The sequence below is a fragment of the Eschscholzia californica genome, unplaced genomic scaffold, assembly GCF_041429995.1.
Source record: "Eschscholzia californica isolate CP2 unplaced genomic scaffold, dmEscCali1.0.p SCAF_3, whole genome shotgun sequence".
NCBI classification, from domain to species: Eukaryota; Viridiplantae; Streptophyta; class Magnoliopsida; order Ranunculales; family Papaveraceae; genus Eschscholzia; species Eschscholzia californica.
Window position 1 is genome coordinate 40,803,544 of NW_028238420.1, and position 71,643 is coordinate 40,875,186.

The 71,643-nt window shown below is 35.7% G+C and overlaps 5 protein-coding genes across 7 annotated transcripts; 3 read left to right on the forward strand and 2 right to left on the reverse strand.

The window, feature by feature from the left end:
* Positions 1-18,192: 18,192 nt before the first annotated feature.
* Positions 18,193-22,946, forward strand: LOC147550336 (telomere repeat-binding protein 5-like). Of its 2 annotated transcripts, none has more exons than XM_086670089.1 (10): positions 18,193-18,935; positions 19,207-19,401; positions 19,492-20,377; positions 20,482-20,664; positions 20,766-20,828; positions 20,923-21,002; positions 21,128-21,366; positions 21,452-21,766; positions 21,855-21,918; positions 22,214-22,946. In XM_086670089.1, exons 2-10 carry the CDS (start codon positions 19,321-19,323, stop codon positions 22,376-22,378), a joined length of 2,076 nt encoding a protein of 691 aa, XP_086526215.1. In that variant the 5' UTR covers positions 18,193-18,935; positions 19,207-19,320; the 3' UTR covers positions 22,379-22,946. The 2 variants fall into 2 exon arrangements, with proteins under 2 accessions (XP_086526215.1, XP_086526214.1); XM_086670088.1 differs by having other exon boundaries at positions 18,193-18,425.
* Positions 22,947-25,487: 2,541 nt separating this feature from the next.
* On the reverse strand, positions 25,488-28,519 carry LOC147550337 (uncharacterized protein C24B11.05-like). The gene is made up of 8 exons (XM_086671164.1): positions 28,304-28,519; positions 27,056-27,127; positions 26,797-26,960; positions 26,664-26,701; positions 26,488-26,575; positions 26,105-26,389; positions 25,948-26,013; positions 25,488-25,861 (listed from the first exon to the last, which is right to left on the reverse strand). The coding sequence occupies exons 2-8, from the start codon at positions 27,111-27,113 to the stop codon at positions 25,712-25,714; spliced, it is 849 nt and encodes a 282-aa protein (XP_086527290.1). The 5' UTR covers positions 27,114-27,127; positions 28,304-28,519; the 3' UTR covers positions 25,488-25,711.
* A 14,968-nt stretch (positions 28,520-43,487) lies between these two features.
* On the forward strand, positions 43,488-50,311 carry LOC147550338 (mediator of RNA polymerase II transcription subunit 19a-like). The gene is made up of 7 exons (XM_086670093.1): positions 43,488-44,906; positions 45,369-45,422; positions 45,949-46,238; positions 46,353-46,568; positions 47,088-47,147; positions 47,330-47,468; positions 47,562-50,311. Exons 2-6 carry the CDS (start codon positions 45,392-45,394, stop codon positions 47,378-47,380), a joined length of 648 nt encoding a protein of 215 aa, XP_086526219.1. The 5' UTR covers positions 43,488-44,906; positions 45,369-45,391; the 3' UTR covers positions 47,381-47,468; positions 47,562-50,311.
* LOC147550339 (7-deoxyloganetic acid glucosyl transferase-like) lies at positions 48,680-50,311 on the forward strand. Its single transcript, XM_086670090.1, has one exon. It carries the CDS (start codon positions 48,680-48,682, stop codon positions 50,234-50,236), a length of 1,557 nt encoding a protein of 518 aa, XP_086526216.1. The 3' UTR covers positions 50,237-50,311.
* A 238-nt stretch (positions 50,312-50,549) lies between these two features.
* CYP707A2 (cytochrome P450, family 707, subfamily A, polypeptide 2) lies at positions 50,550-55,583 on the reverse strand. Of its 2 annotated transcripts, none has more exons than XM_086670091.1 (8): positions 55,199-55,583; positions 54,397-54,715; positions 54,164-54,313; positions 53,773-54,030; positions 52,490-52,579; positions 51,856-52,041; positions 51,536-51,654; positions 50,550-50,962 (listed from the first exon to the last, which is right to left on the reverse strand). In XM_086670091.1, exons 1-8 carry the CDS (start codon positions 55,441-55,443, stop codon positions 50,848-50,850), a joined length of 1,482 nt encoding a protein of 493 aa, XP_086526217.1. In that variant the 5' UTR covers positions 55,444-55,583; the 3' UTR covers positions 50,550-50,847. The 2 variants fall into 2 exon arrangements, with proteins under 2 accessions (XP_086526217.1, XP_086526218.1); XM_086670092.1 differs by having other exon boundaries at positions 54,397-55,020; positions 55,199-55,537.
* Positions 55,584-71,643: the final 16,060 nt, after the last annotated feature.

A 71,643-nucleotide genomic window follows, 5' to 3' on the forward strand; every position in this document is an offset into this window, starting at 1 on the left:
TATGTAGATTTTCCGCAAAGTTTTACATTTTTATTATTTTAAATCGATGTTTTCGTATCATTCAATGTTTATTTGTTATGTAAATGCACATGTTACCGATCATGAAATAGATGTTAGCGAACAACATCCTACTGTCTCTTATATAAAATGGGGAATAGCTAAGAAAGAGTCATGTGGTCCTATCGTCACCCATGTAGGCCAAACATTATATGGATATACTCAAAGATAATAAAAAAACATTGTCGACGTCGTTGTGGTATTTCTAGCATTTATGTGATATCTTCTATCATTTTCAAATAACTCTCAACATTCTTAACGTATTTCACGATATTTGTACTAAACTTAAAGTAATTAAAATTAAGAGAAATCCATTACAACCTAATCCATTACAAGAACTAATAACTTAAAGATTCTTTTCCATTTATCCTTCAATTTATCCAGTAACAACCAAGTTAATTCAACCCTCTTCCTTTGCGGTTGTACTGTTAAATCTTTGGTTCGCATCCCGTGTGGAAAATACTTATAGTTATATTCGACCACAAGTTCATCCACGTGCAAAATAAAAAACAAGCACAATCTCCTCTTTAAATTTGTAAAACATATTAGTGTTCAAACAAGTGCTTGCAATTCATGAATGATAAAATATAAAAACATAAAAGAATCAAAATGTAAAACTTTACGAAAAATCTTTAAAATTCTGCTGCCGATAAAGTCATTTTGAAAGTAACACTTATATGTTTGTAAAATATGTTATTTTTTGTCAGAGTTTAGAAAATGATGGTAAAATTACCACAATTTATGCAAAATCAAGTAAGTGCTAAAAAAAGTTTGAGGGCGTTGCGACTGAAAAACAAACTCGCTCATTCAAAATTACAAAACATAAATGATTTTCTGGGTAAGTCAGAAAATTATAAAACGTAAATATGCTGTTGGAATCAAGAAAATGCTAGAGAATATACAAAAAGTTTACAAAATATATAATTACCTTTCATGCATTTTTTGGAGAAAACATGTATTAGAAGAGAAACAATGAGACTGTAGAGAAATAAATATTTGAATTATCTCTTGTACACAAAATCAGTGTGTGAGGTTCTCATTATATAGTAATACAATACATCTATATATGGACAGATTATATGGATTTAAAATTCAAAAATCAAATCTACAAGAATAATTCTAGTAATCAAAGGAATATTACGAATATATTGTGATTGATTTAGAGAGAATAAAGGGTGATAATATGTTTGTGATTGGGAGTGAATATGTGAAAAATATTTCTCTTTTATTGAGATAGAGAATTATGTGATTGGATTGACCCCCCCCCCCCCCCCCCCCTCAAGTTAAGCGGGAGTGGACAAACGCTTAACTTGCTTCTAAAAACATCAAACCTTGGTGAGCCGAGTCACTTTGTGAAAATATCTGCTATTTGATCTTTGGATGAGATGAATTGGACATTTAATTATTTTCTACAACACGTTCACGTACAAAATGAAAGTCTATCTCAATATGCTTCATACGAGCATGAAAGATAAGATTTGTTGTAAGATACATTGCACCCAAGTTGTCACACCATAATTGTGGAGGAGAAGACTGAATTTTGAGTTCCTTTAGCAAAGATTCAATCCAAACTAATTCTGAAGTTGCAATGGCGATACCACGGTATTCGGCTTCCGTACTAGATTTTGAAATTGTTTTCTATTTTTGAGCACTCCATGAGATTATATTACCGCCAAAGTAAATACAATAGCCACTTGTGGATCTTTGATCATCTAAATTTCCAGCCCAATCCGCATCAACATATGCATTTATAGTTATATCAGTTGGTCTTTGTAAGTGAAGTTCATATTGCAAAGTGGATTTTAAATACCGCAAAATTCGTTTAAGAAGAGTCCAGTGTTCCTCATATGGATCATTCATGAATTAACATACTTTGTTAACAACCATTGATATATCCGGTCTAGTTAGATGAAGATGTAGTGCACCAATAATACTTCTATATAACGTCGAATCTGAGAATTTATTTGTCCCCATTTTCTGAATTTTAACTTGAGGTGCAAGTGGTGTGTTGATAGGTTTGATACCATTTAACTTTGTTCGAAGTAACATATCAGTAATATATTTTCTTTGGGAGAGGATTAAGTCATTGGTTGTATGTATTACCTCGACAACCAAGAAATAAGTTAATGGGCCAAGATCTTTCACCAAAAACTCCTTACTTAAATCAGTGAGTAGTTCTTGAATGTATTCAGGATTAGAACCAGTAACAATTATATCATCTACATATATTAAAATGTAAATGATAAACTGTTGAGTATGTTTGATGAATAGAGAAGAATCTGAGATTGAGCCATGAAAACCAAGTTGAAGTAGATATTGACTAAGGCGAGAAAACCATGCCCGTGGTGCTTGTTTCAAACCATACAACGATTTTTGTAGTTTGCAGACATAATTAGGAACTCGAGAATCAACATAACCTGGTGGTTGTTTCATAAAAACATCCTCGTCAAGAAATCCATGTAGAAATTCATTTTGGACATCTAATTGACGAATTGACCAATGATGCATAAGAGCAATAGATAAAATTAGTCGAATTGTGCACGGTTTCACAACAGGACTAAATGTTTCACCATAATCTATTCCTTCTTGTTGATGAAAGCCCTTTGCTACTAATCTGGCTTTGTATCTTTCAAGAGTGTCATCAGTTTTTCTTTTAATATAAAATACCCATTTTGATCCGACTACATTCATTCCAGATTTGAAAGGAACCAAAGTCCACGTTTCATTTCTTGTATTTATCTCTTCGTTCATTGCTTGCCGGCAATTAGAATCAACAACTGCTTGTGTATAACATGTTGGCTCAATTAAATCTTTGACCTGCAAAGGGTGCTTAGAAGCAACAAGACATAATTTATTAATAGGTTTTTTAATACCATCCTTTGAACGAGTTACCATTGAATGCGATGGAAAGGGAGCAAGTTGTAGTGGTCTTGATTGATGTTGGTGAACTTCATTAGGAGTTGAGGAATGAATTTGTTGGGTAGGTGGAGTTTGATGTGATTGAGAGGTTGATATGTTGGTTTCAAGAATGGGTTGTTGGGATGATGGTGGATTACTTGAGGTAATATTAATGGGGTTGATGGTTTGGGGTTAACAGATGAGGTTGTGGGTGAAGTGGTTGTAGCATTTGGAATAGACATAGATTGTGAGGTTGGTGAAAGAGGTTGTGGAGGTGGTGTGGTATGAAAGGGAGGTGTAGACAATATTTGAGTGGTTAATGGTGAAGCTGAAATACCTCTTGATGGCAAGGCAACCTGCTCCTGTGAAGAGAATGAAAAGATACTTTCTTCAAATCTGACTTGTCGAGAAATGTAAACTCGATTTGTAGGGACATGAAGACACACGAATCCTAGGTTCTAATTTATTTTTGTTATATGGACGTAAATACGGGTAACATAAACAACCAAAAACTTTTAAAGACTTATAGTCAGGTACCTTGTTAAATAGAAGTTCAAGAGGAGATTTAGTATTATTGGATGATGGGAGTCTATTAATTAAATAGCAAGCTGTAGAGAAGGCATCCCACCAAAAATTCAGCAGGCATGGAGGCATGGTATAGGAGAGAGAGACCTGATTCAGTTATGTGTCGATTTCGTCTTTCTACTATACCATTTTGAGGAGAAGTATGTGGACAAGATTGTTGGGTTTTACACCCTTCTACTAGTGTTTATAGCGGAATTAAGACATCTAATGTCTACACTAGTATTCCCAGGATCACATGCATAAACCTATGATAATCATTAATTAAAACTAGAAAGATAAATACCTTATTCGCTAGTTTTCCCTCGAACCTTTCCAATTGCTTATAAGAAGACCAAGAGCTTCAAGTGTAGCTCCTCTACTTGGGACACGAGCAATCAATTTGATCTCCCACCTTGTTGTATAGCTAGCACACCAATGGTGGTTGGATAGAAGAACACCTTCTTCTTTGACTAGATAGATAGTTAATGGGAATTAGCTCACTTTCTCCTCTCTACTTGATGTGGTAGAGTAAGAAAGCTTAGAGAGAAATTCCACACCTTATTCTCTGCCCTAAGAGTGTTTATATAGAACCCTAATAAGAATCCACCTCCTTTTAGGTTTCCTAAAACACCCTTTAGAATAAGATTTAGGGAAATAGTCGAAAATAGCAACTATTGGTATTTTCTCAATTCCCTAAGGATATGACGTCCAAACCCAGCCAAAATTGGCATATTTAATGTTCATAACATAAGGAAACGTCCCTCCAAAAATCAGCCCAATCCGAGCCCTAAAAGTGCCCGAATCGACCTAGGCCCAAAAACCCTGTTTTTGGCCTTTTTGTACTATCTTTGCCTAATTCCTTTTTAGGCCTATGAGATATGTTTATGGGACACTCCCATGATTATATCTCACTCCCACTAGTCATATCCTAGATCAATTTTTCACTCTTATGTGTAACCCGTTGTAGGATCCGATCGAAGTTAGCCGCGAATTACTTCGTAATTCGACGATCGTAGTTGGTCTCTAGCTACAACTCTACGATCCCTAAATCAATCGGACTTGATGATCTTCCACATCAATTGTCCTATCCGACAAATTGTTCGCATTGTCACCTTGGTCGAAGGACATCTCCTTCAACTCCTTCAAAGATAACCTATGAAGAATACCATGAGTGTTGAGAAAAGAGGTGAACTTTCGATACTCACCACCATTATCAGATTGAAAACTTTAATTTTATGACCTACAACATTTTCTATTTGAGTTTTAAATTGTATGAATGTTTGTAAGGCATCTGATTTACGAGATAATGGATAAATCCAAGTGTAATGGGAGAAAACGTCCATTAACAAAAGATAATACCTAAAACCATTGCGTGAAACAGATGGGGCAGGACCCCATAGATCTGAGACAATTAAGCTTAATGGGGTATCATAAATAGTGGTGCTGTTCAGAAATGGGAGTTTATTGCTTTTACTAACATGGCAAGAATTGCAAAATGAGAAATCTTTATTATATAAATCGAGAGAATTATTTTTTATTATTTTATTCACCGTTCGGAACATAGGATGTCCTAAACATTGGTGCCATAATGGTACAGATTCAGCAATAAGACCGGCATAAGTAACCGAGTTTTTCATCTCTCGAGCATTATCAAAAGTGTAAAGGATATTCCTATTCCTTCCTCGGAGCTGTATTGTCCTCGTGCGGCGGTCCTTTAAAAAGAAAAAATATGGGTAAAATTCAAAAAATACATCATTATCTTTGCTAAATTGATGGACTGATAAGAGGTTAGCTTTAATTCGGGGTACATGTAAGACATTATTTAAAGAATAGGTACGAGAATTTTGGGTAAATGAAGTATTACCAACACGAGTTACTGCTAGAGTAGTACCATTACCAATTTTTACTTGCTCCGTGCCGTCATATTCATGATGGATGTTCAGATTGTTCAGATTAGCTGTGAGATGGTTTGTAGCTCCCGTATCAATGACCCAGTTGCTAGGTGCAGCAATGTAAGCCGTTGGTGGTTGTTTGGCAGGTGGTGCATATCGTCGATTAAATCTGAACCAACAAGATGGTTATTCTTACCGCATAACTGACATGGTCCTTGAGGTATGTGGGGGTTTTTGGTTGTTGGAGAAGTGTTTGCACGATTTTGGTAAATACCCGAAGTTTGACGGTCAGATTGATGAGAGGATCTAGAGTCGGAGTTGCGTTTGAAGGATGCAACATTAGCAATAGGTTGCTGCAAAGATGCTGTTTGATTTTCCAGACGCATTTCAAAAGCCAAAAGATGAGCAAAAAATGTATCCATGTCAAGATCTACTAATGTTGTCAGAGTTGTTACAATGGCATCATAAGCTTGATCAAGGTCATTTAGAATGGCTTGTTGTAGTTCACTATCAGTGATTGGTTTTCCAGAAGATGCAAAAGCATCAGAAAGTTGTTTAGTAGAAGAAAAATATTGTTGCTTTGTTTTATTACCTTTATGCAGGTTATTTAAAGTTCGACGAAGGAGCATTTGATGAGCCTAGTTTTTGGGAGCAAAGCATTTCTCAAGAGCTTCCCATACTTCTCGTGAAGTAGTTAGTCCAACAACTCGAGAAATGACTGAATCAGACAGAGATGATAATAACCAACTGAGAAGAATCTGATCATGTTCTTCCCACTTAAGGAATTCAGGGTTAACTTCAGTTGAATCTGAAAGTGTTTGTGGAGGGGGTGAAAGGGTTCCATCAACATATCCTATAAGTTGATGACCTTTAAATAAGGGTTTAAATTGGGTTAACCATAATAGATAATTGGTTTCATCGAGCTTGACAGAGATCAAATGGTTTATATGAAGTTTATGGATTGTTTGAGTTGTTGCCATTGGAATGATGCTAAGAGAAAAATAAATGGAGCTAGAAGTCGTGGGTATGGATCAAAGGACTGATACCATGTAGAGAAATAAATATTTGAATTATCTCTTGCAACTAAATCAGTGTGTGAGGTTCTCATTATATAGTAATACAATACATCTATATATTGACAGATTATATGGATTTAAAATTCAAAAATCAAATATACAAGAATAATTCTAGTAATCAAAAGAATATTACGAATATATTGTGATTGATTTAGAGAGAATAAAGGGCGATAATATATTTGTGATTGGGAGTGAATATGTGAAAAATATTTCCCTTTGATTGAGAAAGAGAATTATGTGATTGGATTGACAGAGACAAGATCTGAATGATTTTTTTAAAGAAAAAGATTGATATCCTAGCTTTAAGGATAAGAACAACAAAATTATGCACAATGCAATGATGTATCGTTAAAATAAAACGAGGATATGGTAAAAGAAGAAATTTAATCGATTGGGCATCATTTTTTTCTAGGTTTTCTCCAGGTGAAGACTAAAAAGTTTAAATGGGTTGTCTCTGCGATTTCTCTTGATTTTCCCTCGGTGAACTAAAAGAGAGAGAGTTATGATCGATTCTCTTTGGGTCAGAAAATTAGGGAAACATTCCTTTAAACTGAGAAGACAACTTTTTATAAGGATATATACTTCTTATTGAGGAATTATTTTCTTGAAACTGAACAGATTATTTGTATCTTCTAATATGGGTAATTTTATTTAACTTGAGATATGTTAGGTAGTACTAGAGAAAAGAGAGGTTAAACATGTAAATTACTCCTAATGGACTTATTTTCTATTTAACATTATCTTTGGACTCCAAACTCATTGATCCTGTGATTTTGAACCTAAAATCCATTCTCCCAAAAGAAAAATGTTGTATCGAGTAAATAGTTTTGTGGAACAACTATGCATCCGCGTTGAACAAAATAATAATGATGTTGTTATACAAAATCTTATATTTGCTCGAAAAAACTATTAGACAAAAATAAGTAACTAAAACATGTTTTGAATTACTAAATAACACTTGTAGAAAAACACTAAAAAGCAAAAATGTAAACCGCTGAAGAGAGAATCCCCTAAACAAGGGACAGAAAAAATTTATATCGTTTGTGGAGATAAGCGAGAATCTTTATATATATTGTAAAAATACTGAAAAGATATTTCATTTTAAAAAAACTCTTACTTTTGGCTCCCTAAAGATGACCAACTCACCAAAATGACTCCCTAAAGATGACCAACTTCTAAAATAGCCCCCTAAATCATTTGTCCGTCCATTTAACCGTCAAATAGTAACGTCTCCTTTCTCATTACCAATTTTTACCCTTCTGACATTACTTTCAAATATTTATTGTCCCAAAACATCAATTATAAAGTTTTCAATTCATTACTAACTTTCTTGGTTCTCTTAACAATTAATTTTCTTTATTTCTAATTAATTGTTCTCTAAATCTTCAATTATCAAGTCTTTCTTTCTTGTTTCTCCAAATCTTCAATTATCAAGTATTCAACATCTCTTACTACATCTTCATCTTCAATATTTATCCCATCTTTGTCATCACCATTATTTTAGATTTTTCTCCAAATCATTAATCCTAAATTTAGTTTATTTCTCATAAGTCGCCACTACTGAACATGGATCAGATTTGGATGAAGAAAAGATAAAAATTTGTTGCTCCGAAACCCTAATCTATAGTGAGAAAGTACAGAGAAGAAAAAAAATCTAGAGAAAGAAAGTATAGAGAAGCAAATGGGTCCATCTCTAGAGATGATGTTGATGAAGATAACAATAAATGTTAAAAATGAAGATGATGATGGTGATGAAGGTAGAGAGAGAAATTATAAAGAAACAAAAAACAACTGATCTAGAGTATAAAGAAGCAAATGAGTTCATCTACAGTGAAGAAAAAAATACGTGTTTTTTTTAATCAAATTGATAAAAATACGTGTTGATGATGAAGAAGATGATGATGGTGATGAAGGTAGAGAGATAAATTACAAAGAAGAAAAAAAACTAATCTAGAGAGATTACGAAAGAAACAAATGGATTCATCTTTAGATATGGTGATGATGAAGAGAAAAATAAATGTTGAAGATGATGATGGTAATGAAGGTAGAGAAAGAAATTACAGAGAAGCGAAAAAACACGACTAATTTAGAGAAAGTATAAAGAAGGAAATGGTTCATCTCTAGAGATAATAGTGACGATGAAGATAAAAAAGAAATGTTGAAGATGATGATGGTGATGAAGGTGATGAGAAGATGTTGAAGATAATGGAAGAAATGAAAAAATTAATGAGAGAGAGAAAAAAAAAATTATTGAGAGAAAATAGGAATTTAATAATGAATGACATGATTTATGATTAATGATCTTGAAACCATAAATATTAGAAGTATGTCAGAAGGGTGAAATTGGTAATGAAAAGAAAAAAATTTTAACTCTAAGGATAAATCGACGAAAAAGTGATTTGGAGGACTATTTTGGAATTTGGTCATCTTTAGGGATCCATTTTGGTGAGCTAGTCATCTTTAGGGGGCCAAAATGAAATTAACCCATATTAAATTGATTAACAACATTTGAAAAAAAACATGTTTCGAACTATTAAACCAAAAAGAAAAAAAAAATATTCCTGAGTAAATAGTTTTGTAGAGCAATTATGCAGCTTTGTATAGCATTTGTCAATCATAAAAGGATGAATTTCAATTTGGCCTCCAATTTGTGACCGACTCACTGTTTTGGTTCCCATAAGTTTCCAGCAGTTTGATTTAGCTCCCAATGGCCAAAAAAATATAAAGTTTTTTCAGAACTACTCTTGGGGCTAAAATAGGATTATTGCCAAAGAAATTTAAAAACGTAAAGGCCACCTTATCTTTCTCTCTTCCATTTCATCACCTCTTTCCTCCATTTCATCTCTCTCGCCACCTCATCATCTTCTCCGGTGAAGGTCGTTACCAGCCAAATTTTTTAGCCGGCGACCTTCAAACATTAATTAAAAAAAGTCTTCTTTCTCTATCCTCTCCTTCTTCATTTTTCTTATTTCTTCTCTTTCTCTCTCTTCTTTCTTCCTTCTCTTTCTTCATTCTCTTTCTTCATTCTCTTTCTTCTTTCTTCCTCCTCTCTCCCCCTCTATAAACTCCCCGGCAGAGAGGATTCGCCTTCGCTGGAGATCTGGTTCAGAGATCTGACCTCACCTTCGAAGGCCTAGTTTTCTTGATCTGGTTCGCCAAACCTTCAAGACGTGGCGAACCAGATCTCCGATGAAAGAGAGAGGGGAGAGAAGTAGAAGGAAGAAAGAGGAAACGGAGAAGAATAAGAGAGAAAGAGAGAAGAGAGGGAATTTTTTTTTTTTATTTTTGATGTTTGAAGAGAGAGAAAGAAGAAGAGAACGATGAGGTGGATGAGAAAGTGATGAAATGGAAGAGAGAGAGGTCATGTGGCCTTTTAAAATATTTTAAAAATAATTCTATCTTGACCCCCAAGTGTAGTTCCGAAAATAATTGATTTTTTTTTTTACATTTAAAAACTAATCAATCGAACTGCCATATACTTTTTTTCGAGATCATAAATACATTCATAAATTGAACCACAACATTACATGAGAGATTTTATTTCCCTGAGAATTACATGAGAGTTACATAGGTAGTTCTACACAGAACTTCGAATGCAAAGTGCCTCATGAAGGGAAAGGAATTGACAAGACCCAGACTCAAACAAAATACCCTAAAGGTGGACAAAAAGAAAGGATCGAAGAATGAAAAGACCCTAAAGGTCGACAACATAAAATTTTATTATACTAATAATAGAGAAAATACTATATACATCCCTCTCGACTTCCATTATTGTAGTAAATTGATCATCTTTGGTAAAGCCGCGAGCAGAATACCACCACCATTTCTTCATACTACCACCACCCCCACTAGGGCTGTAAACGGACCGAACTATTTTCGGATACAGTACTATCCGAATTCGAAATCCGAAATTATTCGAACTATCCAATAAGGGTTCGATATCCGACGGATGGTCAAAAATGACATCTGAATCCGATATTCGAAATGCTATAATATCGAATATTATCCGATCTGAAATTCTGAATTTTAAGCCATAACATTATAACACAATATTATCCGAAATCCGAATATTATCCGATCCGAAATTCAAATACAATATTATCTGATCCGAAATTCCGATAAGGGTTGAAAACGTGAAGTTGAACTTTGATTCTTTGAAGTCTGAAGACTTAGTCTTAGACTTTAAGTTGACTAGTTGAGGATAAAATTTTGTTTATTTTTTAATCCCTTGGGTGAATCTTAACCGTTGATTTCAAATGCGAATCGGATCGGATTTTTTCGAAGTCGGATATAACTATATCCGAATCCGAAACCGATATCTGAAAATTATCCGACAAGACATCCGAAATTCGAATCCGAAATCCAAAATGTCGGATTATTTGAGTGCGGATGCGGATCAGATTCGAATTTTCGGACCACCGTTTACAGACCTAACCCCCACCTTCACTCAATCACAGATCCACCATCTCTATTAACCCACCTTCACTGAATCACAAAATCTCCTAATTTATAAATAAAGAGACAATGAGAAAAGGTCACCACACAATTGTTGGAGGAAAAACTTTCAATTTGACTTGAAATTGGAGGGCAACTGAATTTCAAAGCCGACAAAAATAACATGTTTTACTTCACCCCATCATGATCTTCATCTGAACCGAAACCATTTTGAAATACTAATCAATTTTCTACACGGAGAGGAAGAATGGAAAGTTTCTCATGGATGTTAGAGCCTGAGCCTCATATAGAATGGAATAGAAGTAAAAATGTAATTCAATTGGGCATGCCCCATGCATTGGAATCAAATCCCCCACAACCAGATCTAATCACCAAATCAAATCCACCACCATATCCAAATTCCACCACCACTACCACTCAACACTACTTAAATTCCACCAAATCCTCGCGAGGGTTTTACTAGAGGAAGAAGAAAACTTGTGGGCGGAGATAAGAGAGAGAAAACGGTTCTTCTTTAGGATAAGAGAGAGAAACAGAGAACTTTATTCGTTCCCCACACAATTTTATGTCTAATTGAACTTCGAACTGCCATATACTTATGAGGACCAAAACAGCGATAATAGAATCTATTATATAAAACAGAAGGGAAAACGATGACTGGGACAAACATCCTTATTTAATAAAGGATATTGTTCAGAAGCCCTTCTCAAAATTTAAAATATAGTCCTTCGTAGAAATAAAGTTACCTATTTAAAAAACAACAATCATTTCCTTCTTAAAAATAAAAATTCTAATTTAAGAAAAAAAGAAACAAAATAAATTTCAAGGATTAAAAGAAGAAATTAAAATCTCTCTCTCAATAAAATAATAACTAATTTAAGAGAAAATAAATAAAAAAAATAATAACTAATAAAAATCTTTCTCTCAATAAAATAATAACTAATTAAAATCTCTCTCTCAAACATCCGTGCCCTAGGGCACGGGATATACCCTAGTATTATTAAGAGAATAAATTAAGAAAATATAGAATATTATTAAGAGAATAAAGTAAGAAAATAACTTAAAATAACTCTAACTAAGGGTGTTAGTTTATTTATTAACCGTCAAAGTTAGTCTGTGTCCTTTCCTCAAAATAATAATTAGTCATCCTCAAACCAATCCTGGTTATTTATTTATGCATAATTGACATAATGAGCCTTTCAAATTTGTGCAACAGAATTTGGGGTTCAAACTAAAGCTTGACTCATAGACAAACAATTGAAACTTATTTAAATAGCTATATCCTTTTTATTGAGATGCAAGATAAGTAGATAACCATAACATTCAACATCAACTACCAACCAGTCTTACATATTTCATCAAAAAAAAAAAACCAGTCTTACATGAACCACTAAACATAAAAGGCCAAATGATCTTGATGGAGGCTAATTCCGTCATTGTTGTATTCGTCACCTAATTATTTGACTAATCTTAATTGGTTAGTACCATAAAATGTTAAGGAAAAATGACTATTTAGGTTCAAAATATTATTATAATAACTAAAAAGACAACTATATTTTCTTATTAACTAAAAACTTCCAAAATATTATGGGCAATGATATACATAGTTCAAAATAATATAGATAATTATAAAAAAGGTCATTTTCATTTTTTTCTACTCCCAAAATACCCTTACTCATTAAAACACTCTTTCTCTCTACAAAACTAACACAATAAATTAGGTTTTTTCTTCTTCTTCTCGGGTCTTCTTCTGATCTTCTGGTTCTTTACAAAAAATTTAGGGATCGAAATCTATTGATGAGAATTCGAGAGAAAGAGAGAAACTAGAGTGAGCAAGTAAATTCTTTGCACTTTCCACCACAATCTGATCTTTTATACAATCATCAATCAGATCCAAGTTTCATATATCCAACAATTTCAATTTCCATCAAGGAAACAATGAGATTCTCTTTTTCTAATTGGTGGATCGATTCTTCAGATGTATACTCGTCCAACACGGATTCTTCAAAATGGAAAGATTTGAAAGATTGTGTCTGTTTTGGTGGGCTAAGAACACTATATTTTCTACTCTCTGATGAGTAATTTCCTGTTTTAGTGGTCTAAATTTCAAATCATCTAATTACCTATTGGGTTAAGTTTGTAACTAGGTTTTCTTATAAATTCACTGCAACTTGATGGAGTTTTTCATCCATTGTTAGTTGTTATCTCAATCTTCAAAGTCTCTTTATTGATTATATGTTTGTGGGTTTTAGTTATGATGGCTTTAAATTGCTTCTCTAAGAGTAGGTTTAATGGTGGTTGGAAGTGGTGGAAAAAGCATCTGATCTTGTTAGTTTTGATTGAACATGCTTTGTTATTGCTATTAGGTTTAGCCATTATCTGGGGTTTTAGTGAAAAATCCAAAACTTCAGATTTCTTGAATGATAAAGTTAGAAGCTTTCATAAGAACTTCAATGTCTACCAGAACCAAGTTCAGACAATGAATGTTTTCGTATATAGGGAGAGATCAATACTAGTAAAGCAAGGAAGTTCTTGGTTGGAAACTAAATGTTGGCTTTAAGCAATTTGTGAAGATGTAAACGTGTGCAAATTGAGTTTGTAATGACGCAAATGCAAACTCAGTTTGCATTGTCGCACATGCAAACACATGTTTGCACATGCAAACACATGTTTGCAATATCGCAAATGCAAACATTTGTTTGCAATATCGCAAATGCAAACACTTGTTTGCAAACGTTTGTTTGCAGAACAGATTGCTACAAACAGTTGTTTGCATAACAGATTGTGCAAACACGTGTTTGCAGAAAAACGTAAGCGAAAAAACACCGTATTTTTTTTGATTTTTTTTTTTTGGAAAAAAAGTATTGAAAGTGGATCTTGTTAGAAAGCTAATGAAAAATGATTTCTAAATACATAAATTTTATTGAAATCCGACATCTCAAACAAAAGTTATATCGATTTAAAGTTTAAAGAAAAATAAAAGAATTTAGTTACACAAAAAGACAAAAAAGGATAATTTAGTCTTTGTATACTTTTTTACCTGAATAATAATTTTCAAATGTTTTGTGCTTTTCTACTCATTTTCAATATTATTTTGACCTTTCTAGTTATTAACCCAAATGTTAAACTATGGAAATTATAAATTCAAAAGGCATGGTTCTGAGATTTTGCATAAAAGTACATTTTACTTGCCTATTTTTGACAATTAACTTATGAAATTCCAATTTGAGACATTATTAATCGGTTGAACTCCTCCATGAAAATTGTAAATCAGTTGTTTATTAAGTTTTTCATTTGGAATTATCCATTTCCTGTTTTGTGTTTCTATACGAGTTCAATTCGTTGTCTTACGTGACTGGCGTGACTACATCATTATCGTTATATAAGTATTTTAATTGTTATTTCAACAAAAAAAAAAGTATTTTAATTGTTGAGTGTGAATAAAAATAATGTAATCTTTGACATTTTATAAGCGATCCGTGACAACCAAGTACCGACTTAAAATCCTAAAAATCTTACGTGTCAAGTGTGAAAAGTGGATTTCTAAGAATCTTTGTTAGTCCTATTTGACGTGTTCCAAATGACGAAAAAGAGATCTCAATTCTTGTATATCTCTAATGCAAAATTTTAAACTTGTTTTTTTACTTATGTGGCATTGTTATTTTTGTAAAAAAAAATAATCAGTTATTTTGAAAATATAGACTTGATTTCTATTGGTTGAAATTTAAATATCGATGAGTTGGACAATTAGAGATATCTCAAGCTCTTGAGATATCTCTATTCCACCCTGACACATTATCTTTAGGATCTTAGTTGATTTTTGTATTGAAGATGGTTTTTTTTAAGTAAACTCAAAAAATCTTAGGTGGCACTCCAAATTTTTAAGATTTAGTTTTGCATTGGAGATGCTCTAAATAGTCTCTTTCTTATTTGGCTACTTGAAGACATTCTATTAGAAAACTTTCTCCAATGCAACACTGAAGAGAAACTAAAGCCTATATTTTGGTATAAAATTAATTAATTAGGTGGCACTTAAAGATCCTATATTTGTTGTAATTAAAATTCATTAAAATTAATTGATTCAATAAAATATATTAAAATTCATACATAATTAGAACAACTAAAATAAAACTTTAAAAAATAAATTAAAACTAACATAAATCCCATTCACCCAGTCTTCCATCAATTTTCTATGAATAACAAGTTGTGTAAGACACATGTCTGAAGTATCTATGTTCATCAATTGTACCCCAATTTTGCATCTGCACATTTTCTTCTTTCTAGCGTGGAATGATTATATTTTCTATTTGCAAGTCTATACTTTTGTTTTGCACGTTTATATTTTTGTTTTACACACTTATGGACTCTTGCAGAAGTTTATCTCTAGCCTCATGATTCGCATTTCTCTCTTTCTAAAACTCAGACGCTATAGAACTTTCATTATTTTTGGCTTATCTCTAGTCTCCTTGCTTGCTTTTCTTCCAAGTGGTCTTTGTTGGATTGTAGAGGGAGATCGTGTGCTTGGTCCAAAGAAGGTTTTCTTTTGTTTGACAAAGATTGAGATAAGTTTGATGACCATTTGGGATGACCTTTCAAAATTTTACAACAATGTTCAAACTTAAAAGTTTTGCCGCTATTGTTTTGTTTAAACAACTGCAAAATAAAAATGATCATAATGTTCTCAAAATTAAAAAATAATGTTGTAAAAAATAAAAAATGTAATACCAAGAGTAATTATCCGAATATTATCATTTTTTTCCGCTTTTTAAGTTCCTTTGCAACAATACCAAATGACCACAAAACTTCGAGCATTGCTTGTTACTCTCGCTCCAACGACATTTAAGACTCTTCGGAGCACGATTTTAGTTTGTACGTTCGTAAGTGTTTGGCGATCTAGTTCCAAAAAGTACTCGCTCTTTATCATTTCCAATAATCGCATCGGTGGCGATATGTAAATAAGCATTAACGAGCACAATATCATCTATATGACTATAACACTTAGCGAAAACCACTAAGTTCGACGTTTCATTAAAATCAAAAGTTTCTTCAACCCCATCATTCGATAAATCAAAGTCTGGACAATTATTTAGCAAATCTGAAAAACTTTTGTTATTGTATTCGGGGTTTGGATTAGCCATTGAAGAGAGAAAAATAGAGAAACTAGAGAGATAATTGATAAAGAGAAAGAGAAATAATTGACACAAAGAAAGAAAGCTAATTGAAGGAAAATGGAGAAGATAGATTGAGATAGAGAGAATGGTGGAGGTGTATTGGCTGGATCCCCTTGAAATAAGGGATCCGCCCCAATACTACCGTTGGGAGTCCCAAGTTGGAGCCAATATGGTCTGGGTTGGGGCTCCCAAATATGAATTTGGGAGCCCCAACTCACCCACATATACTTGCCCTTAAGGGTCTTGTTTGGATTTTGTAACTAAGGTTGTGGCTTCGGAAGAAGTATTATCAAGTGATAGTGTCATGTCGATCAACCTGTCGCTTAATATGTGAATACTTGCTTCATTTTCAGGCTTTGGTTCCATGCTTAAAAATTTCACCTCTAACCTGCTCAAAATTGGAATCTAATCCTGCAAGAAAAATGTCAACTCGAAGACGGTCGATTTCCTTACGTCTAGTTTCTTTACCTGTTAGGTTCTCCATGTTACTCGGACTCAACAGATCGAGTTCCTGAAATACCCCTGTAATTCACTATAATAATTGGCAACAGAACCACTGCTTTGTTTCATAGTAAAACTTCTTTTATGCAGGTCAAATATTTTCGATTCATCGGGTCCATCAGAATATGACTTTTTAATTGCATCCCACACTTGCTTAGCAGTCGTATAATGAATGTATCATCGCATTAAAGTGGGTTGCATAGCATTAAACAACCAACTTCTAACTTAACAGCCTGCAACACACCACTTATTATAAGATGAATCTGTTTTCTCCGGTTGAGGATCAACACCTATCAAATAACCATGTTTTTCCTTTCCATCAACCTTCATCTCAATAATTTGATGCCATAATGAATGGTTATTTTCATATAATCTAATACCAGCTGAAAAATATGAGTTGCCGTGACCACTGACGGAGCCAACATGACCCATCGGTGATCAATGATTGAGTAACTTTTTCATCGGTCATTAGAAAACAAACATGAGAACAAAATAAATTTTTTTTTTAATTATTTTCTTAAAAAGGAAGTAGTGAGAGAAAGCTAAGTTAATGACAGAGAACCCAAAAAAAAACTATATAAATTTAAAACTGATGTTGTCACCCGATGAGAAAATTGATTGTACCTGTCATCTCCTCAATCTTAAATTTGAAACAACATCAGTTTTAAATTTACATAGTTTTTTTTGGGTTCTCTGTCATTAATGATAATATTAGAAGTAGACATATCTGATGTTAAATATATATTCAACTCAGACCTAATAATGAGAATGAAGATGGTTCGGTGAAGAATTTCGCACAACTATAGTGAAGCATCAAGATTGATGCTCTGATACCATGTTTGAAATAGAATAATATTTCATTTTTTTTTGTTGAACCTGAATAATATTTCATTGATATATTAAGAGTTGTGTTACAATAGGCGTTTATATAAAGTGAGTCAATATACGAAAAAGAAAACTATCAAATTTATATTATTCTATACTCTAATTACAAATATATTATATGTTAATTTTTTTTTGATGAGATATTATATGTTAATTGATACTAATTGATACCATATTTAAATCTCATATCGTTCACATCTTTAATTTCTTATTTTGATCTTTTCTGTGAGCATTGGTGGATGGAAGTCTCAAGAGCTACAAAATGAATTAATCCTAATGTTGGTAAATTAAAGTTAATCACTTAGGAAAATAAAAAATCTAATTTTTTTTTTGTTTTCACCCAAAACTTCACACCCGAAAAATTTCTTTATTTTCCCGTAACACCGGCCAATCAGTAATTAGCTTAAAATATTTAACATTATTAAATATTAATCTTTTTATTAAAGAAAAAAATAGCATAATTGGAAAATAACGTCTTTTATTTTTGTTGAAAAAAATCGAAAATAATGTCTTAACCGGACGACTAAAAAAAATGTCTTAACCGGACAGTTTCCGATAGATTTGTGATTGTGGGGATAAAACATAAAGGAAGAACCGGTCTATGTGGTTTCTACTAACCGGTTGGATGGAATTTTACCAGTTCATCCGGTGGTCAAACTATAAGAACTCGGGGTTTTAAGGTGATGGTTTTTCAGAGGGTTTGGAAGGATAGAGAGAGAGAGAAAAAAGAGTTCTGTCCAAAACAATGTTTTCTTCAAAATTGAAGAGATGAGAGATGAAAAAATCAAATCTTTCGTCAAACCCAGTTTTAGATTTTAGGAGATCTGTTCAAATTGTCTTGCAATTTTATGATTGTTGTCAAATTCCATTTTTTTAGCTCAGAATTTCTTCCATTAACCTAAATCATCCAGGAATTGCTCAATTGGGTGAGTAGATCCAAATTCTCACTTGTTTATTGTCTGACATCGAATTCCCCTTTGAGGGTTTTGTTTGAATTTTTCCATCGTTGGTAAATTTGATCATCTCAGAATTTTTCTCAGTTGGTGAACAAAATGTGTTTGAGAATTATGATAATTGCGTCGGAGATCTGATCTGTTTTCGTAATTGATTCAAACTTGGGTAGATTATGTGTAGTTTGATCTCTGGTTTAAGGGTTTTGAAAATCCAAATCTGTTTCCAAATTCCCTCTTTCTCTGTAAATTGAGGTTTCATTTTTTTTCCCTTACAAACAGTTTTGCTTTCAAAATCTCAATTATCTTGTCAATTTTACTCAATTTGATGAAAGGTGATCATAATTGATGAGATCCGGGTGGATTTCGTTTGTGGGGAAGTTTATTATGGTTGAATTCCTCATCTTCTGATCCTGATATTATGGATATAACCATTTACTGTTCTTCTTAAATTGAGATTTTGAAGTGTATCAAGTTGAAAAAAAGGTGATTTTTAAATCCCATTTTGATCTTTTAAAGTTCAAAAGTGATCTCAAGTTTCCCTTCTATCTATATCTATGAATCTATCTATCTTCTCATCAATTGAAATTTATGCTAATAAATGGACATTTCCTTTTCTTCCCCGTGGAAAATGATTCATATCTAAAAGATTTGAAAGTTATTGGCCTATTAATTCGTTCGAAAATTCACTTCTAGGCAATTCTTGTTACAGTTTTTGTTTCATCGCCTTAACTATTTCAATTTTGTTTACTTCCAGGTTTTCATCTTGTGGATCCTTCAGCTGGAGAGTATTTAGATTTACAGAAAGTAAATGGGTTCGCTAAGGCAAGTTAGCGCTTGTTGATTTATTCGGGTATGTGTTTATGTGATTATGGCGTTGCAGAAAAGATTGGATTATGGATTTAATGGTTGTCAGGTTCCTTTTATACCTCGACGTTCGAGATCAGCTAGGGTAAATATTTGCCACCTTTCTCAATTCACCTTAGTTTTTCTGTGTTCTTATGAAGCATTTACGTACTTCCATTTTTGGTATTTGTTATAGGTGAGGAGGGGTACGTTTAGAAAGAAAGTTGAGGACAGGCAGATGTATGCATTTGAGTTGCTTGCTACTGTCGCTGGAAAGTTATTAGCAGAGAAAGAAAGTTCTTCAGGCAATTCAAAAAAAAGTTCTTCAGGCAATTCAAAAAAAAGTTCTTCTGGCTCTAATGATGCATCTGACGGGAAATCTGAAATTGCCATTGTTAAAGATACCGTTAAGCAGGAACGACAAGAAGTAGATAAGTTTGTTAAAGTAGAAAAGCATGAGAATGGATTTGATGAGACGGTTTTAGGATCTCAACTCGGTTTACAAGGGAAAAAACGAATCTATAATTCGAAGGAATTCTCAGATGCTGATGTTGGTATAGGACAGCTTTCCGGTGTAGATAATGCCGGCCGCTCCGATGAATTTGGTTGTGCTAAGTGGAAAACTGTCAAGAACAAGAATGAAGTCAGAAAGTTCCCGAAGGATGAGAGTCATTCTCCTGGCTATGGGCAGACTCGTGAAGTCAAGGTAGTGGATAAGATAGGGAGGCAGAAAAAGGTCGATAGTATGATAAATGGATCTGTGCAAAATATGTGCAGTTCAGAGGATCTCATGGAGTTAGATACTAAACCTCCTGCATTGATTGGCTCAGACAGTAGCATTAATGTTCCTATCAGCGAGACCCACACGCCTCGTGTTTCTTTTTCCGAATTTTCGGATGATAATAAAGTAGTTAATACAGATGATGACGAAAACTCTTCAGGGTGCACTAAGCTTAGCACCATAAATATGAAGTCCTTTAGGTCGTACAAACACATTGGAGGCAGAAGGACAGGGAAGCTCATGGCATCCAAATATTGGAAAGTAGCACCAAAATTGAAGGATGGGCAACGTTCAAAAACGGGTATGCTGCTTCTGATATAATTATTATTTTCGGACTATCACGGTTTCATTCAATATTTTATCTGGATAAATGGAGAAGCTCATAATGATCCTTCCTTTTTGTAGACATGAAGCTTATTTTTCACAATAGCAAAAATGTTACCCGACAAAGGTCTCAAGGGAACTCCCCTTTTAAGAAGAGGAAGTTATTTCGGCAAAGCTCGGTATTGGCATTTGAAGGTGGGACTACCGATGAGGGTGTGTCAGGATCATCCGAGAAGGATATCGTTGGCGATACTTCCAGTGCAGGTGAAACAGCTCTCAAAATAGTTTAGTTCTTTAAGGTTACTATTTACCTTTTGATTAGGTTGCATTTTTTTTGGTTTAAAAGTTGAACTTCGTTTGTGCAGGTAGTGGAGAATCCTCGACGGTATCTGGTAAAGAAGCATTGTTTCAGGCAAGAGATTCTCATGGTAGGGGAGATACAGGAATGACATTCCTCTTTCTGTTTACTTCATTGGTTTCATTCCGATATCTGTGATCTTACACAATTTCTCTTCTTTGCAGTGAAGCTTCATATCAAGTCCTTCAAAATACCAGAACTATGCATTGATGTTCCTGAAACAGCGACCGTTGGCTCACTCAAGGTATTTGATATTCATCTCTCTCCTGTCTCTCTTCGGCAAGGCCATTTATAAGAGAGATTACTGATTACTTGTGTTCTGTGGTGGCCGAACCCTTTTATATATATTCTCTCAAATCAACTCCACAGAGGACTGTAATGGAAGCTGTAACTGCTATTTTAGGAGGAGGACTACGAGTAGGTATGGTTCTGAAGGGAAAAACAGTTCGCGATGACAACAAAACTTTAGCACAGACAGGAATCTCTCACGAAGATCAGCTGGCTAATATAGGTTTTACACTGGAGCCCAACCCGGCACATACTTTGCAAGCTAACCACCGTGAAGATTCTTCCTATCTGGTGCCTGATACACCTCAGCCACTAACTAGGTAACCAAACATACCTAATGTGGGATTAGGTGTTTTATGGTTAGTGTATGAGAATAGGGTTTTAAATTGAACACAAAATATACAGGTACCTGACCACACCTACTTCAGATACTAGGGTATCCAATACCTCCTTGTATCCTCGAAAGAGAAATTTGGGGAACTTCGTCGAAAGCGATCATGATGCAGTTCTATCCCCCACAGAAACATCAGCAGATAAAACCACCCAAAATTCCAGAGCTTTGGTTTCCATGCCAACAGTACGTATGGATGCACTAGCTGTGGTTCCTTTGCAGAGGAAATCTAGACAAGCAGATTTGGTTCAGCGCAGAATCAGGAGACCCTTCTCTGTCTCAGAAGTGGAAGCACTCGTGCAAGCAGTCGAGAAGCTTGGAACTGGAAGGTGGGTGTTCATTACCAGCTTACAGCCGCCTCTGACCATATTATTCCTCAATGTTTTCACGGTTTATATTAAACTTCTTATTACTCAGGTGGCGTGATGTTAAAAATCGTGCATTTGACGATGCAGAACATCGAACTTATGTGGACTTGAAGGTAGTAAATATCTTACTTTGTCTTGTCTTTCTACCTTTATAAGTTCTGCCTTTTTGGTTGAGTTATCTAAACTTCTTTGTTGGGAATGTTGAAGTCAAATTACTATACGTCTTGATGAGTAACATTACCTATATACCCTACTTAAATCATGAAAATCCCGCTTTTCTGTTTACCATTTTCTCTTTGATTGAACTATGACGTAAGTAGTTCTCGTTTGGCTACTCTGAATATACACATTATGAATGTCTCGGAGATTCGAAGATTCTAATTGTGTTACCGTCTGATGGTTGTGCAGGATAAGTGGAAAACGTTGGTTCACACAGCTCAGATATCGCCTCAGCAGAGGAGGGGAGAGCCAGTTCCGCAGGAACTCCTGGATCGGGTTCTTCGCGCCCATGGGCACTGGTCTCAACAGCAAGCAAAACAACAGGTTAAGAACGAGACTTGTCTTCTTCTCTAACTCTTGTCAATTATGGAGACAAGAACCGTTTGAAGAAGGAAAGACAAAACTCTAGTTATCATCATTCTGTAAAAATGTGACAGAAAGAACAAAAGTTGAATAGGAAGAATGTGTATTATTCTGACAAAGTGACCATGATTCTTGCCCGGGTTTTCCCTCGTTTCTTCTCCTTGACAAGGAAAGAAAGTGATAGAGAAATTGGTGCTTTTGTAAATTATGACAGAATAAGAACATACTAACTTGGTTGGTTAGTATGATTTGAAGCAGCATTCCTTTGATTTTCATTATTTCCATTCCGATGCTCTGAACGAGTGAAAGTACAAAAATAAAACTCGGATGCCGATTCAATTGGCTAGGCCATTGTAATGTTGAATGTGATGTTCAAAGTGGGGGGGCTTATGTAATTCTTTTTATTCTTTTGTAAAATTTCAAGTAATAAACAGGTATCATGGTTGTATCCCAATTGTCACAAGGTTCAAAAAAAGAACTAAACAAAAGAGGATATCCAAAGAAGATAAAGGAGAAAATTATAGTTATTGGTTGAATGAAAAGAGAAGGAATTTTTCAAGTATTCATTTTTAAGTTCATATTTTGATCTTTGATTTGTCTGTAGGTCCTTTTTCCCTTGGATAATTGATGTAGCTTAGGGTTTTTTTTTTGTTGAAGGGAATACATTAACATAAAAGAGTCTTTTACAGTAAACTAAGAGGAAAAACATAAATACAGTAAGTAACGTAATACATCAAAATATCAGAATTGAAGAGGTGCATTGTATAACTTCTGTTTGTAGAGCAGTCTTCATTCTGTAGCTTGCAAGGCTGACAACTCTTCTTGAGTGAGGTACCATATTTAATCTTGAGAGTCCGTCTGGTAGCTATAAAGATGAAGCTCGTATCTAACTTCTTGTAACACTTAAGATGGATTAAACATACACCCAAAATTTCCGGAAGAAACGAGGGTGTCTACAAGATGGAATCATAGGATGATTCCGGGATATCCCTGTAATAGTCCCACATTGCTCACAAGAGTGTCCAGAGACTGGGCTATATGTGTAAGCTCAAGCTTAGTAAGTACCGAGGCCTTTTGGGTAGGCTTGTGGTGCCTTCGCCAAGGACAAAACCCCGTACCTATGTGAGGTGGTTAAAGCGGGGACAATATCGGCAACTGCTAAGGCTTGGGGCGTTACAAAGTGGTATCAGAGCCGAGGACGACTCTTCGCTGAGGGTGGGCGATTGTAATAGTCCCACATTGCTCACAAGAGTGTCCAGAGACTGGGCTATATGTGTAAAGCTCAAGCTTAGTAAGTACCGAGGCCTTTGGGTAGGCTTGTGGTGCTTTCGCCAAGGACAAAACCCCGTACCTATGTGAGGTGGTTAAAGCGGGGACAATATCGGCAACTGCTAAGGCTTGGGGCGTTACAATCCCGCCAGTATTCTCCATATACAGAGACCATATCCGATCGAATTCTACAATGTAGAAACAGTTCAGACACTTGGGAAATGGGATCACCGTCATAGCCCGAGTATGAACACCCTGCTAATCCGACAAAAGATCGCAATAAAATTGCGTAAAGGGGTGGAAGTGAACATGTTACAGAACTTGGAATGAGAGTTAAATCTATAATATCACCGTAGACACATGAACTCAACAAAAATTGAGCTGGAAGATAAGTAACATAACCTGCGCGACTAAGATGGAGATAAAAATACAACGAAGAGTGCAGACCGGGATCGAAGGGAAAGTTTAGATATATGCTTATTATTACTGGTCCGATTGAAAGGCGTAGGTGGCTAGCAAATGAACGATACATGTACCTAAACTGATATCGGTTAAAGATGGATGAAACTAGCAAGGATGGCCGATCAAATTGATCGTAAGTAGTTCGACCGAAAGTAGAACACATGACTATTTGATTAAGCATATATCTGATAGACAACTGAAGTGGATTGGCCTGTCGAAAGAATTGGGCGAGTAAAGAGATTAAGCCTAGGTTTGTTTAATAATGATGAGAGTGAAGTATAATATGACGTCAACTTCAACATATTGATTATAGGTGAAAGCATGAATACTCTAAGATGGGTATACTTTAAGATGGGAATAGATAGCTAACGATTTATAACATGCAAGATGATATTAAGTGAAAATATCTAAAGGAAAATTAGTACCAAGATTAGAGTTAATATAAACGTCCCTCCTATCTTCGATCTAGTACTTGTTATGATCGAGATTCAAAGCAAAGTGGTATACTTCCTTGGGTTGATTGCGCTAAATACCTTCGCCTGTCCCGAGATCCTTGTCTTTTGCTTGTTGTCCGATTGTTTAGATAGTTAATGTACTAGAGAGAGAGATTTGATAGTGTTTACTTTTGAATGAAAAGCTCCAGTTTTTTAGCGTTTGGGATTAGCTAATCATTAAATTTCCTGGGTTGATCTTTATGTGTAGTGGTTGGTGGTTTAGATATGTGATTGCATGTGAAAATTGATGGGGGGGCGGTGGTGGATTTGCAGGGAAGGGTGGTGGTTTAGGTTTTTGGTTTTGGGGGAAAAAGGAGGGAGAGAGTCTCTCTCTCCTAAAAAAAAACCCCAGCACCACCTAAGGATAAGTTGATAAGTGTAGCTTAGGGTTGTTTGCCTGTTTGCTTAAATTTTTTCATTTTTAAAATTTGAATATTTGATGGGACTTTATGTGGTGTTATTTGGGAGAAGAGAGGCTTGAAATCTTTAGTTTTCTCACCAATTCCCTCTTATTTTGAAGCAAGATCTAGTGCTTTAAACTTGGCTTCCTAAAAACTATTATCTAGTTGAAGTGAATTAACAACTCTAGATGAATGTCAACAACATCAAGTCAGTCTTGATGTGTTTATGTGCTTTAAACAATATTAGCTAGGTCCAACCTCTCTCTCTATCTCTCTCTAATGTGAACGAATAATTCTTCGTACGTAATTAGGTTTATTAGTAACATCAAACAACAAACAGAAAAGGATGGGTAAAAATAAGGACGAAAATTGAATCTTATTCACTCTATTCCCACTTGAGAAAATGACATGTTAACATTTTTTTTAATTGTATAACCCAAAGAGAAAGAATACAAAGAGGAAAGAAGACTCAAAGAAGAAACCATTTTCTTTTATTTAATGATGATGATTGAAGATCTACTATAAAGGACAACAAAATACATCTACATTTCACTAATATTATAAGCAAAGAAAGAGAGAATGAGACAGAGAGAGAGAGAGAAAGCTCCAAAGGCAGAAGATAAGGTGGATCTCCCTGTTCCTAGTCTGGATGATATCTTCACAGCTTAAAAACTATATACTAAACACAGCTGTGTCTTCTAAGCTATCACAGACGTCTCGATGGCAACTTTGCCAACTACTTGTTCTGTCTTCTTCTCTGTGTTCCATAATTCAGGAAGTGCTTCCTTTATGTTATGAATACTTTCCAATGCATAATCTGCACCTTTCGTTCTCTGTGATTTCCCCACCTACAAATGAAATAAGAAACATTGTTAGTCTAGCACGAATAACACCACACTGAACAAGTCATTATGCCGAAGTTTAGACGACTTACCAACACTGTAGTGAGACCAACACATTTTCCAGCTGCTATATTTCTAGTACTGTCATCGAAGAATATCTAGCAACAAACAAAAAAAAATCATATTAGCCAAGATTTTTTTAGCTTTCTAATCAAATACAATTACTGAGTTTGTGTTTGATCATCTTACTGTTCTTCGAGGATCGATGTCTGCTATTTTAAGAGCTTCTTCGATAGCAGCTTCAGACGGTTTACAAACTATTGGTGTTTTAGGGAGGTCTGATTCAGGTTTAAGTTGAGCGAAATGAGAAACAATGTCAAAAGGTTTGGTGTTATTCTCATCCTCGGAATCAGAGGTAGTATTCCTACTAACGGAATTTAGAGTCTCGAAGCATAGTATCCCTTCAAAACAACCTTCTAACCCGAGTTTGCTAAGACATTTAGCAGCATGGATACGATCAGCGTTTGTAAAGATCTGTAATAAACAACACAAATTTGGTCATTAGAAGATAGGACTTAGGAGTCAAAACCACCTATAAATTGTATGTATATATTTGGGTATCGAGAACTTACAACTTTTCGGTAAGGCAAGCTTTGTAAAAGGCTTCTCAAAACTAGGTCTGGTTTTAGATTTTCGTATGGTAATCTCCCATGAACAAAACTGTAAAAATAAAAGCATAAAAGAAAGTTAAATCTTTCTATAGTAAACAAAAGCATTACAAACAAAGAAGGAGAATAACAATTGGTACCTGTGATACTCATCGTAGTCAAAATCGTAACCAATAGCCTGCAAGAAATCAAATAACAAAAACAGACATGAATCACAATTTGCTCATTCTCAAAAAATTTGAAACATCAAGAACAAGCGAGTCAAAAGCATACCCTAAGACCGGCCATTGTTGTACCATATATCTTGTATAAATGATTAGACATTTCAGGGACTTTGTTTTCATCTATGCCAAGTTTTTCATGCATATAATCTGCAATATTTTTGGTGCATGCTTCTGATAAACCGGAGCTTAGTGGATAAAGGGTATCATCTAGATCTGAAAGTCAAGAAACACATCATTTTAGAATCACCGTAAAAATGGCTCATGTTGTAAGGCCTAAAAGCATATAAGTTGGATTTCGGAAGACTCACCAAAGAGGAGGCAGTCATATTTAGTCTGAGACTGTTGGTAACAATCGACGTATTCCATTTTGATCTAGTAAGCTTGACAAGGATGAAAAAACAAAAGTAAGCTCGATTGTACCACCAATACGGATCACGATTAGAAATTAAAATGGGAAAAATAAGGCATTATGAAACTACAGATCAAAACGAATACTGATATTGAGATATTTCCATTTTCAATTTCATATACCGATAAGTTTTCAAACTAATCTTAAATTAACTTCGCAACCAATAAAGAGAACCACAAAAGTTATACCATATGAGCTATAAAGTGGAAAAGGGAAAACCGAAAAGCATATACAAAATGGAGCCCCTCCCAATAACAATTTAAAGACTCAACTACAACTCACAAGTCACAAATGATCATAACAGAAAGTTGCAACAATTTATCACATAAAGTTCTTTCTTGTATAATGGGAAAAAGCAATAGAGGAAACTTAAAAATGGAGGTCTATACAAAATAGAGAAAGCTTCCATCAGTAAGAGGACGACAATAAGGAAGAGAACCAAGACGAGAAAAGCTTTCGAACGAAAAATGACTTGCTTTCAACATCAAACTACGAATCTATGCGTATTAAGATGAAATCTACAACATAAAAAGTTGAGTAACTAGCTTTTATAAGAATTTGATGTGTACCATTTTTTGATGTTTCATCAATGATCAAAACATAAGATAATTTTTCAAACCCAAATTGATAAAACACAGAGCAAGTGAAAGTAAAAGAACAACCCCAAAAATGGTAATTACAACTGTGAAGCATAAAAAAAAAGGTAGTATAATTGAAAGATGGGACTCAATTGATTACTAATAAAACATAAAACCCAAGTTGATGATATCTATGAGAAAGTGGAAATAATTAAGAACAAACCCAAAGATGGTAATTACAAATATTAAGCATCTAAGAAGGTATAATTAGAAGATATTAATCAAGCCTAAATCTAAACTAATAAACTGGAAATTATGCCATTTCACAAGAACCAAGCAACCATTAAGCTCTAAAGTTACCCAATTCATTAAACTGAAATTTATACCAACAATCATACCACCTAAATTCTGAAAATTGAAAAAAACCCATATTGAAAAAAATTGAACATAGCCGAAAAAAAACTGTTTTTGCAACAAATAAGCTCTCATTCTAAGAGAAATCATGAAAAAAAAAAAATCAACCCACATTGCATTAAAACATATCTATTGAAATGGTTAAAAGATTATACCTGAATTCAGATGGAGATGTCCAATAGAATTCTAGAGAGAGAAATGAAGAAGGAGAAAGAGGGATTTTATAGAGAGAGAGAGAGAAATGTATAGAGAGAAGAAGAATGAAGGAGGAGGGGGAGGAAGAATAGAAGAGAAGTAGGAGTTTAAATAGGCCCAACTTCCTTGTTCTTTAACCTTATTCTATATTTCTATTAGAATTTAATGTATTAAACGTGGATTAGTGAAAGAAACTAGTAATTAAAAGATTAAAGATTAATTCTATTTTGGCAACTATTTATCAACAAATCTGGTTGACAAACCACGTGTTAGTTTATTATTTGTTGTTAGATAAGGAATATTCTTTTTTCTACATATGAGTGGATGACAGGTGATTTGTCTATACTTATTCGTTCTAAATGGAATATAGTTCGTGTTCAAATTCGATTCTTTTCGGCCACCAAGCACAATGTTCCTGCATAATGTTCATCCGAATATTTTTCATTAAGTGGTAGATTTCAAACTTAGACGTCTAATTTCAGAGCTATCTCAGTTTGTTGCCGAAGAGTGATGTAGAGTTAGAAAACTAGAATTGAAATATCGAGGCTCTTGGTAATACTAAGAAAAACCTACCAAAATCAGAACTACTTCACTGGCTCCAATCAATTTGAAGTATATGTATTTTGGGTTTTCAAATTATATATTGTATATTATTATTATAGTAATAATTCATAATAATAATGAGCACGAGAAATGACATCTTAATATTTTAAGGGGCGACCTAATTAGATCAAACTAAACTCAGAAATGGAGGTCCACTCTTTGAAAGTTTTGTTATTTGTAGTTGTCATTTTTAGCACTCCTTTAGTTTTCTCGGAGTTTTTTGAATCCAATCATCCTGGCAAACTTAATTTATACGTTTTTTTTAATATGCAATGTTTGTGGACGAATGACACCTATATAATTATTTGGGTGTGTTTTTGTTCATTGACTAATATTTACAATAATAATATTTATATAAGTAAATAGAATTTTTACTTAATTTCAGAAGTGTTGACTCATTTTCACTAAAACAACAGTTTTTCTAAAATTTGACTATGATCCAGACTGTTCTTGTCCGGACGGGTTAACATGTCAAAGTTAAGTAATTTTTTGTTGTATTTATAGCATTTTCTTATATTAATTGAACACTCATGCCCCTTCGTATTTCTTGCATGAATATGACATGATAGGTTTTAACGCTTTTAATATCTCCAAAATTTATTTTATAAATTAGTGGTAGATGTGACTAATTTTATAAATTAGTGGTAGATGTGACTAATAACAGAGTCATACCAAATCTCAGTTCAATTACGTTAATGTTTCGAGATCATTTTCACATTTTTTTAGTTAGAAAATTTAGTCAAAACTCCTTATAAATATGTTGTTTTGGTGAAAAACATGTTGTTCGCTAGTATACAAACGAGAAATAATCAATATTATTCTTTTTATAATTACAAAATAGATTTAACAATTCTTTCTGTAAAAATAGAGATAACAATATAACTTCTGTTTTATAAAAAAAAAAAAAAAAAAAAAAAAAAAAAAAAAAAAAAAACAGGTTAATGAATTCCTTTAAAAGGAATAAGCGATTCCAGAGAATGTTGAAAGAACAAATTAAGATATATATAATGAAATTCTTATAGTCGAGGCAAGTGATCTTTTTCCTTAAGACATTAATCGCATTGTTTTATGTACCAAGAGTGCAGGTGAATTGTCTCCCAAGATACAACGGTTTTACCTTTCTGATCAGAGATACTGCTAATCGAAAATCGTTCTAACGTTAAGTAAATCGTATAGACTCTTGAGTGTATTAACTCTGAAAAATCTGATTACTTCTTAGTGATTTTCTCAGTTTTTTTTGTGATTCTATAGACTGGGAGTAGCCACAACTTTGAACTCGTGACTATCGAAGAAACAGTCACTGTAGCTGTTGGAGGAAAACAGACATGATGGTTGTTGGTCGGTGGGGCCATCCTGGGCCGTTGGATGATGGTCCGTGTTATAACCAGAGGAAAGATCCGAACGGCCAGACTTGATATAATCTAGTTCGTCTGATGATAATCCATCTAAAAATTAAAAATAAAGATTCCAACGCTCCACGTGACGGTGCACATATGTGAAGTGTAAAGTGTGGGCGGACGTCTCTAAAGCGCTCATGCACGTGTGCGGTTTGTGTGGTACAAACCCAGAGCCGTGGCTGAGGGGGGGCGGGCAGGGCATCTGCCCTGGGCCCCCCACCACCAAGAGGCCCACTTTGTCCGAGGGTTATTAAGTAACATATAGATTGAAGCATAGTAAGTAACGTTAAAGCCCTGTTAGCCTTCTTGGTCTAAATTTTGAGCTTCCAAACTAATGACTCGGGTTCAAATCCCATTCCCCTCATTTTTCTGTTCATTTTTTTCTTTTCTAAAACTGAGATGTTAATTGCTAAATGAATCCTTATTTCTGCTCACTTATACGTTTTCTTAACAATTTTGTTATTTTGGGTGCATTTTTTCATTTTTTGTGGTGTTTTTAAGAAATAGGAATCTAAGTGTTTTGTACAAAAATCCCGACAATACGTAAATAGGTGTGTGACAATCATGATGCAAAAGTAACCATATCAAAACAATTTTGCCCAGGGCCCTCAAATTGTCAGCCACGGCTCTGTACAAACCACACAAGACACTCAATCATTTATTACTCAATACATAAGTATGTGAGAGTAATTTGTTATAAGCCTTTACGTTTTATTTTTAATACTAGATGTGAGACTGTTTTTTTTTTTTTTTGTTGAACAAGATGTGAGACAGTTGCTAGCTCAAATATTCCTCAATATATAACCTAATCTTTGGAGGTCAATATCTCATTCACATGGAATCGGTTTTATGCGATACTTAGCTCGAAATTTAGTCCCTCGACAACACAAACGCAACAATATGCTTTTCGAGTCCACTCAAATTGCAAAAAAAACGTTCTCAGTTGAGGAGGACAGATTCCAACAAAAGAATCACTCAATTTTTTCTAATCTTCAGATCTCTAGGCTTTTTGGTGATTTGCAACTGCTTGCAAAAGGTTTACAACAGTTTGCGAAAATATTGTAACTGATTTGCAAAAAGGTTACAACTAATTTGCTAAAAGATTGAAACTGGTGTGAAAAGATTGGATTTCTAACGGAACAAAATATAATGGGTTTTTTAACCAAATAAAATATAAACATCATGTTCTTATCCAAACAAAATATAATATATTTTTACTTCAAAAATTTTAAAACAGGAAATTGGGTCGGAGGCCCAATTTCATGTTTTTTTTTGTCAAAAAGACAAGTTATCTTTTTATCCTTTTAGGCCCCATATATAGTTTGGAAATAGGCTTGAAGGACAATTCTAAAAGCACTCCCATTTTTAATGCCGAAATTGCCCTTGGAATCTTAGCTTGCGAAGCTTTGCAAACTGGTTTGCAGTGCTTTGCAATTTGGTTTACAGAGCTTTACAAACTGGTTTGCACTGGTTTGCAATCTGATTTATAGAGCTTTGCAAACTGGTTTGCAGAGCTTTGCAATCCCGTTTGCATTGCTTTGCAATCTGGTTTGCCTTGCAATGACTTTGCACATACTTTGCAATCTGGTTTGCAGAGCTTTGCAAACTAGTTTGCACTACTTTGCAATTTGATTTGTCTTGCAAAGCTTTGCAAACTGGTTTGCAATCTCGTTTGCAAACTAGTTTGCACTCTGGTTTACAAACTAGTATGCAATCTGATTTGCAATCTGGTTTGCAATAAGGTCAGTTTCGTTTTTCCCTATATTAGATTATTTACAAAAATGCAATAGGGAGCTGAAGCCTATAAAAAGTTAATAAATCATTTTTAACCAAAACTCAAATTTTTTAGGGAGTTTTTGCTAAATTTCCCTCTAATTAGACCTTCCATGTAGTTGCTTGTTTGTAATTTAACTCAATAAAAAGATAATACACTGAACTATAATAGAAGTCCCCCCATGAGGTTTGTCATCCTCTGACAAAATTGCTTACGTATCATTTTTTGTGTAGGCAATAGTACCTTTGTTCGATTGACTGTATACTTAACCCTAAAGTCATGTTTAGCGCGCGAGAATCATGTGGAGATGGAATGTGATTTCTGGAAATCACAATCCCGTCTATTGTTTGGCTCACGGAAATACAGGGAGAATCTTATTCCCAGAAGAATATGATTCCTCCAAAATGGGGTAATAACAAACCCAATGAGGGGGGGGGGGGGGGGGGGGGGGGTCGTTGGGGGGTTTGAGATTCCCATTTCCGAGAATGATTTCTTTTAATATTTATGGTCAAAATTATCCTTAATAAAATATGAGAATGACTAATATTAAAATCCTTCTTCACTTGATGTACAACAAAAATTAAAAACCTAGGGTTTTAGCCACCACCATAGCATCTTTTTCTCTCGTTCGAACCGTTACTTTCTCTAGTTTTTTCCTTCTCCCTTGTTCTTTGCTCATTCCAATCAATTTCATAACATTTAAAAAGAGAAAAAAATCAATCGACCTTTATTTACTAAATAAACTTTTGAATATTACTTAAATTTGTGTATCGCGTTACTAATTCATATTTACAAATTTGAGTAAATAATACTAATTAAAATACATAACGGAATTGACGTATAATTTATGTAGTGTAATATACCAAGACTTTTGCAAAAATTTGCAATCATATTCTTATATGAACCAAAATACCAAATTAGAAATCTATCGAGAATCGAATTTCTATTGCTGAAGCCAAACATCAAACTAAAATAATCTGATTCCCAGAAATCGCGTTGTAGGAACGCGATTCCCAGAAATCACATTTCATTCCCGCGCGCTAAACAGGGCCTTAAGTGTATGTTCACATTAACTTTGTTGTACGTCTAAACGTTGAAATAACAGGGGTAACTTTTTGGTCCATAGTTTTGGATCAATTCTTTTTTGGCCCCTCACTTTTATAATTAAATTTGGTTTCCTATACTACTTTTCTCATCAGCTACATTTAACACTTCATATTAATTTTCTATTCTATCCTTTATCTTAAATTGATTTCCCCCCATGTCCGTATTTCATCACTTCATCCCAAAACCAGAGGACCAACAAATAAACTGGTTCTTCATAAAAAAAAAAAAAAACAAATAAACTGGTTACAAACTAGAATGGATAAACCAAGGAAAATATCTATACATTATGGGACCTTTTGAATAAGAGATTTTGAGTCATGTGTACATGACCCTTTACATGTAAGACCTGTTTCCGATGCAATTTGGGATCTTTATTTTGGTCAACTGGATGTGGAAGCACTTAATTTTTTTTCGTAGAAGGATTTTTCTAACTCCTAACGAATAACGAATGGGTTTTTCTTCTACTTTTCAAGAAAGATGAGTTTTTACTCACTTCCTTGTAAAAAAAAAAACTCACTAAACTTATCGAACTAGTGTCTCATTGATATATTCTTCCATCGAAATTCAATGGGCTAAAAAAGAAATAACTCAAATAAATATAACATAGCACTTCTTCTACTTTTCAAGAAAGATGAGTTTTTACTCACTTCCCTATAAAAAAAAACTCACTAAACTTATCGAACTAGTGTCTCATTGATATATTCTTCCATCGAAATCCAATGGGCTAAAAAAGAAATAACTCAAATAAATATAACATAGCACTTTTCTTGTAGTTGTGTAGTTGTGTAGTTGTGTGCGTATGAGACTAAGTAGAGATTAATTGCATGTTTATATGGTTTCTTCCCCAAGTCTTCTGTGAAATAAACTACATGCTTGGTTGTTAAGCTGTGTGTTTCCTTATATTTTCTTTTACAAAATGAAAATCTTTGGAAGAATGTATTTTTCAGTTCTTTTATTTGCTTTGTAGTGGTTTTGTGAATTCCAGTGAACGTTTGAGCTCTTTCTTTGGAGGTGATTAATAAGTGTCGCGTATATTTTCTCCATCTATGATTATATGGTGCATTTTGATTGATTTTGCCCATGGCACTGTGACTAAGATTACCTCCGCTTCTTCCCCTTCGTCATTGTTTTTGGATTTTGTAACGATGGTATGCACCTTGATGAAAGAAAATGTGTGATCATAGATAATCTTATGCTTGTTGTTTCCTATATGGACTTAAAAGTTTAGTCTATATCCTATTTTAATTTGAATAATTAGAACAACATTATTGTACTACTAACAAGTAAATGTCCCATAATGTAAGAAATCCAAAATATTTCTAGGATACAAATGATTTTAATGGTTTTCTAACTACAGTAAAGAATTATTTTATGTATTAATTATATACTTGATTTCTTGAAAAAGACTGTGAATGAATTAAAATCGAGGTGACAAAAATGATTACAATCTCACATTCATAATTTTGGTGGTTGTGTGTTTATGTTTGTTTTTGATTAATTAGTGGGAGGTATTTAAAGTTGCGTATATAATTGGAGATGAATCATCCTTATCCACAAGCTGATGATAGGTTGTTCAAGTACATTCAACATGAGCCCTGTCCTCTTTCTAGGGCCATGTTTCATCAATCAATCAACTTTTATTTAAAATAAAAAAAACTTCCAAATGAGCACAAAATGATTTGAAACATATGATATAACTCCACAATTATAAATAGCTCATATGGATAGAAAGATAAGAACATTTTTTTTATCATTTGGTTAAAAATAATAACAAAGACTCTCACAATTATTGATGTTATCTTTCTTAGTTATAAATTACCGCGTCAAATCATTTTAAAATAACCAATCTATTAAAATAACTTGATAATTATATGTACAAATAAATTTCTTAAATCGGTAAAAGTTTGCGGGTGTAACCTCTCAATAGTGTTAAAACTAGGGAAGGTAAGTTGGAAACTACTTTAATTTCCAAAGTCTAATGCATGAGACGAATATAATCCACTTGTCTACTTTGTGAAGGAAATACACGAACTTATTCCGAGAGACCAGAGCTACATTGTTGGAAGTATCCTTGCTCTTCTATTTAGGTGGGAGATTGTCGCTAATTGCCAAATAAAAAATACTTAATATTTAACTTTTATGTAATATAATCCGATCAACTCCCCCTCTCCACTAATAATGTGAAAGTGACTCTATAGTGACCTTTTCCTTTATTTCTATTTTTACTTTTTGTCTTCTTATGAATTATGTAATGTTTTATAATTTATAGTCAAATTTAATGCGAGACATATCTTGTAGCATATGTCATTTTAAAATTAGAACTTAAAAAATGGGATTAAAGAAAATGGTAATTATTGTTCCATGGCAATGTTACAAACTAAGGAAACAATCAAACTTAAAGAATAATTTATATATTGAAAAAAAAAAAGAATACCATGGTTGTTGATTAATTAACTTAATGATTTTAATTTGTAAAAAAGATTTGAACGGTACAAATTCATATCAAGCATATGAAGTTGCTTTATAATGTACATTGGATTTGATTAGTTACAACGATCTAAAGTATTGGATGCTTGAGATTTTACGAAGTCAAATATCAAAAAAAGAGTTCCTGTGGTAAGAGTTCAAACTCAATAAACTTGTTAGATTAATAATTAATCAGGGAAATATAATTTATATTAATAGGTTCATGGGTTTGGTTCATCTAAGAAAACGACCTCATTTTAAACACAAGATCTTGGAACCCCTCTCCCAATTATTTAAGCCTCCTGTAGAATCTAGGGAGGTAGGAACAACTTCAAGGAATAAGACTCCATGTTAGAGTAAGTAGGATTATTTTTCATCCATATATGAGAAATTGTTTGATCTCTGATTATATTAAATACCATTAACGATAGGTACTATATGTGAAAGTTACTAGTTGTGATCACTAATAAGATCTTATCATCATCTACAAATTTTCTAATAAACTCAAAAGACTTTACAAATGTAATTGTAAAATAAAATTAAACAAAGACTCTTCTCACAATAAAAAGAAGTCTTCGAATAGACTAAATCATTAATGAGCACATATGATTAGAAAAATATAAAGACAATTACAATAGTGTTTTTTTTAACGCGGATACATTTAATAAAATTAATCTTAGACTAAGTTGAGATGTCAATCTTCATGACATAAATGTCACACAATTTTGCTTTAATTCCGCATTTTAGTGTCGTTTTTGTTAGACTTGTTTTGCTTAGTTAGCATGATTCTTCTTTCTTGCTTACTTACTATATTCTTTTTAATATCTAATGGGTTACTTATTTTTGTAGTATAGACGTAAATTTACCCATTTATATATCTAAACCTAAGAAAGGAAGTTGAAGAAGAACCTCTCAACAAAGCAACAATGAGATTTAAAGAAAACAAAGCAACAATGAAATATCTAGTGTGAGCACTTTTTTTTGGACAAACTTGTATCTTACCACTCAAACTAGTACCTATGCATGAGCTATTGCCCCAATTATACATGAACTAATAGATGTGGCAACAAAAATTGTAACTTTTTAGTTGATTGGACGTGGGGTCTTGCACTACAATAATTGGCATTTTCTGGTGATTTATTTTTGGATATGGCTTAGGCAGACAAGAAATTATATTCCTCCCTCTATTATTTGGTGCTTTCTCCACCCTCTCGTTCATGTTTTTTTTTATGGAAGGAGGTTAATCCTCTCTCGTTTATGTGACGATGCTTAAAAAAACATGAGCAAATAGAGAGAAAATATGTTGGAGATAGATGTCAGTACATCAGCTGGAAATTTGGGGGGTGGGAGCAAAATAGAAGGAGGAACAAAATTTTCGTTGGCACATAAAGTGAAGTCATAAGGGAATAAAGACTTTGGTCAACAAGATTTGACTTAGGGGGTATCTTTATTTTGGGTCTAAATGTTCACCTTGTTATTTATTTGCCTCTTACTCTTCATTTTCTCATTTCTATTCTTTATCTCTCATATTTTCGTCTTGCTCAGTCTCTCACTCACTCATTCACTCGCTCATTCACTCTTTCACCCTCTCCCTCCCTCCCCTCTCTTTAGCTATTAGACTCCCTTTATCTTTATCTCACTCCCTCCTGCTCTCTCTCTCTCTCACTCGCTTTATCTCTTAGATTTTCGAGGAAGGAAATTGTTCCATTCCCCAGAACCAGACATCAAGGAGAGTTTTCAGCAAGTCCTTCGTGAGAGCTTCGTGGTTAATCGATGAAGACTTCATGGTCGTCTGGCCACGAGATTTATAGAGTACATCTCCTGGTCGGTCGACCAAGAAAGAAGTCTGAAACCCTCAAGGAGGGTTCAATATATTCCGATGAGGGTTTTCAAAACCCTACTCTAGGTCTTCTGGTGAGGGTTTCTGAGAGTGAGATAGAGAGAGAAAGAGACAACGAGAGAAAGAGATAAAGACATTGAGGAAAAGGAACGTGAGAGGGGGAGAGAGAGAGTGAGAGGTACAATGAAAGAAAGAGAGGAGGAGAGACAATTAAAGAAAAAACGAAAGAGACAGACAAACAATAATGAGGTGGTAGGTGGTCGGAAATGGTGGTAATGGTCGGAAGTTGTGGTAATGGAGGAGAGGTGAAGATGAAGATTAGGGGACAAAATACACTAAGTAAATATTTAGACCAAAAAATAAATACGCCCTCTAAATCAAACTTGATTGACTAATTTATACTCCGAATTTTTTTAGAATGCCCCAAAGAATCCACCTTATTTTTATAAGAACTTATTATCGTGAAACCTTAGAGTTTTAAGTTTGTTTTACAAGATCGTCGGGCTTAGCTAGCATATTTAAATACTTAAACAAAATAAAATTGTTTGTCTCCGATAAAGCGGATGATCTCTTTCGTAAGAGGTCTAGTATACTAGACCTTCGTCTGGATTTAGAGTTTCAAAATTCTGATGAAGACTCATCCGATAAACCATACCTCCGGCAAAGAGGTTCCTTCCCTTCGTCTGAGGAGGTTGTCGACCGACAACTTTTTGTCAGCAATTTTGTGCCAGAGAAGAAGGATGAGGTGGAGAGAATGAGATAGAGGGAAATGAAGTGGATGAGAAATGGGAGAGAATACTAGAGAAAAGAAGAAGAGATGATGTGAATATTTATGTTTTAATATTTTGTGATTAATTCCATTTTGACTCCTATAAAATTTTGAGGAAAAAACTGAATTTTACTTAGCCCGAGTGGGCGAAATGAAACCGCCTGAGACTTACTTAAGCCAAAGGATTTTCATATAGGAGAACAACCATGGATGTGGTAGACAAGGCTGGTCCTGAAATTCCGAAGGACCGAAGCGAGTTTTAAGAATGTGGCCTAGACACGTTTAAACATAAAACATGTGTCCATAACTTGTAATCTGAATCGAACGATCAGATAGAGTTATCAGAAATTTGTAAGCCTGTCAATGGATGTATTAATATTCGACATCCGATCCGCATCCCTATTCGAATTTTACAAAATATCCGAAATTTCAGATATCGGATACGGATTCTGATATTCCTTATCGGATTTCTGCTTATCGGATACAGATACACTAATATTCGATCCGATAAATATCCGCATCCGATAAGTAATATAAAAAAATAATAAAAAATGAAATTTGTTCATGATAATATATAAAATGTATGGTTGAGATTTCTCATTTAGATCTAATGGTTAAAAATTTTAAGAAAAAATTTGAAATTTTGTTAAAGTTTCGGATATCGTCCGATATCCGTTAATATTATCGGATTCGGATATTGATTTTATAATATCCGTCGGATAATTATCGGATACGGATATGCCTATATCCGATCCGATAAGCTACCGTTTACAGGCCTAGAAATTGGTTTGGATTCGGGGAGAGCCCTCGTCAGTCCTTAGTTGATCTCCTAATGAAGTAGTTCATCGAGGAACTCGGCGAGTCAGTAGCTTGTTTAGTTTCTTTTTTTTTTAAACCGAAAAAAGAAAGTATTAGAAGATGATTCTTTGAGAAAAAAAGCCAAAGAAATTTCAACCTCTCTTTTTGGTGCTTAGGGTGATAGTGTTGGTTGTGACTTGATGGTGGTTGTGGTGGTGGAGGTTTAGTATTGATGGCGGTTGTGGTGTTGAAGTTTAGTAATAGCGGAGGTACAATTGTAGAGGTTTAGTAGTCGTGGTGATGGTAGTGGAGGTACAACGTGAAGGTACAAGGTGGAGGTTTAGTAATCGCGATAGTGGGAGAAGTGTCAAATAAAGTAATTTAAAAAATACAAATTAATAGTGGTGGTTGTGGTGTTGAAGTTTAATAATGGTGGTGGTGGTGGAGGTACATTGGTAGTAGAGGTTTAGTAGTTGTGTTGGTGTTATAAGTGTCAACTGAAGTAATAAAAAAAAATTAAAAGAAAAAAATGCTTATGTTTGAAATTTAACGTACGTTGTCTGGACTCTCTACCATGCTTACTACCAATTGAGCTAAACTAACCTTGTTAGCTTTGGTAATTTTTTGTAGAGATAAAATAAATGGCTCCCCTTAAATCTTTCTATATAGGTTTTATTAGTCCTGGGGTACGAACCGAAACTTTGCCCACTTGCACCTAGGGGCGACCCTGGTGATAGAAATGCATTGTTGAATGACCCTGCAAACTTGAGAAGAGAACTCAAGACTAATGAAAATGGAGAGTAAGAATTCAGGGTCAGATTAAATTATGGTGATGGTCGTACATTGATCCACTACTTTGATATACATTCTAATAACAAGAAACTATGTAAGAAAAGTCCAAGATTTGGGCCTAAATACGAAAAAAAACCCAATCGAGAATAATAATGTAAAAAAAATCCAATTTTTAAACTGTTGGCAACACTTTTGAAACTGTTACAACATATATAATTATGTTCTTAATTATGTGTGAACAAAAACAAAAGTTTCGTAAATTTACAAAATTATTGAGAGCAAATACAAAATAGTTGAGAGCAAACTGTGTTTTGTTCAGAAATTTTTATAAATGTTTTATAATTTCAAATTTTGGATTTTTTTGCATTATTATTCCGGGTTGTGCTTCATTTGTTATTTTGACCCGAATTTTGGACCTTATAATTTTCCTCTCTTCTAAATTAATTTGTTTTCTGGGAGAACTATAAAAAAAAATTTAATTTATTAAGAGGATTAAAGTTTAAATTGTTAATGGTCTACAAAATAATTTATTGAGAAACTCTAAGTAAGTTTGTAGTACAAAAAATATGAATACCTTTTCAGTCTAATTAATAATTCATAAATGACCTTACAGCTTACAGGTGCTGATCCATGAGTTAGTAATCAATTATTGGACTTGTTATGTGTTCTAAAGAAATGTTTAACATTTTACTCAATCCCTGCAAACTTTGGTGTGAAGTTAAAATGATCCTCATGACTTATACACAGATTAATTAAATCATAGTTTTTAGAATATTGCAACTAAACACAATTTAAAATTCGAGTCAATCATCGAAAGCATTTAATTTTTTATGAGAAAAAAAATTATGTTTATAAATCAAATCTTGAATGTGAATGAGTTGAAAGATGACAATTTTTTCTACAGAGAAAAATGTTTGGTAGATTCCTCTTTGCAGAGACAATACAAGTCAATTAAACCACCACCATAAAAAGTTTTCTCATTTTTCAACAACAATAACAAAGAAGCACACAGAGCAAAAAATATAGTGGTGAAACAAAAAACACTACGATATAAGAAAAAAGATAGGACACGAATTTTAATATGTTGCGTCATGTTCTTTTTTTTTGTTGAAAGGTTGTTGTGTTCTTAATAAATAGAATGTAATATCTTACATTCTATCCAATTTCAATTAATTTCTCTAAATTGAAATCTTAAGGGTCATTTATTCTCTCAAAATTCTAAAAATATATTCTAATGAGTTTGGAATAAAGTAAATTGTCACGGAACTGAGTATATAGACATTCTAAAAAGAAAATATCAATTACGCGCACAAACACAAGTTGTCATTTGATATATACACAAAGAAATCTTTATATTAGGTGAAAATGTAAAATGATCTACTTCAATCAACTTTTAACTAACACGATTATATGGAGTAATTCTAATAAAACTAAAACAGTTTCAATTAGATTAGAATTAGGTGGTTTTATGCTTTACATACTTTGATATTAATACGATTTGGTGGTGTTTGTTATTTGTCAAACAAGAAGCATTTCTTTCTAAATCACTCAGATGTAATATTCGACTACTTCGACCTAAATTTAAATAAGTTGTGCCACACTTTCTTGGTTACACCAAAATATCAACACAGCAAAGACTTATTTCAACAAAAAAAAAAACACAGCAAAAACTTGGGATCTATTCTTTAAGATTTTTCCTTATGAACGGGTTGGCGAGAATGAAATATCTTTTTTTTAGTTTTCAATCTTCCTAAATTATTGCTCCAAAGATTTACCAAAAATGTAAAGAGCTTAAGGGCATGTGAATTGCATGAATAAAATATAAGGTCATGACGATATCACGTTTTTCCTATTCGTATTATTTTTACGAATGTCTTTTATAAATGAAGTATAATAATATAGTACTTTCAATAAGAAAATCAGATCAAATCAAGTAAATGAAACAAAACGCGTAAAACTCCGCATTCTGAGTAGACCGCTCCACCCTTTAGACTTTATGAGACCACAAGCTAATTGCCACCTTTTCGGAATATATTGGGGTATAACATTATACAATATTTAATTCAATATCTACTTTAATATTATAATAAGGTTTCACATTATAGGTTCTCTAATTAATTTTACTATTTTTTTTGATGTTCATGGGATACCAACAATTAAAAGTCAGCAGTTCCTCTTAGGGAAATTTTAGATGCACTCATCATTTTTGTTTTAGTCCCTCACATTTAAGGTAATTTTAGTTGAGGTCAAAGGAGATGTGGGTGTGGCAAGTAGAAATGATAAGCGTATATAACATTTCTCTTACTCTAATTGTTATTCCTCTTTCTTCTTCCTTTTCTTCTTCGTTCGGAGTTCTTTCCTGTTGATTTCCTTCTTTTATTTTAAAATTAGGTGGGTTAGGAGGGTTTTTTTGAAGGGAAATGATAAAGTTACAAAAGATTTTGACAAAAAAAGGTTCCCAGCTGATGTGGCGGGTGTGGTTTCAAACTTTGACCAAATCTAGGCCGTTGAGAGATGAAAATCACAACCGCCACATCAGCTGGGAACTTTTTTTTGTCAAAATCTTTTGTGATTCTAGCATCTCTCTTTTTTGAAGGTTATATTGGGACTTAAGGATGCGTCAAGCCTGAAGTTTAGAGTGTCTATAGAACGACCGCAGGTGCCTACAGAATTTTCGACTCGAAGTGTACCCCAGCACAACTTGTCTATGGAGGCATCTAAAGAGTTCCAAAGATTCTGTGAGCAGGAGGGAAATTATCTGAGGCTCCCATTATATTACCAAAGGCGCCCTCTTCCAAATTTGAGAGAGAGAAGTAAATATCTGAAACAAATCATTCAAATGAAATTTGTATGTGGGTGATAAGGTGTATTATCTCTAAACAACTTAATGTAGTAGTTCTACTATGTTCCAATTGTATGCTAGTTTTTGACTTGAATAGAGGAGCACTATGTTAAGTAACAACTCCACCATTTTTACTAATCTTTTTGTGCATTTCTTAATGATGTTAACTTTTTGAGAAATCGACTATGTTCAATGTTAGTCGTTACAAGGCATTGATACATCACGAAGTTGTGATAAGCACGATAACCGCCTAAGTTAAATCATGAAAAAGAGGCCTCAAGCCCAACAAGATGAAAGAGGCATAAAGCCCGACAAATTTATTACATAATTTATATTAATAATAACCCAAATACAATATTCCACAGATTTGCACTTCCAGTGAATCGAACCTGGGACCTCTGCATTGCAGAGTAATGCACTAAGCAACTGGGCTACCAGTTGTTGGCTTAATGATGTTAAGTTAACACGAGTCCTTTCATCTATGTAAGCAAGAATCTTACCTAAACAAAAGAGACCAACTAGAAATTTGATTCTCATATTTTTCTAACATTCGAAATTGACCCCAAGATCATATTTGTGTTGGTCAAATTTATGACATGATTTCCTCCTTTCTTTTTTGGTTAAGTCGGTTTTAGCCCCCAACTTATGACAATTGGTCATTTTGGCCCCTTAGGTCTTCGCAATTTGAGGCCCTCAAGGCCGCCAAATTTTCGTTTTCTTCCCATTCTATTCTTATGGTATTTTCGTAACATATGTATATATATTAAACCGTGTCACCTTTTTTTCTTCCTACTTTACCCTCTCATTCACTACGCCGTCTCTATCTTTGTCTCTCTCTTCTTCTTCTTCTTCTTCGATGTGAAGGTCACCGACAAAAGGTATTTCTCCACTTTATTCTCTCATCCATCCCATTATCTCTCCCTCTTCTCCTCCTCCTCCACCTCACATCTTCTTCGTGATCTTTTTCTCTTCTTCTTCTTCCTCTTCTCATTACGACCAACTCTCTCTCACTCTCTAAACTAATAAACCTTCGTGCTTCTTCCCCTATTAAATTTACCCCCTATATCAGAACATCACCCTGACGTTATCACCTTGATCGATGAATATAAGAAGCTTCGACAACCTCTCTCTACTGTTGTTTAAGAAGAACCCAATCTTGCTCATCAACAACTTCAAGTTGCATCAACTATTATTGAAATCATTTACAAAGAATAAGAAACGAAGAAAGTTAATGATCTTCTTTAAATTAAAGATCATTATGCAATTGAAGATCTTCTTAATCTGATTTACTTTGGTTGTTTGTTAGTTGTTACTTTGTTTAATGTTAAACTTCAAAGTGATTTTACTTCAATAATGCTTACTAAACTCATGAGAAAGGTTGCTCTTTAGCTCAATCTCCCAAATGGACTTCAGTCTCTCTCTCTCACCACCCACCAACACCTCCTTCACTACAACTGTTTTGGGCATAGTTAAAGTAAATGAAGAATGGAAAAGATTTTTGCTTGATATCAGTGCCCGAGACTCGTGAAGCCCCACCAGTCTCGTGTTTATGGGCGGATGATGGGCAATTATTCGTGGTATATGTCTGGGCCGCCACTCGATGAAACTCGTGTTCTCCAGTTGGACTACCCGACCCGCCACAAATTGGCTAAATGAGTGCTCGAGCCCGAACGTTGATTCCCCATTCCTAGCCTAGCCCTATTATACGCGTCATTGGTAAGTTAGCACCGGCTCCTTCGTAAATAAATGAATTACTAAATATAGGTCTTTAGGACAGCTCCCGCTTTCCTCCTCTTTGCCCCTTTCAGATTCGATCCATCAAATTAGGTCAATTTGTCCCGTCTCTTTCAACTCTCCTCTTACAACTTCTGATTTCGCTAGTATTTTCATTCGATTCTTACATTCCCGCTTCCTTTTCGATTTCGGGCAATTAGGGCTTCTGATTTTCACTTTCAATTTAACAAACCCCAAATCCTTCCCACTTCCAAAATATAGGGTTTCGTTTTCTTAACTCTCTGATTCTTGGGTATGGTTTAATTTTTCCAAACATAATAGAAATTGAAGTTTACCACTACTGCTAAAGAAACAAGTTTGTTGGTGAACTCTGGTGAGGACCAATTGCGCCATTCAGGGCTGATAAGAATTTTTGCTAGATGTGCTTATTGATGATAAAAGGTTCTACCTTTTTATCCTTATTCTCTCTCTAGAATTTGTTCCCTTAATACCCATCTCTCTATCTTATACTAGTTACTACCTTTTTTCTTACTTTTATATTTCTGTACACTATTGTGATCTTCCTGTGTAAAATTTTGAAGTTATATGGTAGCTGGAATTTAGGGTAAGCTCCAAATTATAGGCATTGTTTGTACAAGTGATGCATATAATTTTATCATATTATCTTGATGCCAATAAGTGATTAAGAATGTTGATCTTATCCAAACCCAGAATCTTAATCAATACTTGCACACCTTCAAAGTCCTTATTTGTTTAGTTTGTAGCTTGTTATATGACAATGATAAGTAAAATAGCAATCGAAAAATTTCAATTCTCTAGTACTTCAGTAGATGAACTGAGTTTTTGCTAGGTCGAGACTTTGTTAATTTGAAAATGATGGTGAATCTTTGTTTGTTACTTCAGGCTAGAGATTTTCAGAAGACCTAATGGATCCTGAAGCAAAGAAGTTCGGAAAAGGTAAAACGCTTGAATTTTCCGTGTGTTTTCGTTTTGTATTGCCCTTCAGTATTTGAACTTCATCGTCAATGTAAACAAGAGTCTAAGGGTGTAGGACTCAAGAAGCATGTAGTCTTTTTTCATTTGAAAGGGATTTTGCTTCAATCTATTCTAATGGCTACATTAAGTCCATTTATCACATTCATATATAGGCGACGAAGTTATTTACTTATATGATTTTGTTGATACTTGTCAGACAATAGTGTGATATTGTTAAATGTTATTCTGTTGTGTCTATTCTTTAGTGTAAGATGTGATATAGGATAAGAACATTTATCTTTCCGTTTACAAGTAATATCGAACAAACTTTATTCCCTGTAAAGAAAAAGGACTACAGGACTTGTGAAGCTTAACCTTTGAGTAATCTGTGCCTGTAAATGACATACTAGGAGTAGCTGAGTATGGTGTATGCAAAACTGGCTGCTTTCTTAGTTTTTGTGGTTCAATTTTTGAAGCTTTACCGAAGTTGTCTTGTTGAAAATTTCAGGGCCCAGGGAGCTTACTGGTGCTGTGGATCTTATAAACCACTACAAGTTATTCGCTCACCATGAGTTCTTTTGCAAAAGGTCACTTCCTTTGTCAATCTCGGATACCCATTATGTTCATACTGTGGTGGGAGACACAGAAATCAGAAAAGGGGACGGGATGGGATTAGATCAGCTTGTTCAGAGCACCTCATACACAAGAGATATAAACACCCATATGCAACTCTTCAATTTGGATACTCTCGGTGAAGCCTTTCAGCTCAGGGAAACAGCTCCCATAGATTTACCTTCTGTGAGATTTTGAACTCTAAGGATTAATTTATCTTCTCCTTTGGTACTTGTATGTACTATTGGTAAGTTACAGGCTTACAGCTTGAATTTCTGTATAATTTGGCATTATTTACAGGCAGACAAAGGGATTCCCACAATTCCTGGAAAATCAAAAAGTGAGTCTAAAGATAAGGAGAGGAAGCACAAGAAGCACAAGGACAGGGATAAGGAGCACAAGAAGCATAAACATCGTCACAAGGACCGGAGTAAAGATAAAGACAAGGATAAAAAGAAGGATAAAAATGGGCATCATGAATCTGGTGCCGAGCACTCAAAGAAACACCATGACAAGGTTTCTTTCTTCCTAATCTCTTGTCCGTTCTTCTACCTCTTTCCTTAAAAAACTCCCCAGATAGGTACTGTTTTGGTAGTACCTGTCTTAGGCGACCATAATGGTTAAGTTCTCACACATTGAAGACGAAACAGTCTTAAACTTTTGGTCTGTTAACTACACCGATCATCCTATAAGACTGCCAAGAGTTTCGTATGCATTGTTCACTCAGTTATCCTAATCTTCAGATAGACTTCGTCTTTGCTCCTTTTTAAACTAGTGGCTTTTATGTATAGTGACCATTGAAATGCATGTGGTTCATACTAATTTAAAAAAGAACATTTTTCTTCGGTTTACGCCAAAAAGCGAGGCGACGCCTTGATGCATACGCGTTGATGTGTAGAAGGTGTAATACTGAAAAAATGAGTAACCTGCATTATTTTAATCTCATTGTAGTACTTAGAGAAAGCTACTTGCAGACCCTCGCGTGATCAATGGAAGTCGATTTTAATTTGTCTTCTCTTATTATTATTATCTCAGAAGAGGAAGCATGATGGTGGTGAAGATATCACTGATATCCACAAACACAAGAAAAGTAAGGTAATTAACATATGATGGGTGAAGTCCTGCTCCTTTTCGGTTCCAACTCCAAAGTTTTTCAACCATTTACATCTTTTTTTTTTCTTTTTCTTTTTTGTAAGTACTTGTGTTATGCGTGAATTTCTTCTTTCAAACTTCTCTATTATCTACCGAGAAGCTCCGTTTTCCTTGAATTGTTTCAGCACAAAGGCTCAAAAATCAATGAGATAGTAGGGACAAAAGTTGCAGGCTGATTGTTTAAATGTTTCTCTTGTACTCGGTGGGAATTGAGTATGATTCAAAGCAGAGGTTTATTCATTTCAGTCGCAAATTTTTTGGAAGGTATAAATCTCTATCTTTTGATCTTATTATTTCTATTTAAATTGCGAAACGGTAACACCTCCATAAAACAGCATGTTTATCTATATATCGCAGAAATTTTGCGGGTATAAGTTGAGCGAGGGTGGTCGAAGTATCGAGAAGAAGGCAATACGTTTCTCTATTTCAGCTCAAAGGGGAGCTCTTATTGACTGGTGTTTGGTGATTAAGATATGAAAGAGATGACTGATATTCATGTTTAGGTTTGCTCAAAGAGATAATTAACATTCATTTAGTCTTCGTAGGGTTAAAGTACATTAGATATGAAGCTCAGAATTTCAGAACTTTTTATTGGGTCTGCATTAAAATTGCCCAAGTGTTATTTAGAGGAGAAACTAGTGTATAAAGATTTGCTTGCCGAAAGACTTCATCAAATGTATTTGTAAGTCCCTCAAGGTCCGAACCTTAGTATCTCGAACATGTGCCTGATAACGACCAAACAGTACATGGAACTGTGTACGTATTTGTTTTGGATCGGATTGGTAATGAGTTGAAATATGGTGATTCAAAACAAAATGCAGCCGTCCACAACCAAACAAAAACTCTTACATATATCGTTTTCGTTTTGAATTAATGACAGGAAAGCTCTGGAAAGAAAAAGAGAAATGATAGAAGATGCTACGAATGTTGGTCTATTCAAAACTTAAAGAGGAATGAATGGTTCACGAGAAAGATGCTAGGAAAGTAGATCTATTTCACATATTTCACACCTAAAGAGGAATTAATCTCCACGAGAGTTGACTAGGAAAGTAGATCTATTTCACACCTAACGAGGAATCAATGGTCCACGAGAGAGATTGACGCTAGGAAAGTAGATCTATTTCACATATTTCACACCTAAAGAGGAATTAATCTCCACGAGAGTTGACTAGGAAAGTAGATCTATTTCACACCTAACGAGGAATCAATGGTCCACGAGAGAGATTGACGGGAAGATGAAAACCGTTGTTTCGTGTAAGTGTGGAGTAGACGTTGGCTTGTAGCTTCGTGTAGCATTCCTCCAAGAAAGAAAAGTATACATATTAGAAAAATCTCCCAAGAATTCAACAGGAAAAGCTCACATCATTATACTGGTCCATCATCACCACACCCATTAATTATAATACCTACACCCCCTTGTGGGTGGTGGTTCTCTGAGACTGGTATAGATTTACCTGAAGAAAACCTAGTCTCAGATGGAGGAGCAAAATTTATCGCCACCACCATCACCACCACAACCACCAACTCATGTACTCATTTTCCCATTTCCAGTACAAGGTCATGTCAACTCCATGTTGAAGCTGGCAGAGCTTCTATGCTCTTCAGGACGTATTACAAAAATCACTTTCCTCAACAGTCATCACAACCACCACAGTCTCCTTCGTTTCTCGGATGTCCAAAACCGCTTCTCTTCCTTCCCCGGCTTCCACTTCCACACCATCTCAGACGGTCTCCCGTCCGACCACCCCCGATCGGGTAATTACATCAATGAGCTGATTGTTTCTATAAAAACCATCACAAAGACACTCTTCCGAGAATTGCTGCTCAACTCATCATCTTCATCAGACTCAGAAGAAGGTAGTCTAATAGCACCAGTAACCTGTATAATAGCAGATGGACTCATGATGAGTATAACTGTTGATTCAGCAGAAGAAATGGGTATTCCTCTCATTGCCTTCCGCACAATCAGTGCTTGTAGCTACTGGGCTTATTTCTGTATCCCTCAACTCATAGAATCTGGGGAAATCCCATTCAGTCACGACGAAGACGAAGATGAAGATCGAAAAGAAGAGAACGACAGTATGGATATGAAGATTATGGGTGTGCCAGGAATGGAAAGTTTTCTAAGGCGTAGAGATCTGCCAAGTTTCTGCAGAGTCAAAGAGGTATCAGATCCATTACTCCAAATAGTAATCACAGAGACTAGGTCTACAACCAGAGCCTCAGCTTTGATCTTCAACACGTTCGAAGAACTTGAGGCTCCCGTCCTCTCTGAGATCCGTTCTTATCGTCACCATCCGAACGTCTACACCATCGGGCCTCTCCACGCTCAAGTACTCAACTCCACCTCCAATAGTCTACGCGAGGAAGACAGGAGTTGCATTACTTGGCTTGACTCTAAGCCATCCGAGTCCGTTTTATATGTTAGCTTCGGAAGTATCGCCGTGGTTACTAGACAAGAATTGTTGGAGTTTTGGTATGGTTTGGTTAACAGTGGGAAGCCCTTCTTGTGGGTTATCCGTCTCGACTCTCTGAATGACAAAGATGATGATACTGATGATGATCCGACGGGTATGAAGAGTTGGGTCCCAAAGGAGCTGAAAGAGGCAACAAAGGAGAGAGGGTGTTTGGTTGGATGGGCACCACAAGAGGAGGTCTTGGCTCACCCAGCAGTGGGTGGGTTCCTAACTCATAGTGGATGGAATTCGACGCTAGAGAGTATAGTGGCAGGAGTCCCAATGATATGCTGGCCCTACTTCGCCGACCAGCAGCTCAACAGCAGGTTCGTTAGCGAGGTGTGGAAAGTGGGTGTGGACATGAAAGATGTTTGTGAAAGAGGGTTAGTGGAGAAGATGGTGAAGGAGGTGATGGAAGAGAGGAAAGAGGAGTTTAGGACAAGAGCCTCCAAACTAGCTCAAATGGCTAAAGAAGCCATCACACCAGGAGGGACTTCCAAAACTAATCTTGATACTTTAATCCAACACATAACCCATCATCCAATAAATCTTTCCTCCTCCTCATCTCTTACCTAGTTTAACCCACCAAATGTCTTGTATCTCATCTCTACTTTTTCTTTAATAAAAAGCACAATAAAAATTTCTCATTTATCTTTTTTATCACAAGACAAACTTAGAAACTTGTTCAAGTGAAAAATGTTCGCTTGAAAGCACAGGAGTCCGAGTGCGTGTGCACTATCTGCATCCCCGTCACCCCGATTGGGTGTCTATATGGTAAGGAGGCTTGATGGGTGCGCACTCCCCGTACCCCCACTACATGCTCGTGTCTTCGAGGTGTCGTAAATGTTTAGATCATATGAAGACCAATTGAAAGGGCAATTCTTTAAAGTAAGTAGAAACCTAAGACCATGAAATCTCTTGATGAAAATGTTAACATTCCATATTTACAATTATTTACCGCATATATGATTCTTAACTTTTTTTTCTTGTTTTCACATAAATACTTTTACAGGATCGACTCACCGAATGTGACTACAAGAGGATCACATATATGTAACCCGAAGAAAAAAAAAATCTTGTTGGACAACCAGTGCAGAGTTATGCATCTGTATGTGGGTTGGGCCACAATTACTTGGGCCCCATTGAATATCCATTATCACATATTGTGGTGATGATAAGATATATGTTTACTTATTGAATGATGGTGATGATGATCTAGTGGTTATCCTGATAGGGAATCCCCTGTTGGGTACAGGAAAAGGAACATATTGTATCCCATCTTCCTCATCAACTGCCTCCCACCTGCATTTTGATCAAATCAAACAAAACATAAATCTTCACATGGGAAATACATACCATTTTCCTTCAACATGTGGGTCTTGTTGGACCTATTGGTCCAACAACTCTGATACAATGCCCGACCCATCTACCAGCCGAATCTGGGTTAGGTGACGTGGCCGGACAAGATTTAGAGAGAGACAAACACTTTTTCTCTCTAAATCCTGCCCAGTCACATCACCTGACCAGGATTTAGCCGGGCAGATGGTCATTTTCCTTGGTACAAACTCCCCTTGAAGATCGACTTGCAAGAAAAAGATAATTGACGTATACATTTTGTAAATTCTAATGCCCAAATGATGTAGGGTAAAGCTAATTCTTCCCATCCGCATCAGATCTGGAGTTACTTGTCAATATCCCATATCACCTAGACATTAGGATTTGCAGGTAGATAAGTCTTGGACAATCTTATTTTGCAAGTCAGTTTTCAAGGACATCAATTAACCCAATGGGATCTAACAGGTCCTTATTTTGAGAATGTCTAGAGTGTACTATTAGAAGCTGTATTGATAGAGAACGATGAGAGACGGAGCCGACCTGTAGGAAGTGGTTAGGTGGTGAAGAAGGATGAGCATCTCTAGCTTGGCTAGTTCACTTCCAGGACAGGAGTGAACTCCATTTCCGAACGGCATGAACGTGTTTGGTTTTGGTGGCGCCTGCAACTCTCACCATAATTTTGTATCATTAAAACACACAATAGTCGTAGTTACGATTTGACAACATTCATACACGACGGACCACATCTTAAATTACCAAAGGTCGAAGCAGTTCAAATGATCCTTCTTCATGAATGTTGGGGAAAAAAGTGTTTTAAGTTGTAAATTAGCTATAAATATCTAATGAGTTTAATTTTATACCTCGAATCTAGAAGGGTCGAACTTATGAGGTTGAGGGAAGAAATCAGCAGAGTGATGGATGGTTCTGAACAAAGGAAGAACCTTCCATCCTTTAGGGATTAAGTAGCCCTGAAGCTCAACATCTTCCACTGCTTCTCTGAATGTGAAAGAAAGTATACTTGCTGTTCTCAGTGTCTCCTGTATTACCTGTCATTTAGACAACATTTCATCAAATAATATCTCATACTGTGTTAATTTCGATTCGAATTTGTAAACTTCCAACTCAAAACCACTAAGGAATGAGTGAAAATGACAGAGATATTATGTTCTTGACCATGAATGTACCATTTGACTGTATGTCCATATGTAGGAGTATTTTCACACGCCTCTCCTTGCATATTGAGTTTTTTAGGGTTTGTGCGCATATTTTTGTTGGTTGACTTAAAGCACGTGGCTTGTTGGGCCTATCATTTCCGAGTCTAGCTCTACTACCATGTTAACTTTCCAAACATCTAACTCAGAACTAATTGACACTATTTTCAACAAAAAAAAAAAAAGAACTAATTGACACTAATGGAGAGGTCCTACATATTATGTTCTCGTTTAAAATTATTCTCCCCAAGAAGTAACTAATTAAGTGAAAGTAATTAATTACCCTGCTAGTTAACCGCATCTTTTTGGTGTCATCCCAAGTCAAACCGCGCTTCTCCTCCATTATTATTTTCTTTATGCTCTCTTGTTCCCTCTGCAATCCACAATTCATTGTTATATCAATTCGTTTCTTTCTTTGGGAAAGATCTTTTGCAGTTCTTAACAAAATGAAAAATTTTAAAAAAAAAAACACCAGTTAGACGAGTTAGTACTTAAAGAACGTTTGACCAAGATATGAGCTCCACGACTAAAGGAGATCTTATTAGAATATAAGATATCAACCATCAAGATATATGAAGATTTGGAAGATGTTATCTTGTATTTATCCTAGATAGAGTCCTAGGAAACTAAGATACCCAAGACCCAAGTCACTCTATAAATAGAAGTGACCTCTATGTATTTTATTTATTGAGTTGCATTGAGTCTTAGAGTCTGTAACCAATCATTGTGGAGATAATATAATACAACCATTAATGGCTTTCTATGTGGATGTAGGTCGTGATCCTCCGATCTAACCACGTAATATATTGTGTTCTTTATTTTAATTTTTATCTTCTATTCTATCAACTCACATTAACTTTCACGGTTCCATCTTATTTTGTACATCATTGGCCTAATTGCGTGTATTTTTGGCCTAATGGCCTTCACACACTTTTGGATGGAAAATATATTTCTACCTCGATGGCTCAACCTACTACACAAAAATAACCACTATGGAAATATCTTCCAATATGACAGGGTCAATTTTTCTCACCCACATGAAAATTAGGAATAAAAGACAATACCAATTTCTGGACAAGGACAATACTTGAAAAAAAAAATACAAATATGCCCCTTTCCCTACATATTGTGGACATTCCTCTAGCCAAAATGGACAATTATGACCATACTGTCAGTATATGAAAAATGTTTATTACACTCACCAAGTAAGAGTTAGTTGGGGTTTTATGAATCATATATTCAAATCCTTGATATCCATTATATTATAGAAAAGTAAACACCACCTCAAATTAGATGTTGATTAGACGTTAATTGGCTAGGATATTCGATACTAACTAGTAAGTACATAGTGGCAAGGAAAGAAATTCGATTTTTTTTTTTGTCAGCGTGACTCTAGCACTTGACCTCTAAGGCGGAAGAGTAGTAAACCTCTTACTATTGCAACCAAGGATTGTTGGCAAATTTGAATATTAAGCTTACCTATGTTGATATATAAGATGTGAATTGACTAGGACATTCGATGCTAACTACATACAAGAAAAGAGAAAAACAGAATTTTAAGCTTACTGTAACAGCATCGAGAAGTTCTCCATTGTCGTGCAGATATTTGAGAATCCAAGTGAGAACACTAGCAGTGGTGTCATGAGCAGCAAATATGACACCAATTATATTATCAGCCACTTGAGAATCACTTAGACTATGATTCCTGCAGGATCCCCCAAGTAAAACTCCCAACAATCCTCCTCCATTTTGCTTCTTATTACTACTACTTCCTCTTCTCTTCTCTATTACTCTCATCAATCTCTCATTTAGAAGTTTTCTTGCCTGCACACAAGTCAACATCACATTAATTAACTTATTCCAACCAATGTGGGACTATACCCATTTCTAGTATGATACCCAAAACAAAATGAGAGATGGAACAATTAAGCACCATAATGTTGGATCTAGTCCTTACCTTCATTGCCTTTCTAAAGGGTGTCCATGGGAGGTTTAAAGGCATGGAATTATAACCCTTTTCTAAGCAATGATATAGTTGTTTGATGCTTTCAGTCTCTAAGTCGGAGTTTCGGCCAAACACCGATAGGATTGCAACATCAAAAGCAAACTACAAGTAAAGAACCAAATATTAAGGACTTGTGGAATTCTTCAAGGTGAATAAGTAGTTAGAAAAATTCATAGTAATTTTACCCTTTTCATTTCTTGGAGAGTGTTAATGGTGGCGTTTCTCCAAGAAGGAAGGAATTTGAGAACAAGTTGTTCAATGTCAAAAACAGATTCTCTAATAGATGAAGGAAGAAAGGAGGATTGAACCAACTTCTTAAGTTTTGAATGGTAATCTCCTTGATGAAAGAATAGAGCTTCAGGCCCAATCATCATCTCTTTACTAGGTGGATAAGTTGGCTTGAACAAATGAGCTCTACTCACTAGCACTACTTTTGCTGCTTCAGGGTTTGATATCATTACACAAGGACATCCCAATATATGTGTCTTAAATATATCTCCATACCTAAAATACATAAATATTGGATCAAACATGTACCTACTAGAAATCTTTAGTGAAATTTTTTTAGATTTTTTTTTTCCAAAGACAGAGGATTTAATTCTAAGTTTTAGTTCAAATAAATTACTTAGGACTCGCATTTCTAGGGCATTCTAGTAGTTCGACCGTGAAAAATTCCTTTGTTTTGGTATTTCAGTATAGGTAGTAGATTTTGAGTTCTTGTATGTTTTCACTAAATCTTCTCGTAAAAACATGCATAGGATACAAATACTTGTTTTAAGTTTTTACTTGATAGGACAGATTAATTAATCCTGCAAAACAAAAAATGCACATATATTATATTGATATGAGATTATAAAACAAAACACCACCTAAGCTTTTTATTTGCAGTTTTCCCTTTCCTTGCATGTAATAAACTAAAGTAAGATCCTTAATGGTAAGAATCTCAAGGTTAATGTTGGTTATGATTGAAGGAAAAGGCATGCTTACCCTTTGTGCCTAATGGAGAAGAAAGTATTAGGGTTTTGAGTGTAGAGCTTGATTGTTTCTCCTAAATAAGGCCAACCCATTGAACCAGGTGGTAAGCTTATTTTTTGTTTGGATGGGTGATGAGTATTACTACTCCATTTGAATACCATCAACAATAAGAAGGAGAATATGAAGAATAATGAAAGAAGAGAAATAACAAAAATATTATTTGTAGTAGTGATGAATGTTAGTAAAAGGGTGTCCATGGTGAGTAAGTGATATTAAGATTCAGTATGTATATAGAGTTAGATAGAGTTAGAGAAAGAGAGAGAGAGAGAGAGAGAGAGAGAGAGAAGGAACAGAATGGGGTGAGTGAGAATGGGCTTTATATAGAAAAAAAGTGTATGGGAGAGATTGAACACGTAGCTATTGTTTTATATCCATATTTAGAAGTAGCCCCCTCCTTGGTGTTAATTCTTAGGGACACGTAACCCTAAAAGAAGTTACAGCACAGAAGTCTTCTACCAAGTAAGGACTTTGTTGTTAGAAAGAAAGAATACTACTTACTCTCTTAGCCACACACTCGTCACAAATAACAATGAAAAAGAAAAGGGTTATTTCCCTAATGGCCCCCAACTTTGTGACCAGTTTCCCGCCTGGCCCCCTAAATTAGCAAAAATACTCATATGACTCCTTTTTTCCGTTATCTTTAACTGTCCGTTACTCTCTCTCCTCCATCTCATTTTCTCTCTCTGCCAAGTCACCTATCACGGCCACATCATCATCTTCTCCGGCATTGGTCGCCGGCCGGCCAAATTTCCGGCCGACGACCTTCAAATATTAAAAAAAAAAAAAAAATTTATTTTCTCTCTCTAGATTTTTTTTTTCTTTTTTTCCTCACCCCCTCTCTCTCTAAAACTCCGGCGAAGGGGTTTCCCTTCGCCGGAGCTAGGTCTGTTCGTTGAACAGACCTAGATCTGTTCACGAACAGACCTTGCAAGTTCTGTTCGTGAGCAGAACAACCCTTAATGTTCTGTTCACGAACAGACCCTAGATCTGTTCAAGAACAGACCCTAGATCTGTTCAAGAACAGACCCTAGATCTGTTCACGAACAGACCTTGAAGGGTCTGTTCTTGAACAGATCTAGGTCTGTTCAACGAACAGATCTAGGTCTGTTCAACGAACAGATCTAGCTCCGGCGAAGGGAAACCCCTTCGCCGGAGTTTTAGAGAGAGAGAGGGTGAGAAAAAAAAAATCTAGAGAGAGAAAGAGGAGAGAGAAAATAAAATAAAAAAATTTAATATTTGAAGGTCGCCGACCGGAAATTTGGGCGGCCGGCGACCAATGCCGGAGAAGATGATGATGTGGCCGTGATAGGTGACTTGGCAGAGAGAGAAAATGAGATGGAGGAGAGAGAGTAACGGACAGTTAAAGATAACGGAAAAAGGGGGCCATATGGGTATTTTTGCTAATTTAGGGGGCCAGGCGGGAAGCTGGTCACAAAGTAGGGGGCCATTAGGGAAATAACCCAAAAGAAAACTTGCCTAGTATCAATAGTGGCGGCCATCGGGTTGTGTAGCAGGAAATACAACCCTGGATCTACTCAGTTTGTAACTGTGTCTACATCATTAGCTGGCACGACTTATAACCTGGCACGACCTAGAATGTATGATACTTGAAAATTTCAGCTCTGATAGTTCTACATCGCTCGTGAGAGTGTCAAGGGGCTTGGGTAAAGGCAAAATTCAAACTTAGTAAGTGTTGGGATCTTTTGGATGGTATGTAGAGACTTTGCCAAAAACGAAATTTTGTACCTATGAGTTCGGGCATGGGGTGGAAAAAACAAAGACAATATAGTTAACCCTAAGGTTTGGAGCGTCACATCAGCCGACTCATAAAGGCAAGTGAAACGACACGTTGCTAGACCACACAACACGACCAACAAGACACTTGGAGCAATCGTATCGTACCCATGGTTCGTGGTATGTGCCCAAACTTTGGTAGTCTAAACACGACATAGGATCTACGTGTGTTGTGTGCCGGCACAACACAACTTATTGGTTACCACTAAGTGAGTAATACCATATGTGACTTTGCACACTACCCAATTACCTAATATGAAGAAATTTATATTAACCTTGATCCTCTGCCAGTCATCACATACTCCGGCTGAAATTCATCCTAGATAAATATTGGGTGGAGAGACATTTTTCAAAAGACTACCACTTGTTGACAATCTATTATCTCTATCTAGGGGTGGGAATCGGTCCGGACCGGTCGGTATCGGACTCTAACTTCATCGAACCGGTCGACTCGGACATAAACTGTTGGCGACCACCTATTTACTCGGGCGGACTCGGACGGTCACTCTCAAGAATTCTTTGTCCATTGACCGTCCAAGACCGTCTATTTTACCGGTCCAGTCGGACACTGGACGGTCTCGGTCCGGACTTTCCAACAAATTTACTTAATTCAGAACTTTATTTTTATTACCACAAACAAAATTACTTACAAATGAAGATGTTTAGCCCAAGAAATCAAAAGTAAATATAAAAAAGAAAAAACAGAGTTGATCATCATTTGACAAGATATAATTAAGGGCTGCACTAATGTTTGGTCTTCCAGAGGACTATATGACTATAGCCAACGATCATCATATATTCATATGTCTATAAAATTCAACGGTCAACTTCTAAAAATGAGGACAGTTTAGTCGGTCAACCTATTCGGTCACTCGTATCGGTCGGTCAGCGGTCGGTCCTTCGACATAGAATTTTGACCGTGACCGTCCGCCAATTCATTCGGGCCGGTCGGACACTGACCGTTATGACCATCGGGTGTCCATGGACACTTTTTATCTCGGTCGAACATGTCGGATAGCGGTCTTCCGGATCTTTTTCCCACCCCTATCTCTATCTAATGACGAGTTTTAGGAGTTTTCTCCAAAACATAGAAATAGTCTAAACAAGTTGTATGTCCTTATATACAATCTATCACGTCAAAAGACTTCTTTTAAGTTATCCACAAATCTAATTTGTTGCCTAGCTATCAATAGGACGATTTTATCATGTGAAAAATACGAAATATACCGACAATAACTCGTCATATTAAAAGTGAACGGAATTAAAAGAGAAACTAACTCCACATATTGAGTTGAGTTTTGTTCCCGTGAGTATTCTTGTAAGAATCTCTGACCATTAAAATACATCCATTACCTCCTCACCTTCCATCTTCAAATCTTATCTTCAGCCGCCTTCTCTCTCTCTCTCTCTCTCTCTCTCTCTCTCTAAAGACGACCTAGCTAGTAGGTATTTCTCACTCGTGAGTTTCTGTTTGTTATCTCTCTGTTGAAACAAAGACGCACCATCCATCCTCCCCCGTGTTTCACTTCCTCGCACGTGTTATTCTTTCCTTCCGTACTACAACAAGTATACATACATACATACATGTATATTATTAGTATTAGTATATAGTATCATATTTCTAGGTCTAGAGTGGGGGTTGCTAGCTCACTTTGGGGACCATATTTTATAGTTCCCCTTTTTGTGCCCCCACCGAATTTATATAGATTTTGAGCTTCTTCCCACGTGGACTTAGTTTGCAAACTAGGGATGTTCATTACCAAACAAGTGGCAAAGTAATAGTGATCCATCAAAGAGGTGTCCAAGATTCGAATTCCCGTGACCCTAGATGTATATCTGTCGAAAATGAATCATTGGATGGTCTAATGCTGAATAACTCGCTGAGAAAACATTTTTCGAGAAAATAGTACCCCAAATATTCTTAGTTTTAACTATGAGCGATCAATCAAAGAAGTGTTCAAGATTCGAATTCCCATAACCCAGGATGTATATTTGTTGAAAATGAACATGTAAATGGTCTAGTGGCTAGTGCTATGTCAAGAAAACCTTTTACGAGAAATTAACACCTTGGGTATTCTTAGTTAATAGTAGAAACACATTGGATAATAGGTAAACAGATATCAATGTTAAAACATGACAATCATGAGAACGAAGATAATGATATATTTTCCACTATATATACCTTATCTCTTAAATAGAAGATTAGAAAACAATGTGTGAGATGATGTAGACCTCCACTCTAAATGATTGAATTAGGTGGTGATGGTGTTGGTGGTTGTCGTCGCGGTGGCTGATCATGGGAGAAGGGACCTTCTTATGTTTATATAGTTATAGTAAAATATAAATGAGGCGACACGTCTCATACTAGAAGTGGTATAAAATTCCACATAAAGGCATACTAATGTCCATAATGATGAGGGGATATGAAACTTCATCTCACTTTTCGACTGTCTTTGTTTTGATGTTGAGGTGGTGCTATATTACATAGTTTTGCCTCCTTATAAAGTGAACTACATTTGATGGATACCTAACATTTAGTGGATTATAGATTCGATTTTTGGTTTTGTGGGTGCTTGGAGCCTTGGACCACCACTACAACTCTCCTCCTACATAACCCATCCACACCACTAGGATCGGTCCGGGCCCAAAGCCACTGACGCGGACTCTTTAGACTCCAACATTAGGAAGGGCCCCGTGTTTCGCATTTTTATATATCAGTTTCAAAATAATGATTATATTCTAAACAAATTCGTAATAAGATTTAAGATGTAGTTTACTTAGTCTATGTCAATGAAATCAATAGTTTAAACTCTCCCATAAACACTGCTATATTTTTTTTTTTTACTTTTTTTTATAACACGCGTTATAGGGTCTCAATTTTTAATTTTGCTTGGACCTCTCAATTATTTGAGCTAGCCTTGCACACCATGGGTTTGGTTAAGATCATGTCAACCTGATCAACGGCTTGGACCTTTCGATTATCTATACAAATTACAAAACTCTAATGCATTGATCTTTGTGTGGGTGAAAACTTTGGTTTGGATTTAGATTTTCTTTGTCTCCAAATAGATTTGTTCCTCTCGATCATCTTAAAAACTACTCCTAGTCAAGAAGCAAGTCACACTTCTAAAGTGATTATCAACCCCTACTCCTATTAAAGTTGGATTAAATCCACTTCCACCGTTATATTACTATAGTCAAGCGTCATTTATTTTTTTGTAAATCTAAATCATGAATCTGAAACATCTATGCTTTTATCTTCATGTTTTGGAACAAATACTTTATATCCCATGCATATATTTTGCACATATCAAAGCAAGTCTGAAATTGAGAAGAAGACTTGAAATAAGGTTTGAATTGATTAAAGAAGTAAACATATACAAGTACTCAAACCATACAAGTAAATTACACATTATTTATTTCACATTTTATATTTAGATTTATCAAAAAAATAAACAACAACTTAGAGGTGTGTATCGTTGACATGAGATAAAAATAATAGATTTTATTTTCCATGAATAGGTCTTTCATCTAGTGGTTTGGATTTCTCTCTACTTCCAAACACATTTGGACTCGTGATGGAAGTGGTTTATAAACAAATTTATCTCATGGACAAGAGGTACTAATAAAGTAAAAGTATAATAGATTCGCTTTAAAGCTTGTGGGATGGCTTGAGAGGGTCTTTATAGCCTTAAAGAAATCCAAGTGCCCGTGTTAATGACAAGTTTGCTTATTCAAATCATGTTGTATCTTCATATTAGATCCTTATGATGGATGAACTCTATAGTATGGCTCCAGAAGTAGTCATTTTGTCAAAAATATTGTTTTTCTTGAATACATCAAAAATATTTTGTGATATGCCCGTAATTGGCCAGACTGCTCATATAGTGGAAGCTGAGATAAAAATGTCATTAGTAATTGATTATTACTTCTTTATTTTAATAACTATCTAAAAGTCTTGGTCTATTTTGTTTACAAGTAATTACCATATTTTGTTCTAAACAGGAGGATACGGACGATGTTTTTCTAGTCCAGAAACATGTTTTCCGTCCAACTAAGGTGGCCTTCACGATATTATGTGAGAGAGTTGAATAATAAACTGCCATTAAATAATAATTTAAGCACTAGAATAAATTGATATAATTTAACTATCCAAATTTAATCATAAGTGTGAGAATAGTCCAACATGAGTAAAAGGTGAACTAGTAACTAGAAATAAAATGTCTAAGTCTTCTCAATTCATTGTCAATTGGTTTGAGTTGAATGATCACAAATTTAACATGGTAACAAGTCGAGCTAAGCCTACACGTAATAAGTTTAGAAGCCACACATATACTCCACGCTGCTTGAAAATAAGATAAAAAACATGTGTTTGGCTCAAAGAACGTCACACGTGAGGGATATTTAAAATAGTCCCACATGAGAAAAAAGTGAACTAGTAATCAAGAATATAATGTCTAGATCATCTCGATTCACTGGCAACTGATTTTGAATTGAATAATCACAGACTTAACCATAAGAAAACATAGTTTATGGATTTTGATAAAGCAAACTTGATATACTACTAGTGGATGTAGAAGTCAAAGTAAAGTTAATTTCTTCATAATCTCTTATAAATGTACTCAACATTACGTAATGGACCAATATTCCTTTTTTGAACCTACACTTTTCGAGCACACCCTTTGGATTTTATGTTTTCAAAATATAATTGGATTTGCACTTGGGCAAAGAAAACATCTGTATTTATGAGATCAAATATAAAAATCAAATTAATGTCTAGATGTTTTTACCGACTATATGGCCGGATCGATCGCGATGGATGTGGGATACAACTACATATGACTAATAAATATTTTATAATCACCCATTTCTTATGTTTATATCCCAACTTATATTTGGATTTGAATGACTAATAATGACAGGCTGAATAGGAAGTGATGAGGAGGCCCAAGGAAGAAAAATGGAAGAGGAATAAGTTGGTGAATAAGGAAGGGGGATCTAAATATCAAAATGTTGGAATAAAAACATGATTATGAACTCCTAACAGTCTAATGGACCCAATTACAACTGTTAAGATTTGGTAGTATCTAAGATGCAGATTGATTTGATTCCTCTGGCGATGTTAGGTCAAACCAAGATATCGTACCATCAACTTCCAGCTGATCCAACATGTCTCTAACGTGGCTCCTTTTTTGTGGAGATTCATAATTCAATTATACTTTAATTTCCACCACACCCGTATCCCTATCAGCATCTACTCTGTCTGATTTTATCACTACTTCAAATTAAACAACCACAAAAATTGGTTTTACTAAATTTTAGTTAGATGATATTTTATCTTTCATTATTTAATATGGTTATTAGTCACAAATATTAAAATTTTATAACCGATTAAGATTCTTTTTAAATAATATCGATTTGACATTCTCAGTGTATAATTGATTAACCAAAAAGACCAGTTGAAAACTACAGATTTTGTTAGCCTTACGCCAATTATCTAGTACTAGATATATTCGTCAAAATAACACCAAAATTATATTATAGCAACTGTGTGTTTGAAACAAAACAAAATCAATTTATTAAAGATTCGCTCAAAACTTAGCGTAAACCATTGGCGAAGGAGTGAAAAACCATCAATTTAGATGATATTTATCATGCATTGTATACTCATCAAGAGTTCTTTTAACAAAGTTCAAAATGTTTTGTACGTAGGAATCAAGTTGCGTAAGCTTTTGTACGGACCTACTCCTTTCTACTCATCCGCACAAGTCAATTTTATGTTTCGATAAGATAGATGTTTGTAGTTGTGATAGAGATGTGGAGACGTGGTTGAATGGGATCTCCAAAATTATATGTTCTTGAAAAAACGTGATGTCCTTTCTATGTGATATTCTTCTCTTTATGTTTCCCCACAATTAACTGTGGACCAACCAAGACACATCACCATTACAAGATACCATTCATTTCTTCTCCATCTTGAGACTTTGAGAGTGAAGGGTCAAAAGAAGTAAAGGAATGACAATAATATTATGTAGATAATATTTCCAAAAAAGATAGATAATGCAATGTAATTACATGCCCCATCTCACACGTAGGCACATATGGTGCTTACCAAACTTATACGGGACTTTGCCCAAGTCAATTGTTAAATCTACCGACTAAAATTTTCTTTTAAGAGAAAAAGAAAAAAAATTTATGAACTGTCGGCGGCGACAAATTCTCCTACAGATCTTCATCATCACCACCACCCACAATCTATGACCACCACCACCATTCTCTCATCTCCACCACCACCATTCTCTCATCTCCACCACCCTCTCTCGCACAAATTGGCCTCCATGTCCACCTCTTCCTCATCTTTACTCTCTATTGTCGACAACCGAACTCTCAATGAAGATTTCAGGAGAAACCTTCCGATGAGGGTTCACAGAGACTTAACTATTAGTTTCAACAAAAAAAAAAAAAAAAGAGACTTAACTATTAAAGGGCCAGGAGGGCCCCCTGCCCTTGGTCTTACTCCACTTGTGTATTGTAAAGGCTTAAAATTTGAACTCTCAAAGTATGTTGGCCCCTTAAATCCAACCCAAGCCCAACTTTAAGTGCTACCCACCAACTGACCTACTTTAATTAACTTGATTTCCACTGCTCACAAATCCTACCATGCGGTGTTCCAGGAGAATAAAGAAATTTTCTGGCTAGAAAGTTTCGGGTGGCCACAGAAAAATGTTAGAACATTTTGTTTCCTGCAAACGTCACAACCCTTTGTATTTTTCAGCTTCTTCTTCTCTCTTCTTCATCTCTGCTACCACCATCAACTCCGACGATCACCGCCAATTTCTGTGACACTTCCACCATCAACTCCAGCGACACTTCTTCCTCTCTCTTCTCCCTTCTTTTTTTCTCTTCTTTATCCTTCTATCTTTCTCTCTCCCGTCTTCTTCTCTCACCTATGTTCCGATGGAGGGTCCTTTTGCCAGATCTTACATAGAGAAATAAAAAGGCAGAGAGGAATGCAGAGAGAGAAAATAAAGAGAGAAGAGAGAGAATAGAGGAAGAGGAAGTTAACCAAGAGTGAAGAGAGAGAAAGTGAGAGATGGGAGAGAAAATGTTTTTTTCCCTTCGCCGATCGGAGTTTTTGGCCATCTTCTTTCCCGTTTTTAAATCCTTACCATGACTCTGGTTTCCTTCAATCTATCTTCTCACCCCCTTCTTCTTTCTCTGATTTCCTCTTTGTTTATTTTCCTTCCCTCTTCGTATCCTCTTTTCTTCGTGATTTTCTCGATTTTTTTCCTTGCTTGCCCCCATGGCGGATCGTTTTCTTATTAACGGTAGATAAGAAGATCTTTTGGTTTGAAAAGTTGAACGCTAAGTTTATCAGGATCAGGGAGGTGTGTAACTTGTTGGAGTGGAGTTGTAACCTTCCCATCGAAGGGGTATCCAAACTAGCTTGCTTTGTGCGTTCCTTTGCTGATCATTACGTCTCAAACTCTGGGGCAGTAACATTGGGAAGATTCAGAGATAACTTGTTTGTTTGGTTTTGGGAGATTAGAGAGAAAAATTTTGGTCCTTTCATCAGAGTTTCTCGAACAGGAGCTAGGGATAACTTTAGGAATTCTTTATGTTTCCCAGCAGGCATAAATGGTGGCCATTGGTTTAAGGTTGCTGAGAGAATGGACGAAATCCTCCCTTTTAACCTTTAATCCAAAACCATTATTCTCAAACGTGTACAAAAACCCAATCCCCACGTTAACACTTCGGTACCTGAAACCTCCTTTAATTCCCAACCACCTATTAACCTAACCAAGAACCAAGATGCTTCTTCGACCTCCACCCACCCACCTAACCCTAAGAAAAGACACCATCTGAACCCTAAAAACACCCTTTCAACCTCTACTACCCTTGCATTTTCGACAAATGACAATCCATTGACATGCAAAAGAAGAGCACGCGAGAACCTAAGAGTTATTTTTTTCCTTTCTAACCCACCCTCACACGCCATGTCTATAAGAATGCTCTGATACAACTCAATTCAGACCATAGTAGTGAGAATAATTTTCACCCACAAAACAAAAGTATGGCAACCTTACTTGATGGATCAATTAGTTGGGAGGATACAATGATCGTTGATTCAACAATGTCAGTGGAGGATTTGAAGGACCTAGAGATGAACATCAGAGCGTTGATGGGAAGAGAGGAGATTTCGTTGATACTGTTTAACGAGGTCAGGGTGGTGGTGAAGACAAGGATGAGCACCAAGCCTCTTTTGGATTTGGGCGAAATCCAGAGATGAAAACTTTCGACACTGGTTCCTTGATTGTAATCAGCTCAACATAGCTAAACACAAGGTCAACATGAATACATTTGGTCTTCCTTTTAACCTGTGAAATGAGGTAGTTTTCAAGGACATAGTCGGAGCTTTTGGGCGTTATGATGGGATTGCTCAGTCAACCTCTACCATGAAAATTCTAGCTTAAGCCAATGTCTTCCTGACGTGTGATATTACGACCAAAATCTCTGAAAGATTAGTTCTCTTGATAGAGGAGATGTGGTAGAAATTTTCCTTCACTGTGAGTACTCACCGACAACAATGGAGATTACGGCAATACCTTCAATGGATCACTTCCTAGCTCAATCATCTGACATTAAAGACAGGGGCATCAGTGATACTGATCGGTTTATCAGAGATCAGAATAGAGATTTGACTGAGGAAGTTAACTTTTCTGGAACAATATTTAGTAGGGAGCCGCAGAAAGGAAAATGAACGACGGGTTCTGACCCTAACGTCTTTTTGGGAGGAAACAACATTTCTACCACCAATAAGGCAACTGCAAATCGTAGCGACTGTTCTGGGGAGGAATCAACACCCTTGGAATAGGGGTTTTCAAATTTTGGCGGGAGATAGGGATGCCCTACCACTCTTAAACTCCAAACTTGAAAACCTAACGGATCCAACACTAAACCCGAACCCGGTAGCTGATATCCTAATGGGGCTATCTAAACCTAAGACAGTGAAGCAGTACAGAAGAAGACCCCATAACAAAAAGAAGGCGATTATTCCTTTAAAGGAACCCTCGTTTAAACTTAGGGGATCATGGACTGGGTTATCTGAAGTTTACAAAGGGATATTGGGTAAGGGCCCAATAATTTCTCCACTGACTCATAAGAGGAGAAATATATGGGGGGGGGGGGTGAAGGGTCCAGGTGTCTCAAAGCCTATCCTTATCTCGACTATTAGAGAAGTAGAAATTAACGATCACTCGATGGTTCTGGTTCAAGAGTCGATTAATAATAGGTTCGAAGACTTTCTCTTAACAGGGTTGGATTTGGGTTTTGAGGTCATGGGAAAAGAAGGAAAAATGAAAGATTTACTCAAGGTTATTGGATGTGATTTGGAAGGGGGTTCCAAATCAAGTTCAGAATCCTCAGCTGAGATGGTTATACCTATTAACATCATCTTACCAAAGCCAGAGGAGGATAAGATGGAGATAGAAGAGTTCGATAATGGAGTTTTGTTATTGTATAACAAACCTTTCGATGAAGAAGATAAGGAGGCGATGGATGAGGAGGGGAGCCAAACACCAGCCTCCAAAATTGTTACATTGGAGAGGGATAGAGACAAGGGTACCAGGTCTAGTTCCTCAACAAAGAGATATGTGTCTCTCTCTAGGGCTGGTAGGGATGCACGTCGTCTAAAATGGTCTCTTAGAGATGCAAACATGAAAGGGAAAAAGAGGGCAACATCATGTTCTAGTGTGGGTTTCTTCACTAAAAATGTCAATTAACCTTATTATCTGGAACATCAGGGGATTAAGGGCGGCTAGGAAGAAAGCAGATGTTAGAAATATTCGTCTTGAGAACAAAGCTTAAATGGTTTTTTTGCAGGAAGCTTAGGTCGAACAATCCACTAAGTTTTTTGTGTATGAATTGTGGGGTAACTATTGTGTGGATTGGGTGTGTTCCCCTGCTAATGGTTCAGCATGAGGGATCCTTTGTATGTGGGATCCAAGTGTTTTTTTATAGATAAGTTGATTGCCATTTTGATTAAGCTCTGTAATGTGTCTGATGGTTTTGAATGGATTGCTACTTCGGTTTATGGTCCTTGTGTTTCTTATCTTAGGGAGGATTTTTGGAATGAATTAGATCTTATTCATTCTCGTTGGAACCTTCCCTAATGCATAGGGGGATCTAAATGTGACTCATTTTGTCCATGAAAAGATAAACTCTTCTTCTATTAGCAACAAGAAGGTTCGGTGAGTGGGTTCAACATAATTTTTTGATTGATCTTCCAAGCAATGGGATGTCATTCTCTTGGACCAATAACCAGGAATCCCCTACCATGTGCCTTCTGGACAGATTCTTGGTGAACAAAGATTGGGAGGAAAAATACCTGATGGTTTCTCAAATCATTCTTCCCCACCCAATTTCGGTTCATGTTCTGGTTTTGCTCAAACTAAAATCGGATTCAAGGCATAACCCCCCTTTTAGGTTGGAGGAGATTTTGTTACTAGACGAGGAGTTTATTCCGATAGTGAAAGGCTAGTGGGTGATATGGATCAATCGAGTCCGTTGTGGTGCAAGCTAAAGGCTCTCAAAGATAAATTAAAATTGTGGTCAAGAGAGAAACATAAGCGGCAAAAGGAAGTTATGGAGAAGCTTCAAGTCCAGATTCGCAACATGGACAAGATTGAGGAGTCAAGGGACCTAGATCAATCTGAGAGAGAGAACAGGGAAACCTGGAAACCTTGGTTGGAGAAACTTCTTAACTAGGAAGAAATCAGCCTACGTCAGAAATCTCGTGTTCTTTGGTTGGAGGCGGGTGATACAAATTCGAAGTATTTTCATTGTGTCACCAATGCTAAAAAATTATCTAATCGCATTGATGCCCTTCGTATTAATAACCGTATCATCTCGGACTTGGACGTTATCAAAGGTGAGATTTCATATCACTTTTCTGCTCTTTTAGAAGATTCGGCCCTATAGAGACCCGGGGTGGGAGGAGTGGGCCTCCATAGACTAGGCGTATCTGTTGCAGCAGGTCCGAAGTATGAATTTTCAGAGGAGAAAGTCCTTGTGGCCCTTAACGACTTAGCTAAAGACAAGGCTCCAAGGCCGGATGGCTTTCCGATTAATTTTTACGTGAAGTGTTGGGATATTGTGGGAAAGGATATTATGAAGATGATTTCAGTTTTTTGGTTTTCTGGGAGTTTGGATTAGCGCCTCAACCAAACTGTTATGGTGGTAATTCTCAAGAAGAGTGCCTCTGAGACTCTTAATGATTATCGCCCGATTAGCTTTGTTTCTGGCCCCTATAAGATTCTCTCGAAGTGCTTGGCTAATAGACTCAAACCGTGTATTGAGCTTTTAATCTCTGCTAACCAAAGAGCTTTCATTGAGGGTAGACAGATTTTTGATGGCGTTCTTACAGCAAGCGAGCTTCTTTATTCAAGAGTGAATAGGGGCTCGAAGGGCATTATGATTAAGGTGGATCTTGAGAAAGCTTACGACAAGAATTCTAAGGGTATCCGTCAAGGCGATCCTATTTCTCCTCTTTTGTTCATGTTGATAGCTCATGTATTGAGTTCTCTTATATCTAAAGGGGAGGAAAAAAGGGGTGGTTGGAAGGTTTTAAAGTGAAGGACTAGGACACTATGGTCTCCCACCTTCAATTTGCGGATGATACACTATTTTTCTTGATAGACGACCCTCGTCAGGTGCTAAAATTAAAGGACATTTTAGTTTGGTATGAAGTAGCCTGGGTTTAAAGATTAACTTCTCCAAAAGTCAAGTAATCGAAGTCGGCAAAGTCGAGAACCTAGACTTTTTGGCTGAGCTCTTTGGGTGCGGTAAAGACTCCCTTCCGGTGACTTATCTAGGGTTGCCTTTAGGGCAGGGTTACAAATCAAATAAGATTTGGGATCCTATCGCGGAGAGAGTATCCAACAAGTTGTCTGCTTGGAAGGCTAAGACTCTCTCGAGAGGGGGTAAAGCTACCCTAATCCTAGCCGCCCTCTCAGCCCTTCTAATTTATTTCCTTTCTCTCTTCTCGATACCTATCTCCATTGTTAACCTCTTAGAGAAGAATTTCAAGGATTTTCTTTGGAATGCGGATGAAGAAACGAAGAGAATTCATTGGGTGGCTTGGAATTTAATTTGTAGACCTAAAGCGATGGGTGGCTTAGGTACCAAAAACTTGAGAATCATGAACGATGCTCTTATTACCAAGTGATTATGGAGATTCGAGATAGAGAAAGACAGATTATGGAGAGTTGTGATTTGCGAGAAGTATGGCGAGACGGATCTTGGCTGGATTTTCTCTTCCTCCTAAAGGTTCGTATGGTTTCTCTCTTTGGAGAGGCATTTATAATAGGTGGAAAAATTTCAAAGCTCTTACCAGACTCAAGGTTGGATATGGGGCCTAGACCAACTTCTGGCTGGACATTTGGATTTCAGATCAACCTCTTGGAGATAAATTCCCTTCCATCTTTAGCTTATGTACGAACAAGGAGGGTTCAACTGCTGATTTCTTTTATAGAGAGAACAGTTCCTGAACCGTGAGGTTGAGACGAGACCTTAGAGATTGGGAGGTCGAGGATTTCAATTTTCTGTTGACTATGCTAGCTGATGTTAATTTGTCTAACAGTAATGATTCTAGGGAGTGGGTTTCGACATCTTTCAAGGACCCCTCTGTAAAGTCTTGCTACATCCTTCTTTCCAATTTTTCTAGCCAAGAATCTAAGATCTTTCGGGATGTTTGGAAAAACAACATACCCCAAAGAATTAACTTCTTCCTTTGTGCTGCTTGCCTCGATCGAATTCCTACTTCCGACTGTCTAAGAAAGAGGGGCTTCAGTTTTCCTAATAGATGCCCTCTTCTCAAAAGAGACGAAGAGTTTGTCCCTCATTTGTTCATTCACTGCGAGATCTCATATCAAGTTTGGCTCTATTTCATCTCTCCTGTGGGCGTGTTATGGGCTTCCCCGGCTAACATTGAAGACCTTTTAGCTGTTTGGGCGGACATTAAAGGTAGAAGATGCATAATCAACCTCATCCCCAAAGCTATCATTTGGGCTATCTGGATTTCCAAAAATAACACGATTTTCTCAGACAAATCGAGTTCAGTGGAAGACATTGTTTTCTCGGCAAAAAGCTTCATTTTTCACTGGAGCAGGATCATCCCTGGGATTAAGTTAAAGTCCTTCGCGGACATAGTGGGGAATTGGAAGTCTTTTATCGTTTCGATGTAATCCCTATTTTGTTTTTTTTTTCTTCTCTCTTGTTTTCGTATCTCGGCTCTTAAGGGCCTTTTACATTTTGTTTTTCTTCTTTCAATTAATTCAAATTATTCAAAAAAGAATAGAGGAAGAGAAAAAAAAATGAGAAGATGAAGAATTCCGGTGAGTTTCGTTGGCCGGCGACTATGCTTGCGACAAAAAGGGAAGGTGTGTTTGGAGGAAAATCTCTAGTTTTCTATCATTTGATACTTTATTCACGGCAATTTTGTTTTCCAAAACATCGACCTTCCTACCTAGTTACCCACCCAATGAATGACCTAATGTCATATTGATGCACCCGAAAAGGTTACACACCCAAGCGGAGGTATCAAGTAGTAACCGGCAAAGCCGGAGTCGATCCAAGGATAGGAAGGTAGTTTAGATATCGAAGGATTTTATCCGTCGATTTAGAGATTAAAGACTTACTTAGACAAGAATTAGAAAGAAACAAGGTAAACGAGGGGGTTTATAATCGAATAAGCAATAAGAAAATAAAGTAAGTAAAACAAACTAAGATATCAATGTAAGAAGGCGAGAGAGATTTGAGAGAAGAATTCGGAGGAACAAGAGTCAGGAACAACAAGTGAGAGAAGTGTCGAGGTCCGGGAATCCGATGTGGTGAACCTACAACTATGTACGGTCTAATCGAATGGATTGATACAAACCTAGTCTCGATTCCTAAGGTGGATGTTCATAAGCACTACGTATGTCCGGAGATAATACTTAGTCAAATAAACTTCCTAAACGAGTAAAGCCGAATCATCGATCACATTGCCTAATTGATTAACTATGCGAAGTACTTGATAAGACACATGAAAAACGATTGAAACAAGTAATCGAAATAAGAGAACATCAATTTATTATCAAACACATTCAATTATCACAAACACAATCTCAAATTCATCGCATTTCTCTCATAATCGACACACTTGATTTAGCTAACATGGTGAATAAGTAATAAATGAAAAGAAGATGATGAGAAATCCCCCTTTTTCAATATGGCTCGAGGCTAGGATCGTCGGAAAATGTTGGTATATAGGTGCAGCCGATCTCCCCTTAGCTAAGCTCTGATTTCCCCTTAACAGTGTAAATTAGGTGTTCCCTTAGTAAAAAAACCAGGGTCCCTTTAGCAACAATATCATCTTCTTCCTTTAGACAACATCCACCATTAAAGCTTCACCAAGCTTTCTCTCTCTAAGATTTTACCACCAAAACCAAATCAAACACTAAGGAAAGCAAGACAAAGATGTTGGAAGCAAAAGCCCTAAGTTTTCCGGCCTAAATGATGGCGGGAAAAACTAGAAAATCTCGGCAAAGAAGGAGGTAAGATCC

Excerpts from the sequence above, each read along its gene's own strand:
- CYP707A2 (XM_086670091.1), bottom strand. The coding sequence starts at position 55,443 with ATGGACACCCTTTTACTAACATTCATCACTACTACAAATAATATTTTT. Across the intron at positions 54,314-54,396 it reads CTCTCCAAGAAATGAAAAGG|TTTGCTTTTGATGTTGCAAT; the intron begins GTAAAATTACTA and ends CTTTACTTGTAG. Across the intron at positions 52,580-53,772 it reads AACTTCTCGATGCTGTTACA|AGGGAACAAGAGAGCATAAA; the intron begins GTAAGCTTAAAA and ends TGTGGATTGCAG.
- LOC147550337 (XM_086671164.1), bottom strand. The coding sequence starts at position 27,113 with ATGGAATACGTCGATTGTTACCAACAGTCTCAGACTAAATATGACTGC. Across the intron at positions 26,390-26,487 it reads GCTTGCCTTACCGAAAAGTT|ATCTTTACAAACGCTGATCG; the intron begins GTAAGTTCTCGA and ends TGTTTATTACAG. Across the intron at positions 26,014-26,104 it reads ACATCGATCCTCGAAGAACA|ATATTCTTCGATGACAGTAC; the intron begins GTAAGATGATCA and ends GTTTGTTGCTAG.
- LOC147550336 (XM_086670089.1), top strand. The coding sequence starts at position 19,321 with ATGGCGTTGCAGAAAAGATTGGATTATGGATTTAATGGTTGTCAGGTT. Across the intron at positions 19,402-19,491 it reads GACGTTCGAGATCAGCTAGG|GTGAGGAGGGGTACGTTTAG; the intron begins GTAAATATTTGC and ends TATTTGTTATAG. Across the intron at positions 20,829-20,922 it reads TCAGGCAAGAGATTCTCATG|TGAAGCTTCATATCAAGTCC; the intron begins GTAGGGGAGATA and ends TCTTCTTTGCAG.
- LOC147550338 (XM_086670093.1), top strand. The coding sequence starts at position 45,392 with ATGGATCCTGAAGCAAAGAAGTTCGGAAAAG. Across the intron at positions 46,239-46,352 it reads CTCCCATAGATTTACCTTCT|GCAGACAAAGGGATTCCCAC; the intron begins GTGAGATTTTGA and ends CATTATTTACAG. Across the intron at positions 46,569-47,087 it reads CAAAGAAACACCATGACAAG|AAGAGGAAGCATGATGGTGG; the intron begins GTTTCTTTCTTC and ends TTATTATCTCAG.
- LOC147550339 (XM_086670090.1), top strand. The coding sequence starts at position 48,680 with ATGGAGGAGCAAAATTTATCGCCACCACCATCACCACCACAACCACCA.